Source organism: Vanacampus margaritifer, chromosome 14 (assembly GCF_051991255.1).
Source record: "Vanacampus margaritifer isolate UIUO_Vmar chromosome 14, RoL_Vmar_1.0, whole genome shotgun sequence".
In the NCBI taxonomy this organism is placed as follows: domain Eukaryota; kingdom Metazoa; phylum Chordata; class Actinopteri; order Syngnathiformes; family Syngnathidae; genus Vanacampus; species Vanacampus margaritifer.
This window is the reverse complement of record NC_135445.1, coordinates 18,392,738-18,464,826: the sequence shown is the minus strand read 5'-3', so window position 1 is coordinate 18,464,826 and position 72,089 is coordinate 18,392,738. Positions and strand designations below refer to the sequence as shown.

The 72,089-nt window shown below is 41.3% G+C and overlaps 1 protein-coding gene across 2 annotated transcripts; it reads left to right on the top strand.

Annotated features, from left to right (window-relative positions):
- The first annotated feature begins 24,047 nt into the window (after window positions 1-24,047).
- Window positions 24,048-64,116, top strand: mbd2 (methyl-CpG binding domain protein 2). 2 transcript variants are annotated; one of them, XM_077585941.1, is made up of 7 exons: window positions 24,048-24,462; window positions 26,722-26,881; window positions 42,723-42,863; window positions 44,312-44,402; window positions 44,476-44,653; window positions 49,518-49,657; window positions 63,524-64,116. In XM_077585941.1, the coding sequence occupies exons 1-6, from the start codon at window positions 24,353-24,355 to the stop codon at window positions 49,633-49,635; spliced, it is 798 nt and encodes a 265-aa protein (XP_077442067.1). In that variant the 5' UTR covers window positions 24,048-24,352; the 3' UTR covers window positions 49,636-49,657; window positions 63,524-64,116. The 2 variants fall into 2 exon arrangements, with proteins under 2 accessions (XP_077442067.1, XP_077442068.1); XM_077585942.1 differs by having other exon boundaries at window positions 24,435-24,539.
- The last annotated feature ends 7,973 nt before the right edge of the window (window positions 64,117-72,089 follow it).

Below are 72,089 nucleotides of genomic sequence, written 5' to 3'. Positions count from 1 at the left end.
TGCTGGAAACCACGCTGCGGAATCAGGAGGCACGCCTATCATGCCAGGAGGAGTTCCAGCACGTCATGGCCACCCAAATGGGTGAGATTTCTGGACAAGTACAGGAACTGGTGAGTCATCTGCGTGGCTCCACTGTACCTGCCGCACAACCGGAACTACCGGCTGGACCCTCTGCTCTGCCTTCTTCGCTTGCCGGACTGGGCTTGAGGCTGGCTTCCCCGGAACGCTACTCCGGAGAGCCTGGACAATGTCAGGGCTTCTTGACCGACTGCGAGATCCACTTTGAACATTCCCCGCAGGTCTTCCCCACAGATCGTTCCCGAGTGGCCTTCATGGTTTCTCATCTGACCGGACGAGCCATGGCATGGACCACCGCCGAATGGGCAAGGAACTCTCTGACCTGCAGACCGCCTCCATCTTTCGCACAGCCCTTCGCCAGGTCGTTGATCCCACCAATACGGATGGAGAGAAGGCTCAAGAGCTGAGCAATCTTCAGCAAGGCAGGGAGTCTGTCAGCGGTCATCCGGTTTCGCAGCCGAAAGTGGCTGGAACGCGATGGCTCTTTTTGAAGGGTCTTAACACGCAGATCCAAGAACTGTTGCTCCCCATTGACCTGCCAGCTGACCTGGACTCGCTGATCTCACACTCCATCGGTGGCGGGAGCTCGCTCAGGCTAGCAGGATCCAAAGGAGAACCGGAATGGGACCCCTCCTGCGACCACTAGCCACGGGAGCGCCACGGCTTCCTCCTTCCCCGACACCCACCCAGGTAGGGATCCGAGGAAGCGACGACGAACCCATGCAACTAGGCCGAGCCCAACTGACGTCGGAGGAACGACAACGCCGCCGCTGGGAAGGCCGGTGCTACTACTGCGGTGAATCCGGTCATTTGGTGGTCACCTGCCTTCCGGTGAGTGCAGGTTTCTCCAAAGAAGCCTAAGCTCGAAAACTCACGCCTGTCAGGATCATTCACCGTGCCGTCACCACAGATCTGCCAGCCCTCATCGACTCAGGGGCCGACAAAAGTCTCATGGACTGGGGACTGGTGAAACAGTTACAAGCTGCAACTGAGCCGCTGAACACACCAATCCAAGCCAGGGCACTCAACGGCAGGGTATTATTTGACATTTCCCATATCACAGAGCATCTCGAAGTGCACATCGGACAACACACAGAATGCCTTCGATTCTATGTTTTTTTGATCCCCGTCTCACACCCTGGTTCTAGGACATCCTTGGTTGTGTTTGCACAATCCATACATAGACTGGCGCTCTGGGCACATCATGACTTGGGGAGAGGACTGCGTGAATCATGGACTGAACCAGTCGGCGGCACGTGCACCCTGTGTCTCTCGCTACCACCACAGCTGACAAGTATCCGGACCTGAACACAGTGCCCTCCTGCTATCATCACCTTCGCGACGTCTTCAGCAAAACCAAGGCCATGGCTCTTCCTCCACATTGACCCTATGACTGCTCCATCGACCTGATCCCAGGGTATACCATTCCCAAGGGTAGATTGTACTCAGTCTCGGGGCCTGAACGACTACATTGATGCATCCTTGAAAACCGGACTCATACAACCGTCTTCGTCTCCGCCTGGGGCTGGATTCTTCTTTGTAGGTAAGAAGGACGGCTCCCTACGACCATGTGTCGACTACCCCACTGAAAGATATCACCATCAAAAATCGCTATCCCCTGCCCCCTGATCATCCGTATTCGACCAACTGCAACAAGCCAAAGTCTTCACAAAGCTGGACCTCCGGAATGCCTACCATCTCGTCCGGATTAAAGAGGGAGACGAGTGGAAACCAGTTTTAACACTCCCCGGGGCCACTACGAGTATCTAGTCATGCTTTTTGGGCTCACCAACGCTCCCGCAGTTTTCCAGGCTATGATAAATGACTTACTAAAGGATTTCATTGATCACATCGTATACGTATACCTGGATGACATTTTGCTATGCGACCCACTGGCAGCACGTGACACAAGTCCTTCAATGGTTACTAGACCACAAGCTGTATGCCGAGCAGAGTCTCTTCCACGTGAACACTATCTCCTTCTTGGGTTTTGTAGTATCACCAGGAAGGGTAGAGATATGGAGCCTGGCAAGATCAGCGCTGTAAGGGACTGGCCCACGCCAGAATCGTGGAAGAAAGTCCAACGGTTCCTGGGTTTTGCCAATTTTTACCGTCTCTATATCCAGAACTTAAGCTCCATTGCATGCCTTGACCTCTCCACAGGTGCAATTCCGCTGGAGCCTGGAGGCTGATACCGCTTTCAATGCTGTCAAGCAACGATTCACTGAGGCACCGATACTCAAGGTTCCAGACCCAAAACAACAGTTTGTGATGGAGGTGGATGCCTCCAACGTCGTAATCGGGGCCGTCCTATCCCAACGCTGCCAGGAGGATAGCAAGGTCCATCCCTGCGCATTTCTGTCCAGGCGGCTCTCCAAGGCAGAGCGCAACTACTGCGTCGCGACCGTGAACTCCTGGTGGTAAAAGTAGCACTCGAGGAGTGGAGGCACTGGCTCCAGGGTGTAGAACAACCCTTCGTGATTTGGACTGATCACCGAAACTTGGAGTACCTATGCAAGGCCAAACGACTCAACCCCCGACAAGCCAGGTGGTCCCTGTTTTTTTAGCCGATTTTTGTTCTCTCTGACCTACAGGCCGGGGAGCTAGAACACTAAGGCAGATGCCCTTTCACGTATCCATGACCCCAAACCTGCTGAGACTGAAGCAGAACCCATCCTTCCCCGGAACTGTGTGGAGGGAGCCGTAGGATGGCAAGTTGAGGACGACGTTAAGGAGGCTCTCGAGAACTCTAACCCTCCCAAGAATTGCCCACCACGTTGTCTCTATGTACCGGAGGGCCTGTGGCCGCAGCTAATCCACTGGGCACATACCTCACGCCTGTCTTGTCACCCTGGAGTCCGCAGGACTTTGTTCTTCATTGCCCGGAGATTCTGGTGGCCGGCCATGGAGGCATCAGTACGTGGAAGCTTGCCCAGTCTGTGCCCGGAACAAGGCGTTCACCCGTCCGCGGATGGGTCTCGTCGAGCCTCTGAGCATTCCTTCCAGACCCTGGGCCGACATTATCCTGGACTTTGTTACCGGACTTCCAGCCTCCCACGGTAAAACCACTATTCTTACAGTTGTAGACCGATTCTCGAAAACGGCACGATTCATCCCCCTAGCCAAACTACCATCAGCCAAGAAAACCGCTGAGATCATGATAGACCATGTATTCCGGGTCCATGGTTTTCCTCGCCACATCGTATCAGACCGTGGCCCTCAGTTCGTTTCACGATTCTGGAGAAAGTTCTGTAGGGCACTAGGAGCCAAGGCCAACCTGACCTCCGGTTACCATCCAAAGGCAAATGGACAAGCTGAACGCCTCAACCAGCAGCTTGAGACCGGACTCCGGTGCCTGGTGTCCCAAAACCCGGCAACCTAGAGCAAACACCTGGTATGGGTTGAACTCTCTCATAATCCTCTGCCCACATCCGCAACCGTTTTTTCACGTGCATCCACGGTTACGAGCCTCCCTACTTCGCTGATTTGGAAGAGGAGGCGACCGTACCCTCCAACCACGCCATGATCCACCGATGTCGCCGAATTTGGTCGGCGGCCCGACTGGCTCTCCAGGACAGGGTGACAGAGTGAAGAGGGCCGCAGACCGGAAAAGGAGACCCGCACCCCACTACCGGCCAGGTCAGCGTGTCTGGCTATCCGCAAAGAACCTACATCTCAAGGTACCTTGCCCGGAACTGGCCCCAAGATTCATGGGGCCCTACCACGAATCTCCAATTCCATAGGTCCTGCGGCCGTACGACTTCGTCTGCCTCGATCCCTCCACGTCCACCCCACGTTCCACGCCAGTCAGGTGAAGCCTGTCCGGTACAGCCCCATGGTCCCAGCGGAGCCAGCACCGCCTCCCCCGGAAATGGTGGAAGGCGGCCCTGTTTACAAGGTCAGGAAGTTGCTGGATGTTCGTAACCGGGGTTGGGGAAAACAATATTTGGTGGATCGGAAGGCTTACGGCCCTGAAGAACTGCAATGGGTTCCCTCCCGATTCATAGTGGACTCATCAAGAAGACTGCATCAGCCACCTCCCAGTGCTGAAGTGTCGCACGCCGTGCATAGAAGCGTTCTCACAGCTCTTGATCCACAGTCATTGTTTGCCTTGCTTTGTTTTTGTGCCTTTTTCTCTCCTGAGTGGAGCGCCTTTAGTTGTCTTTTTTTTTGTTTTGTAAATAAACTGCCATTGAGGTCAACCTATTCCCTACGCCTGGGTCCTCCCTTGCTCGTTGTCAACCATCAGTTCTTGTCTGTTTCCCACCACTTAACAATTTCTGCCTTTCTTCAGTTTTAGCTGTATGTTACAATGTTTTTGGTTTCACTTGTATGGAAAGAAATTTGTGTCTTTATTGTTAATCAAACTAAATAAGCATTTGGAAAAAAAATCAAACAGGATTTGCAACCTCAAATAAATTGTAATCAAACAATTTATTAAATTAAAAAATATATATTTGCAAACAAAATTAATGGATTTGAATTATTATTTTTTTCTTAACTTTTGCAAGCAAGCTTTTAGGATTTGTTTGCAACTCCTGACTTTTGGTTGCAGATCTTTTTCTGTCTTGTGTGGGCGGGGTTCTCCGCTCAACCGATGATAGAAGCCTTTTCATTGGTCAGCTTGGAAGCCGCTGCGACAACGTTGATTGGTCAGCTAGTAATGGGGGTGTGACAATATCTGTCTAACTCTTCCTGGCTCATTCTACAGTCGCCGCCAGCATCGAGGTAAATATTGATCTGTTGTTTATCCGGTGTTTTGGTCTAACCATTACAATTAGCGTAATCACTCACTCAGCATTGCTTAGCCATGCTAGCTAGCTAGCTTTGATAGTCTGATACCTGACTCATTCATGAAGCTATGTTGTTGGCAAGTCGAAACACTACAAATACACGGCTCACTGGGATGGCTGTTAGTATGAAGTTTTGTTGTTTTTTACTCATAAAGAAACCTTTGCATTTGCTTCACATACAAGCAGGACTGGGAGTCAAATAAATTTACAGTAGCTGCATCCCCTAGTAGAGATTAAATTTGTGATTATTATTTATTGCTCCTGTTTGTTTACAGTACAAGTAAAGTTGAAAAAGTGGGGGAATCTGAGTATTGGGGACGATCACTACCGCTACTAATAAACCTTTCTAGATATACAAAGACAAAAATAAATGTAAAATAGTAGACAATTTGTCTTTATAACACCGTGGAGAATCAATGTAATTCAGTTTAAGAAACAAAAACAGTTTCCTCCACTTTCTGTTTAGTGTCAAAGTCTGATTTATGGACATACACTAAAGGTAATCAAGTCAGTTCATCTGATTACTGATTGCTCTTGATATAGGATTCAGCTGCTACTCAGTGGAGGGGCAGGTCTATTCCAGGCCCAGGGTAGCAAGTTTAAAAAAACAAACAAAAAAAAAACCACCAACATTGTTTAAATAATGTGTAACTGCTTGCATGCTTGATTGGTTTTACCATGTTTAATCATTTAAAATGTGTGTTTTTTTTTTAAGTGTTCCTTGCATCTTTTTATTTGTCTGTATGTGGCCCCCAGAGGAAAAACTTTGTACACCCCTGCTGTACAAGAAAAAGGTCATGGCAGTTGTATTGGTGGGAAAAGTGTCCATAACCAGAGGTAATTTGTATGTGAGTGTCAGAGCATTATATAAGTGATTGTCTGTACAAAAAAAGATGCTAAGTTTTAGCCATATTTTAGATTGTGCTATATGTTTTATGGTAGTATGCTGCATATGCATGTAAATAATTGTAACCTTAAAAAAAATGTCTTTAACATCCTCTTCCTTCTTTTAAATGTAGGGTGGAACCGCTATGAAGAGATTTTTGGGGTGTAACCTGTACTACAGTGTACTCCATGGATTGGAGGAACATGCCTTGATTAACTCTTTGACTGCCAAAAACGTTAAATAACGTTTAGTAAAATCCTACGGAGGAGCGCCAAAGACGTTAAAAGACGTTCACCAAGTTTTTTTTTTGGGAAACGGGTGGAGGAAAGCCTTGGCCAGCTGTGCTGAAAGTATCAAGCAGATCTAGTTAGTATAATGACTATTTTTGGCCCCTAGATGGCAACGATGACTCTCTTTGGACAAGATCGGGTAGGCGTCAGTAGTAGAAGACGTGAGGCGGAGCTAGAGTGCTGAGGGGAGAATGGCTGAGAAAGCGAAAATGGCGACCGGTGGCAAGCAGCTCACGCTTGATCAGTTTTTTCAAAGAAGAGAAGCATCAACCAGTGCTAAAGAGCACATTGATGACAACGATCATGATGATGATGATGGTGACTCCGAGGTTGACGCCAAAGTTGGAAGCGTTGACGCGGCGGCTATGATCACGTCATAAAGCCTCACTGGTTAGCGTTACTAACGCCGGAAAACGTGGAGCACAACCGAGCACTTCTGCTCAGGCGGACGTTCAATCGGACGACGAAGAGTGCCCTGAGTCCAATGCATATTCATCGGAGGACTGGGTACAGTCTGATCACGGAGAAGACACTGGTTCTGGACTACGATGCCACCATGAATGAAGCGGATAAGATGGATCAGAACATCTCTTACCACCCTGTATAGGAACTGAAGGACATGAGGAAGCCAGACGTAACACCACCGTAACGTCACCGTATCATGATCCTGAGAGTAGACTTGATGGCAACATGGCCAAACACACACTGCAGTATATACTTGCTATTCCCCGGGAAAAAAAGCCAGCAAAAAAGTGTAGCGTCTGCAATCGCAGTGAAACTCATCTGTTGTGCAAATCCTGCTGCGTCCCCTTGCATGCAGGGGAGTGTACTGTATTTGAAACATCCACACAATTGTAAATAGGTCCACGGTTGCACACATTTGTAAATAGTTTGCCAAATTGTTACACTGTTGAATGTAAATAAGCGTATTTTGCTATCAAAAAACACTTTTTCATTGTTGGTGGTAGTGTTTTACAGAAGTAAAGCACTGTTTAGGTGTTTGTGGCATCATTCATGGAAAAAAAAGGTGTCAAATTCACTAGAGTGCATGAAATAATATCGTTTCACAAAAAGCTTGATTTCTCCGTATTTTGTTTCAAAACAGAGCATTTGGGTGAAACTAACCATTTTCTATTGTTGATTACTGAAAAACGGAATAAGGTAGAAACAAACTTTTTTTTCTGATGAAAGATGAGTCCAATCTTTCATTTGGTAGTATGTGTGTTTCCATAGTCCAAACACAACATTTTCTGTGGACCTTGAAAGATCAGTCAAAATGCTTAAATCGGCTGGCACCCACGGCATCCCTTTTCTGAAAACGTCTGGCAGTCAAAGAGTTAAAAACAAGTTCCAAATTCTCTTAAGTAGCTTGTGCAAAAGTGCTGTGTGAATATTTAAGTGCTTCATACAAACTAGACGTAAAGGGCAGAGGTGTTCATATGAAACATTTTCATTTCGTTTGGTCGTTCAGTTTCATTATATTCAGAATACATGGCTCCGTGATATCCTGGCTAATGAAGTAATTTACAGAAAGGTTTAGATGAATAATTTAATTATTCTAACATCCCAGACGATAATAGGTTGTTGTACAATAGGCATCATTGTGGGGGAAAAAATATTCCTCAGCCTTTAAAGTCAAACAAAGTGTCACATCCAAAATGATTCTTACCATTCTCAAAAATCAATAGAAAAGTCTTTATTGACTATTACAACAAATGAAACATCCTATAGTTGTTGATCAGCTTTTTGCATGACTCGGCTGATATTTTTGCTCATTCATCTTTAGCGATGAGCTCTTCTTGTCATCACCCTGATTTTTAGTTCCCACCACAGATTTTCAACTGGATTTTCTGGGCAAAACTTTAATATTTTTGTCTGCAAACCATTTCTTAACCACTTTGCTGTGTGTTTTGGGATTTTGTCATGCTAAAATGTCTACATATTCAAAATTTGCCGAGGGGTATGAATAATTATATATACACTACTCATAAAAAGTTAGGGATATTTGGGTTTCAGGTGAAATGTAGGGAAAATGTAAAAAGTTCTCGCTACAGTGATATCAATACATGAATGTAGGACATTTTGAGTGGTTCGACGACACTGGAATCCTTCTCTAATTGAGGTGATATCCTCATCTCAAACAATTGATTGAAACAAAAGTTAACAAAAATGGTGGGTACCCCACATCCAGAAATTTCAACGTTTCAATAAATCATGTGCCCTTGAGCATCAATTACAGCTTTACAACGACGTCTCATGCTGTTCACAAGTCGACTCTTTGTCTGCTGAGGCATGGCATCCCACTCTTCTCGAAGGGCATTGAGGTTCTGGGGTGCAGAGTTTCCAGCCTCTACACGGCGTCTCTGCTGATCCCACAGGTTTTTTAATAGGATTCAGGTCTGGAAAAAGTGCAGGCCTGTCCATTTGAGGTACACCAGTCTCCAACAGCCGTTCCCCGATGATGCCACCTCCATGAGCCGGAGCATTGTCGTTTGTGAATTTTGCCGTTGAGCTCCTTGTTAGAGAACAGCAACTTGTGCAAAAAGTACTGAAACATTTGACAGTTGAACGTGTCCATTCAAAAGCTTAGAGAAGGTCGCATTAAGTTCACCTGTAAAGGTTTGAATGCATTTTAGGCTTGTGCTGAAATTTCTCCAGAAAGCCAAATATCCCGAACTTTTTGTGAGTAGTGTATATTTAAATATTGTATATTTAGTGTAGGGCAGCACGGTGGCTGACTGGTTAGCACGTCCGCCTCCCAGTGCAGAGGACGTGAGATCGAGTCCGGACTTCGGCCTTCCTGGGTGGAGTTTGCATGTTCTCCCCGTGCTTGCGTGGGTTTTCACCGGGTACTCCGGTTTCCTCCCACATTCCAAAAAACATGCATGGCAGGTTAATTGAACACTCCAAATTGTCCCTAGGTCTGAATGTGAGTGTGGTTGTTCGTCTCTGTGTGCCCTGCGATTGGCTGGCAACCAGTTCAGGGTGTACCCCGCCTACTGCCCGAAGCCAGCTGGGATAGGCTCCAGCACCCCCGCGACACTTGTGAGGAAAAGCGGCCAAGAAAATGGATGGATGGATGGATGGATATTTAGTGTAAAACATCATCCAAGATTTTTCTTTTTAATACAATGTGATAACTTCAGTCCTTTTGACAGATGCTAATTTAGGGGAAAAAAAGTATATTGTGACCTTTTTAAATCTTTATATCAGCCCATTTTCTTTTTCTTGGAGTTTCTGTAGCTTTCATTAATTAATTAGACATTCCAGATCCATCAATCTTAAGATCTCCTCCCTTTGGACCACGGGATCATTGTATATGCCATCAAATGCTCTTTGTCAGAGGAAAGACTTGCTGCACTACAGCAAATAAATCCAACCTCTTATTCCTTCAAATTTGGTCAGATCATCTTGCAGGCTCTCAATGTTGCGGTCTAGTGGGCAATCAAGGAAGTTGCAGATTGGTCCAAAGAGACATTACATTTGTTTATGTCACAGATGAAAATGAATTATTGTGCCAAGCAGTTTGTCTTTTGTTAAAAAACAACTCCTCTGCATATGAATTTTCCACAATTTTCCCATCAACAATAAATCCTTTTGCAATTCAGGTATAAACAGTATATGTGGAACAGACTCTGACACAGATGCTTGTGGTCCTGCACCACCTCAGGAACGGAGGAGGCTCCTCCATTTTCATCTTCTGGTTTCACATCTTCAATAGTAAAGAAAATGTAAGTAGCTTATAAGTGACAAACATACAAAGTAGTTTTTTGTTTTTAATCAGGTAAGATGTGTTTGACATATGATTTGTAGAGTTAACAAATGAGCAATAAACAATATAACAATCACAGATTAAAGTTTACAAAATATTTTAATTCCCAACTATCATGAATTTAATCTCTACTTCAAACATCTAAGACGTAGGGGAAGCAGCTACTGTAAATACAGTCGACTTCCAGTCCTGCTTGTATGTGAAGCGAATGCAAATGTAAAAAATACAAAACAAAACTTCATACTAACAGCCATCCCAGTGAGCCATATATTTGTAGCATTTCGATTTGCCAACAACATAGCTCAATAAGTCAGGTATCGGGCTCCAGGTGGCGGAGTGGTACCGTCTCTTGCTTTTGCTTCCCCGCCTGGGAGACCATGTTTTTATGTGTGCCTGTTTGTGTGAGTTAGTGTCAAAAAGAAAAGGAAAGAAAAAAAGAGTCAGGTATCAGACTATCGAAGCTAGCTAGCTAGCATGGCTAAGCAATGCTGAGTGAGTGATTACGATAATTGTAATGGTTAGACCAAAGCACCGGATAAACGACAGATCAAGGGTTACTTTTAGATAAATATAAGATATAACTAAAACAGAAAAGTGAAAAAAAAATAGCAATATTTAACTCGATGCTGGCGGCTGTAGAATGAACCAGGAAGAGTCAGACGGACATTGTCACACCACCCCCCCACACATTCCTAGCTGACCATTGAACGTTGTCGCAGCGGCTTCCAAGCTGATCAATGAAAAGGCTTCTAGAGATGGGACAATGAAGCCTTGTGAAGCTTTTGAGGCTTTCGGCTGATTGATTTGGAAAAAGAGTCGAAGTTTCAAAGCCCCATAAAATAGATCGTACCGGTGACATCTGGTGGTCAGCTGGAGTCATAGCAGCTATAATCTTCAAAGTGATTCGCCTGATTGATTGATTTATATTCCAACATAACACCAGTACATTCAGTCTTACATTTGTGTCTGTCTAATGATCATCAGGTACACATGGAAGTGTTGCAATATTTTGACATTGTACCAGTACTATGGTTCAATGTGATGTCCTGTTACTCATTCGATTTTTATGAACATGATTTGGATATGACACAAGTGCGCTGTGAAGCCAGATGACAAGTATTTCAACATCAGTCTTTGGGAGATGTGACTGAGGGTCTTGGAGAAGCGCTTATAGCAACTCGGTGGAAAATACTTGGGTCAAGCCTGTATCTTCTACACACGATTTAAAAATACAGACGCTCCCCTACTTACGAACATTCGAGTTACGAACAACGGTACATACGAACATTTCTGCGCGTACAGTATGTCGAAAAATGTTCGGAAAGAGATGCTGTAAGTTAGATTTTGTATTGCGCGTAGTGCTTCTTTCCGCCGCTAATACCGACGCTTGGCGCTGTGAGAGCTCATTGGAGGCTCAGCAACATGTCGAGGGGGAGGAGGAAGAAACGCCGGTCCCCATGAAGGAGGAAATAACTTTTGAAGCCGATTCCAGCGACGACGAAGAATCTCTCATGATATAAAATCCTCCTCTTCCTCCTCCTCCATCATCTCCTTAAGCATCAAGTACATCTTCCAAAAGTAAGTTAAACTTCATTTTATTTATCTTATTACGTACATGTACATACTGTGTGTGTGTCTCGCTCTCTCTCTCTAACATACGTAGTACAGTACAGTACTGTACGTATTCTCTCCATTTTATTAAAAGTTTTTTTCAGTACAAACCAATGCAGGCTACTTGTACAAGCTTTAAACATACTTATATAAACCTTCAATATACTTATATAGGCTTTAAACATAAATTATAATACAAAATATAGCACTGAAGCAACTTACGAACAAATTCACCTTACGAACGATCGTCCGGAACGTAACTCGTTCGTAAGGTGGGGAGCGTCTGTAATGCATAATTGGAAACTTTAAATGCATCATTGTGGGAGTACTTTTGTTGGAAACATACCGAATAACTAACTTTTCCAGGTGAACATAAAGTGAAGCAAATATCTACATGAGGGAATTGTGCGCCTGACACCGCGCCAAAAGGTTTGAATCAGTTACGTAATTTCCGGTATCTCATTAGCGAGCATAAAGCCGCATACGTCATCACAGAGGTTTCATCGAGGCTTTTGATACATTGTTTCGAGCAGTCTGTCTCACTTGGCTGACACATGCTCCGGAGTCTCAGTGTCAAACATCCCATCTCTAAAGGCTTCTATCATCGGTTGAGCGGAGGACCCCGCCCACACAAGACAGAAAAAGATTTGCAACCCAAAAACTGATTTGCAACAACATAAAAAAAGATCCGCAACCAAAAGTCAAGAGTTGCAAACAAAACCTAAAAATTTGCTTGCAAAAGTAAAAAAAATAAATGAATGGGCTTGCAATTGTTTTTTTTGTTTTGTTTGCAAATATATATTTTTTTAATTTGAAATCCCTTTTTGTTTGACTGAAATTTATTTGAGGTTGCAAATCCCCTTTTTGTTTGATTAAAAATAAAGAAAATTTCTCTCCATGCACCCTCCTCTGAACTCATTTGTTCATAGCAGAGGCTGCTGAAATTAATGCACCTTACAGCAAGTACCGTAGTCACCATGGACGCAATGTAGGCACCAAGTATTTACAAGGATGTTGTAAAGGTCACCCACGTGGTGATAGATTTAAGCATTGCCCTACTGGTACAACTACAAACCCAATTCCCAAAAAGTTGGGACACTATACAAATTGTGAATAAAAACGGAATGAAATTATGTGGAAAAATAAATTTTAATATTTTATTCAGAATAGAACATAGAGAACAGGTCAACAGTTTAAATTGAGAAAATGTATCATTTTCAGAGAAAACTATGTTGATTTTAAATTCCATTGTGTCAACACATCTCAAAAAAATTGGGACAAGGCCATTTTCACCACTGTGAGGCATCCCCTCTTCTTACAACAATCTGCAAACATCTGGGGATCGAGGAGACAAGTTTATAAATAGGAATGCTGTCTTGGGCTTTCTTTGTTGCACCTTCCCCTTTATGATGCGCCAAATGTGCTCTATAAGTGAAAGAAGTGGACTGCAGGCTGGCCATTTCAATACTTGGATCCTTTTCCTATGCAGCCATGGTGTTGTAATTGGTGCTGCATGTGGTCTGGCATTATCGTGTTGAGAAATGCAAGAGCTTCTCGTAAAGCGATGATGCCTGGATGGGAGCATAATTTGTTCTCGAATCTGAATATACCTTTCTACATTGACAATGCCTTTCCAGATGTGGAAGCTGCCCACGCCACACGCACTCATGCAACCCTATACGATCACAGATGCAGGCTTATAAACTGAGTGCTGATAACAACTTGGGATGTCCTTGTCCTCTTTAGTCAGTATGATATAGCGCCCCAGTTTTCCACAAAGAACTTCGAATCGTGATTCGTCTGACCACAAAACAGATTTCCACTTTGCCACACTCCATTTTAAATAACCCCTGGCCCAGAGAAACGCCTGCGCTTTTTGGTCTGCTTTAGAAATGGCTTCTTCTTTGTACTGTAGAGTTTCATCTGGCAACGGCGGCTGGCACGGTGGATTGTGTTCACCCACAAAGTATTGCTGAGCCGTTTCTGTGATTTCCTTTACAGTAAGCATTCCAGTTTGGGGTGCAGTGCCGTTTAAGGGCCCGAAGATCATGGGCATTGAAGGAATATTTTGATTACTATATTAAGTGTAATCTTTGCGTGTTCCAAAATAATTGTATTCGAGATCTGATGAAGAAGGTTCCTTGCAAGGATTTATTTAGAAGCCTCTAAAGACAAAGTCAGGACACCACATCTGAATGCAACGTGGGGCCCCAAGTCTGTAACAGTCTACAGAACATCCACTCATTTATAACCAAAAGATAAAAGGTTCCTCTTCCCGCCTCTTGATTAAATAAAGGACAGACATGTCGACTCCTAGTTGAACAAATGATTTGATGTTGTTAGTAAGCAGACATTTACATACAGACATGTCGACTCCAGGTTAAACAAAGGTGTAATGTTATTAGTAAACAGACATTTACATACAGTTCCCCTTCTTGACTGGGGGAACAAATTCAATTAGGATCTGACCCCAGACTTTTAGTCTCTAATGACAAAAGGCTCTGATAACATCATGCACATTCTATCTTCAATAGCTTTGAGGGTGAGAGGATAAAATAAAGTTCACAAAATCATTATTCCACTGTATTCTATTAAACACTCATGATTATATCACATCTATATGCTTTATAAGTAAATTCAAAAACAGTAAAATTATAAATTGAAAATATTAAATGTCTTCAGCATCCAGTATGATTTGTCAGCCTTGACCCTTACACACAGATTGTTCCAGATTCTCAGAATTTTGGGATGATGTTGTGCACTGTAGATGATGATTACTTCAACCTTTTTGCAATTTTTCGCTGGTAAACACCTTTCTGATATTTCTCGACTATCTTTCTGTGTAACATTGGAGGAATTGGTGATTCTCTACCCATCTTTGCTTCTGAGAGACACTGCCACTCCGAGAAGCTATTTTTATACTCCAATCAAGTTTAAACTTTTGACCTGTAATCTATGTTCTATTCTGAACAAAATATTGAAATTTGGCACTTTCACGTAATTGCATTCAGTTTATATTCACAATTTGTATTAGTGTCCCAACTTTTAGGGAATTGGGTGTGTAATTTATTAACCTATAGGGAGGTGGTGAAGCATGGAATGAACACGATCTTTCTTCTCTGTAGTATAGAATAATTTTCCATAGGAAGAGAGAAGTATAAAAGTAATTACAATGGAATGTTTAGCCAAATAAAACACCTTTGTGAACAAAATAAACCACAATTGCTTAAACTGGTGAGTCCAAAAGTGTCACCCCTTCTTTGCCCCTCCATCTCCACCCAATAGGTCATCGGACCTATTGGATGCAGAAAAAGCCTTCGACAAAGTTAACTGGTCCTTCCTCTTTGCTGTTTTAAATAAATTTGGCTTTGGAAAGTCATTTATTCACTGGGTGTCAGTATTATATGATTCTCCTAAAGCTACAGTTACTACTAATAGGATTACATCTCAGAGTTTTACTCTACAGAGAGGCACAAGACAGGGATGCCCATTGTCCCCTTTATATATTTATTGAGCCGCTTGCATTAGCTATGCGCCAGGAAAGAAGGATTCAAGGAATTCACTCTGGGGTAACAGAACACAAAATTAATTTATTTGCCAATGATATTTTACTTTATTTAGAAAAAACTGCTATCTCGTTAGGGGATGTATTAAACTTGAAAACTAAATTCTCACATTTACAAATTCATGGAACCCTGCAAGCCAGGACCCAGGGTGGGTGAGGGTACGGCTGGCTAGCGGTGTCTGGGGGTTTGGGGGCCTGGGGGCGGCGGGGGCTGGGTTGTGGTGGGTGGCGGTTGTGGGTGGGGGGCGGGGGGTTGTGGGGGGAGCGGGGGCTGTGGGCCGGTGGGGTGCCTGGTGGGCCTGCCGTGCCCCGTTCTGCTGCGTTGGGCTTGGGGTGGGGGTCGTTCCGGGCTCCTGGGTTTGCTCTCCGGCCGGTGGCCCCTGCGTGGCCCGTGGGCTGTGCAATGGCGCCGCTGCGGCCTGGGGGGCCCTGGTGGGTTGTGCTTGCTCTGTCCTGGCCGGTGTCGACGGCTCTCCTCTTTGGTGGAGGTTTTCATGCATACCAGATCCACCACACCAGCATCTATCGAAATTCAAACACAACCTGCTTCTTTCTCTGGTCGTTGAATCGGTGGAAGCTGATGTCTGTGGATCTCACTCTGCTTCATCTATCCTTCCTTCCTTTCCTCAGTCTCTCCTTTGGTCTCTTGAGGTCTCCCTAATTTGTTGGAATTGAGATGTTTCTGGGGTTGGTGAAAGATTCTGGTTGGTAACCCGGTTGGTAGTAGGTGATGTCTGGTCGGTGCTGGATTTCACTTTTCTTTCTTTTCTTTGATCCTTCCTCGGGTCTTCTGACAACTTCGCGACTCTAGCGGGATTCTGAAGTATTCAGTTTAGGTGAACGGTATGGGATTTTTAATAGGTTTTTGGTGAATTAATGAACACACACTCACATGCACACACATATGCACACACACACCCGCACACGCACATTCTCACGCACATACAAACAAAAACAAAAAAGAGAGTGAGCAATGATGATGGCATGTCAAATAAACAATACTGAGCTCTCTCAGAAAAAAAGGTCAGGGGACCTCACATGATTCTTTTTCATCTATACGGAGGTTGTCGTTGTTTTTTAACCTGATGTAAATGTCCAAATTTGTCTAAATTTGAATGTATGAAATATTCTTATTAAATACATTGTTCTTTACATAGTTGAACATGCTGACAACAAAATCACACAAAAAATATCAATGAAATCAAATTTATTAACCCATGGAGATCTATATTTGGGGTCACATTCAAAATTAAAGTGGATAACACAGTGACCCAGGCTGATCCAACTTTGATGTATTTTAAGTTTGATGACTCCAAACACGTCAAAATGATGCTCAGTAGTGTGCGTGACCTCCATGTGCCTGTATGACCGCCATACAACACCGGGTATGCTCCTGATGAGTTGGCTGATGGTGTCCTGAGGGATGTCTTGCCAGATCTAGACTAAGATATCCGCTAACTGCTGACAGTCGGTGGTGCAATGTGGCATTGGTGGATGGAGCGAGACATGATGTCGCGGATGTGCTCAATTGGATTCAGGTCTGGGGCCCAGCAGGGGTTCCTGCTAATGCAAGATAATGCAAAATCTTATGTGGCTGAAATGTGTCAACAGTTTCAAGGAGATAAAGGAATTGATGCTATGGACTGTCCAGCCCGTTACCCAGACCTGAATCCAATTGAGAACATCTGGGACATCCTGTCTCACTCCATCCACCAATGCTACGTTGCACCACAAACTGTCCAGCATTTAGCGGATGCTTTTAGTCAAGGTCAGGGAGGAGATCCCTCAGTAGACCTTTCGCCACCTCAGCAAAAGCATGCTCAGGCATTGTAGGGAGATCATACAGGCACGTGGAAGCCACATGCACGAAAATAGTTCCCCAAGTGTCCACAACAGGCGCACTGTAAACACACACTGCTGCTGCTAATCTGAACCACAAACCCAATTCCAATGAAATTGGGACATTGTATTAAACATAAAAAATAAAATAAAATACAGAATACAATGATTTGCAACTCACGTTCTACCTATACTTAATTGAATACCCTACAAAGGCAAGATATTTAATGTTCAAACTTTTAAACTATACTAAATAAATAAATGAATTAATAAATGAACCTGATCGTTTTAACCAAATAATCATCCATCTGAGGAAGTAGGTAACGACCAATCACGGCTCACCTGTTTTCTGGGTTTGGTCAGAAAACTGAGCCATGAATGGTCGTTACCTACTTCCTCAGCACAGGTGATGTCATCTTCAGTCGACAGCAAGTGGAACAATTAGTTTTTAAAAGTATTAATTCTACATGAAAAATAATAAAATTATCAAATTAATTCTGGACAAAATATTGACTTTTTATTGCTGAAAATGACCCAATGAGTCAAGTATCCCATTAATGGTGCCTTCACAGATGTGTAAGTTACCCATGCCATTGGCATTAACACAGCCCTATACTATCACAGATTTTGGCTTTCGAACTTTGCGTCCATAACTGTCTGGATGGTTCTTTTCCTCTTTTGCCCGGGGCGGAGGACACAACGTCCACAATTTCCTAAAACAATTTCAAATGTAGACTCGTAGACCACAGAACACTTTTACACTTTGTATCAGTCCATCTCTGCATCAGCTCTGGCCCAGAAAAGCCGGTGGCGTATCTGGGTGTTGTTGATAAATGGCTTTTGCTTTGCATAGTAAAGTTTTAAATTGCACTTATAGATGCAGCACCAAACTGTATTTACTGACATTTGTTTTCTGAAGTCATAGTGTACCTAAGCTGAGCCCATGTAAAGGTTATCAGTTTGAACATTTAATATTGTGTCTTTATCATGTCTTTATAGTGTATTCAATTAAATATAGGTTGAACATAATTTGCAAATCATTGTATTCTGTTTTTACTGTATTTAACACAACGTCCCAACTTCACTGGAATTGAGTTTGTTTAGGTTACCAAATTGCTGCACTTTCATCTGTCTTACACACAGCAGGTTAGCCCATCAGTGGGAGTTCAGTGTATACTCATTTACGCTCATGTCAAAAAAAAGCTCTACCGAAAGTAAAACATTAACTTATAAATTCAAGTTAATACATTTTGATATCAACATTGGCTAAAAATAACCCAGTGAGAAATGAATAGGAAAGTTTGATTTGATTTGAATTTTTATTTCGAACATGCATAAATAACAATAAAAATAAAATTATGAAGCGAAAACTTGTAAACAGCAATTAAAAAAAGAAGAAGAGGAAAACAAGAAACAATTGAAGAAAACAAGAAACAAAACTTAACATCATATTAAGCAAAAAAATAGTAAGACCGTAATGGTAATAGACATACATGTTCGAAAAGTAGTAGGAAGAAGTATAAACTTTTATATTCCCACCCCTTTATCTCCATTTTAACATCAAAATGTTTTTTACGATTTGTACAATTTGATAAACATAGTGTTGTGGTTGGGCTGGTGCGGAAGGACCCAAATGCAGGAAGGCAGGAGAACAAAGTGATGGCAAACTCGAAACTGTAAAAACATAAATAAATAAAATATCTACAAGGTTGCGCAACGATACCAGAGCGGTCACGTCGGAAGACAAGCCTATACCACTGAACCATGTTTGTCCAACTGTGCATCACTACATCACTGGTGTCAGGTTGAATATAGCGCACATTTTTATCTCCTTTTGGACACATCAGCAATAAGCTCAATATGCAGTACCATGTGATACAGCGGTTGTCTCCCTTGCTAAATTTTGCGGGTTCGCTCCTCATTTCTAGAGTGATTGTTTCTATATTTTTTTCCTTAAATATTCTACTCAACAACTCTACAAGTGTGAAGTTTGCTCTGTTAAGTGGCCCCGAATATAGTTTTTTTTTTTTTTTACTGACAATTATAGGCACCGTCCAACTTTTTGACTGAGAAATAAGCAGTGGGTAAATACAGGATGCACACATATGAATTCCTTCTCAATCTACCTCTGGGCTTCTGTTAATGTGTGGTAGTGATTTTGTCCTCAAACAACAAAGCGAATCGACGCCTTCTGAATAGAATAGAATCCATTTTGGAAATCTGAATCGATACCCAGCCCGAGTACAGACAGTTGTTTACTTTCCAGCCAATCGCAGAGCGGGGAGTGGAAATAAAGTATACCACAACAAAATGTGCAGCGGCTAATGCACGGTCAAAAACGAGAGTAAATCTTGCCTTGGCATTTACCAGCTTCCGAGCTCTGAAGGAGCGACTTGGGCTGAAGAGCGACGCAGAGTTGGCCTGAAAATGTTAGCTTGCTGATTTAGCGACATGCTAAGCTAGGTCACATTGACATGGGCAACTCGGCAATATAGAACAAGAGTTTTTATATCCTTATTTTACACCTGGCATAAGTGAAGCTAAGCCCAAAGCGGACACGGCACTCGGCATACACTTATCACCCACTGCGCGTAGGGCATCAACTGCCTGAGGGGCACAAAAAAAAATCAAGCTCGTAAAAAATCATTATAATAGTAATTATAATAATATCAGTATGTAATATTTCAAATAAAAATTTGTAAAGCATACATTTTGTGTTCCTCTTGTTTTGCCCATATTAAATGAAATTAAATACATTTCACAGATGAATGATGAAAATAAAAATGCTACAGCAGGTCTGATTATTCTGTTCATGCTGTTAATACCTGTTGTTAACAGGGAACTTATTCAAAGGAGCTCCAGAGTTTTTGGTGAATGTTATGAGAATTACATATTACAAATGCAGGTTTTTTCTTTATTTTGATTATTATTATACTCATTTGGCATATTAATTTGACAAACAAAGAAAACATTGCTCAAGAATTAAATGTTCAAATTAATGAAATGTGATAAAATGTTCCATCATAATCTGCTCCATTCTACTTTTGTAGAATCAACACATATGAGTGAAGGACTACTCTTGTTTTCTTCTCTCCTTTATTCATAAAAAGCAATTGAGTGAGGGACAACTCATGACTCCACCGAAATAGGTGGAAAGCTATGCCCATTTGCAATAGTAATATCATACAATTTTTGTGATGAAATTGTTTATATCCATGGTGAATTTCAGTAGGTCTCTTATTCAAAAACTTTCACAAAAAGAAGTCTTATTTTTATGAAAGTTTTTGAAACAATATTGACAAGTTATTTTGTAAAACAAAGCAAAACTGACAAATACTCAGATATTGTTAATTTCTGTCAGGAGTGGGTGGGGCACCACAAAGCATTTATGCGTAGGGCACCAAATGGCTAGTAGTAGTAGTACGGCCAAAAGGCTGTAGCAACCTTTGGGAGTGGGTTGCGGGTTGGGTAGTTGCCGATCCTATGGACTGGCCGTAAACGCGTCACAGACTGTTTGTTTGGGAAGCTAAGCGCTCTATTGGCTGTTGTGTTGTGGTAGTTGAGCGGAGCCTGCTCTTTTGTTATTGAAAACTGTTGTTAGCTCCACACTTGTCCTGATTATTTCGCCATTACAAGGCGAATGTCAGTCTCGGATCAATAATGTGACCATTTGCAAGATACCTCATCACTCACTCTCGCAGCTTGCTTGGCTGAGTGTGGTCAGAGGCAAGGGGCGTGAACGTGGAGCTTGTATGGGTTGAACCATGGGAGAGGTCTATTTTAAATTGTTTGTTTACAAACAGAAACGGTTTCTGTACAAACAGAAATGGTAAAAACTCCGGACCTCGTCTTTAACTGTGTATTGGCGCATTGCAAGCAACGCATATGTGCATTCCGCCACCTACTGTACAAGAGTGTGTAGCACTCATGTCAACACCTATAAAAAAGCTTATTAAAAGTCGTCCTCTGCATCCCGCATTCCATTACACCTCCAACTGATTCGAAACGTCACGTGACCATATTGATCATGTCATCTTTAACAATTTGTATGACATTTCTTGTCACCACTAGGTGGCGTTACATATATAACCAAATATTATCATATAGATGTTTTCAGGCCGTGGCTATTAAGATGCATGAGAAGTTTAGGATTTTTGGGAGCTTGTACAGCGGAGTTATTAAGCAATTCCTCTTTTTTGATGAAGGAAATATTAAGGGCAAAATTTGAGGCCCCCGTCATATAGTATTTCAAAAAGTCAAGATTTTCTCCCCAGTTGTTGTCCCAGGTCTTAAGATTGTACATGCCAAGTTAGAAGTAAATCGGACTAAAACTGTTGGCAAATGGGCAAAAAGAATGACCACAGTGAATGGGCCAAAATTGGACATTCAAAAATTCATAGCGCACTTCCTGTACTTTTTAGGATATGGCTTCCACTGACTTTTTTGTGTGTTTCAAGGCGCTTCACGTGCCTGCGAATTTTTGTAACCCTCGGTCAAACGTGCCAGGATTGGTGCATATTTTTCCACGCTAGGGGGCGCTATTTTTTTTTATGGCAACTTCATAATATCAAAATTTTCGCCGAGCCCGAGGAGTGTGCAAAGTTCGGTGAGTTTTCCTAAATGTTTAGGTCCCCAAAAATGAGATAATTCACAAAGAAGAAGAAGAACAAAAAACAATAGGGACCTCGCAGCGCTAGCTGCTTGGGCCCTAATAATAATGATAACATTAATAACAACAATAATTATTATTCCTATTATGACCATTTTAGTGTAACCAAAGCGTTTCCCATAATATAATCATTATTTCCACACCTAGAGTACCACAGATGCAGTATTTGCTTTGAGGATGTTGATAGAGAAGTACAGAGAAGGTCAGAAGGAGCTGCATTGTGTCTTTGTAGATCTAGAGAAAGCTTATGACAGGGTGCCCAGAGAGGAACTGTGGTTTTGTATGAGGAAGTCTGGAGTGGCAGAGAAGTATGTTCAAGTGGTGCAGGACATGTATGAGGACTGTAAGACAGTGGTGAGGTGTGCTGTAGGTGTGACTGAGGAGTTCAAAGTGGAGGTGGGACTACATCAGGGATCAGCTCTGAGCCCCTTCTTGTTTGCTATGGTAATGGCCGGACGGCAGATGAGGTTAGACAGGAATCTCCATGGACTATGATGTTTGCAGATGACATTGTGATCTGTAGTGAGAGCAGAGAACAGGTGGAGGAGAAGTTAGAGGCATGGAGGTTTGCCTTGGAAAGGAGGGGAATGAAGGTTAGCTGTAGCAAGACGGAGTATCTGTGTGTGAATGGGAGGGACCCACGTGGAAGAGTGAGGTTACAGGGAGAAGAGACCAAGAAGGGGGAAGAGTTTATGTATTTAGGGTCAACAGTCCAGAGCAATGAAGAGTGTGAAAAAGAAGTGTGTGCAGGCAAGCTGGAACAGGTGGAGAAAAGTGTCTAGTGTGAAGTGTGATAGAAGAGTTTCAGCTCGTTACGTTTTGGTTCTCTGACGTTTCCTGTGTCCGCTTTCTCCCTTGCAGTTGCTGGGGAAACTACTGGAGGGTGGATCCTGCAAACACACCTACTGCCCATCATGCCATCAGGCTGAAATAAAAGCCTGGCGGCAACAGAGAGGTGTGTCGGGTTATTGCTCCGCAACTATACCTGATGTTTTCGATACTGCTACCTTTCTAGCGGCAATCTTTCTTGGCGTTCTGGACACCACTAGTAATTAGACTAGTAGCGTTTTTCTTTAGTTCATTTTGTGTGCTACACTGTGTTTTATTCGCCCTCCGGCGTGATTTTGTGTTTTCTTCTTTTTGCCCACGAAGTACACCTTTTTGTCGTTGTCGTCTTTTATTTAAGCAACCCTTTGTCCACGTGTTTGTGCGCCTTTTGTTGTTCCATTAAAATTTAGTGACTTTCGCCCTGGCTGGGTCTGCCCTTTTCTTTTGTGGTCCAACAAACACAACCCACACGTGACACAGCTAAAATGAAAGGCAAGGTTTATAAAACTGTGGTGAGACCAGCGATGTTGTTTGGTCTGGAGACAGTGCCACTGAGGAAAAGACTGAAGGCAGAGCTGCAGGTGGCAGAGATGAAGATGCTAAGGTTCTCTTTGGGAGTGACCAGGATGGATAGAATCAGGAATTAGTACATCAAAGGGACAGAACGGAGAGGCTTTGGAGGTAAAGTCAGAAAGGCCAGACTGAGATGGTTTGGACATGTCCAGAGGAGAGATAGTGAGTATATTGGCAAAAGGATGCTGAGTTTCCAAATGCCAAGCAGGAGGTCTAGAGGAAGACCAAAGAGGAGGTTTATGGATGTAGTTATAGAGGACATGAAGGTAGTTGGTGTGAGAGCAGAGGTTGCAGAGGACAGGGTTTGCTGTGGCGAAAAGCCAAAAGGAAAAGAAGAAGCTTTCAACACCTATTTATCAAGCTATTTTTCCTTCTTATACTTCTCAAAAATACTTATTTTATATTTCTTTTTAAACTGATGTATGTTTGGACATTGTTGCAGGTCAGTATTTAGTCCATTCCAAGTTTTAACCCACATATGGATATGCAAAAACTTTTCATTGTTGTCCCTGAATACTTTGTTTTTAAATTATTACAAAGAGAAAGGTTAGGCTAAAAGGTTCTTGGCATTTAAAAAAAAAAAAGTTCCATACGGCAAATTTGTAAGTTGTCAGGTGTCGAAACCACCCATTTTTTCAACAACTGCACACAATAGGGTTGCAGGCCCTGTCAAAAGTTAATATTTTATTTATTTTTTTTATACATGCTGAGGGCTGCTAGAAAATGGATGACGGGCCACAAATGGCCCCTGGGCCGTAGTTTGTACACCCCAGCTTTACAGTATTTCATAAAGAGCGTACTGAATCTCAATGGGACAATCCTGTCAAGGTTCAGGGTTGCTGTAGGCCCCTTTAACCTCTTCCATGATGTCACTGGTTTTGAAGCATAGATGTGGAAAAAGTGGAAGCGTAATCACTCTGTCTCTTTGTCCAGGCACCGTTGGACGTTGGACACTGCTGTAATCAATACAAAGTTCCAGCGGTTGCCAATGGTTTCACATTCAGTTTTAAAGCTTCGGTTGCAGAATTACACTTTGCTGTAAAGGTACTACAAATTAGATCTTATAATAACTTCCGGCTTAGCGCTTTTACAAGTGATTCGTCTTTCCTAATAGAAGATCTCAGCGATAGCGATCGCGCAAGATTGACGTCACAGGCTCGAAGCCCGCCGTTAGCCCAGCTCGGACTTCATCGGACCTTCAGTTATTATTTCGGAGAGTAAACTGAAGCATATTCTAGAAAGAAGGCCGTTTTTATCCACGCGGGGCACTTTGCCGTAACACAATACAAGCCGCCAGGGCGGAGGCGAGGGCGGGCCGGCGATAACGTAACATCTGTGACGTCGGCGCTTGTTCCGCCGGGTTTGCCTCCACAGTTTGGCTGGAGGGCCACAGAGCGATCGGTTTTCTTGAACGGATCTGAATCCCGTAATCGATAAAGTGTGCGCTGATGGAGAAGAGGAGGTCGGACTGTCCGGCTCTTCCACCCGGCTGGAAGAAAGAAGAAGTGATCAGGAAGTCCGGGTTGAGCGCCGGGAAAAGCGACATTTATTACTACAGGTACACTGTCCTGCTTAAACTATTGGTCAGTGTGATCAGCCACGGACAAAGTCTTGGATCCGGATGACCTCTTCTAGGTTAGCGGCTACTGCGGAGTAATGCCTCAGTCATCGTAATGAACGACTAGTAGATGATGATCAGTCGTGTAACTATTGAAACTTATAGTAACTTTGCCCTACAGAGCATATTGGATCAACACGTGTCGAGTTTATTATCTACGTATATACTATGTATGAAATGCTGCTCCCTTTGCTTGATGTCGCTGAATGACTGCTTAAGTAAACTGTCCTAACGAATATATAACCTTGGTTTTAGCGTCACACCCTGTCCAAGTTGAATACTCCCTTCTGCTGACATGTTGCCCCAATTTTTGCTCCTTGTGTAGAAGTGGCTACAGCCATCGACTCTAAAACACAAGCTATACTACTACTATCGAGCAAGGTTTTATGTTCAACATGTTTAGTGGTGGTGATTGGTGAATGGGAAATATAGTTATAAACAGGCATTATAATTAATCCTGAAGTTTTCTAAACCAGGTGGTTATCTAACAAAAGGTAGCTCACTTTTCATGCAAACACAAATTACATTTATTAACCAATGACAAGGTCATGGATAAAGTTAATAAAATAAAAGGTTACTTCCTGTTGCTCAGGCTGAACTGAGTGTCACAAACATCTGTGTTCCGCCGCTTCCTCAGTCTGTAACCTGAAGTATATCATGAGCTGTGTCTTGGCTTTACTTTCAGTTTAGTTTGTAATATGACTCATCAGTTCCAGTCAGGAAGCCAGTCAGCAGGTTGACTTACTGGAAGAGCAGTGAAACTCAACCACAGCTCATGGAGTGGGCAGATGCTTTCTTCACGTTTTCGTCACACAGTGTTAATATTACAACGAGGGATATTTTGGCGATTGAGAAACAAATGTAGGCCAACAAAAAGCTGGATGTGATGAGGCAACATTATATAGGGGAAGTAATTTTCTTTACAATAGTATGTAGTATGTTCTGTGTGCCGCCACTAATCTAAACATAGTATTTTGATGAATATTGCAGTTGTGGAATTTGGGTTAACAGCAAAATCCACACATTTTTTGCCATCTCAGGGGGTGTTGAGTGAAAATGACATCACAGTTTCTCAGTGCTCAGGTAACGACCAATCACGGCTCACTTTTGTCTCAACCTGACCCGTGATTGGTTGTTACTGGAGCATAGAGGAACAGTGATGTCATTTTCACTCAACAGCAAGTGGCAAATGGCTGCCGCCTTACATGGATAAAGGTGGCGTTTACTGTTGAACTCATATTCCATTCACAAACGCAATATTAAGCAGAATGCCATGTTTACATTAAATTAGATTAGCCTTTAATGCCTCTTCTTTGCCTTTTTTAAAAAAAAAAAAAAAAAATTTTTAAATAACCTTGTCAGATAGGGCAACACTGTGGACGAGTGGGTAGTATTTTTACTTCACAGTTCATAGGTTCAAGTTTTTAATTTGGGCTCTGGCCTTCCAATGTGAAGTGTTAACGTCTTGTGTTTATGGCTTCCTTCCACATTCAAAAAACATACACATTAGGTTGATTGAATATTCTAAATTGTCAGTGTGAATGGTTGTATGTCAATAGGTGACCTGACCTGATTTTCTATGCAATAGAGTTCAGCTAATACTGGATCTCTGGCTCCCACAAACGTGTCGCATCAGAGTTTTTTTTGGTTTTGATAAAAACACAGAACCCACCAACATTGAGCATTATCACAACTGTGTGTGGTGAAAGCAGACAATATATTATGCAACAACATCAGTGACCGTGCTGTAGTGTGATAGTTTCGGTATCAGTGTCCTCCCTTGTCTTTTCTTCCGAAGGCGGAATATTGCAATGTGACTTGGCTCCTCAATATGGTGTCAGTGCCTTTTATGCTGACCAGCAGAAAAAGGCTTGAAGGGTCTACAACTATTAAGACAAAGCTTATCCAGTAACACTACTAATCAAAGACTAGACACTATCTCATTGGTTGCAAGAATTTTTGGCAATGTTTTGTGTTTGGGTTCTTGCAGTTGTGCTTACATACCGCTGCAAATACAAATGCAAGTCTAAATTACTCATTTAACTTGTGCATAGCGTGGATAATACTGAATTTACGAATAATCATGAAATTTGTGTGTAATATCCATTGTGTGAACAATTCCATTTGAACAGTTGACCAGATTAAAGTTAATTCAGGCAAATGTGTCTTTCTGACTCTTTCCATGTGTCTTTATGTTAGTCCTACAGGGAAAAAGTTCAGGAGTAAACCTCAGTTGTCTCGTTACCTTGGAAACAAAGTGGATTTGGCATGTTTCGACTTCAGGACAGGGAAGATGATGCCTGGCAAACTGCAGAAGAACAAACAGAGACTCCGACATGACCAACTCAGCCTGGCAAAGGTAAAACGGATTGTACTTGTGTGTGAGAGGTTCTGTAGCTGCGTGTCACCAGATTATCAGATTAGCACTGCGTTAGTGCTGAACCAAACCAATACATAGTACAGTTCTATGTTGACAATGTCATTTTAGTATACTCACTAAAGACATATGTAAACTAAACACCAAGCTGCGATGGATACATTTGTCAACTGGTGTGATGATGGAAAGAAATACAACTGTAGAGATGCTGCTTGATCCTAGAGCAGTTGGTGATCAAAGCCTTGTGGGGGTGGCGTGGCTCAATGGTAGAGTGGTTGTCTCCTAACCCAGAAGTTGTGGGTTCGATCACATGCCATTGGGACCACGTCAAAGTATCCTTGACCAAGGTACTGAACCTCCAGTTGCTCCTGATGCTGTGTCATCGGTAGGTGAATGAGTAGTCGAATGTAAAGCGCTTAGAGGGCCTTGTAAGGTGGAAAAGCGCTATATAAATGAAGTACCATTTACCATTACTATTTGTGGACATCCATGGCCACAACATCAAGCAAATGGAAACCTTGTTGACACTGACCTGAGTTGGCACACTCAAATGGCTATTGTGTGCCAGAACCAGGGATTTAATGGGTCAAAAATTCCACTTGGGTATTTGAGATAGAGAGGCCCCAGGTGTGCGACCGATTGCCTGAATTTTTTTCCCCACCTGCCGCACGGTGAAACCCCAAATACTCACCAATGCGCTGTGATCGGTCTGTACCAAATACCAAAACTTAGTCTAGTCGGCCCCTGCACAGATTTACACTGTGTCTTACGTCAGACTTGCACTGGGCACAAAAATAGAGCCCAGGATGTCAATGTCATGGTCTGCAAACAGGTCAGATCTCAATCCAATAGAAAATTTGTGGTGGAAATGAAAAAAAAAACCTGTCAATGACAAGGCTACACCTTGCAAAGCTAAGATGGTAACAGCAATCAGAGGAAGTTGCAGTCAGATTGATGAAAAATACTTAAGCTTGTCACTGATTAAGTCCACACCTCAGAGACTGCAAGATTAAAAGCCAAAGTTAGTGCAACAATGTCAGTTATTATTAGTGTAGTGTTGAAGTGTTCTTTTTGGTTGTTCTCCATGATTCCATTTTTTTTCCCTCGGAATTTAGTGATTCCATATTATTTTCTTCTAATTCCTCTCCCAAAAATTGTGAATGACTACCACAATTCTCAGGCAGGAAACAATCGGATCTCTACACATGACACGGCGAGCGGGTGGACATAGCACCTCCCACTCAGAGTAAGCTTCTAACTATGTGGAAGAAACAACAGGATTCTTTCGGTTGAGTCAAGGAAATCTAAAAATAACAATATAAATGTGAGAGGGTTATATCATACGATAGATGTTTTACTCATACCAAATTCATTTATTTTCTCTCTGTTAAAATTCACCACCATCTGTTCTTCCAAAATTACTTTGCATAGCACCAAACCTGCCTGTCACCTTCTCATCACTTTTTATTTTCACCAACATGCTCATAGTGGTGGTCTGCTCCAATCACCACCTCTTGGAATTCTCTTTATAACTTCATCCAACTCTACTCAAGGTTTCCTGACTCTCCAACTCACATCCCACCTTTGGGGCATAAACGCTATTCATCACACCTTCAATTTGGAGCTTCACAATCATCAACCTGTCTATCGTTCTGTTCTTCACTTCAGTAACATTCTTTGCATACTCAAGAATCATGCGGCATGCCTACGCCATTCCTTCTCCTAGGTTCAGTTCTTCTGATGCTTTGCTGCACTTCTGTCAGTTCTCCTGCACACATTCTCGAGCTATCCTTCCGCTCTATCATTATATTATATTGTAACTATTTTTTCACAGATTTGTAAGATGTGTATCGTTATATTATCTTTAATTCCGGTAATTGGCAATGTGTTCCTAATGTCAATAGGAATTCAGTGACTTTAGCATTAGCACATGCAATGTTTTTAAAATGAAGCATGTTGTGCATCGTAACATAAAATTGTATGTAATTCTTTTGTTGTGTGTTAGTTTTAATAGGGCTGAGCGATATATTGAATTAAATTAATTCAAGTGTTTTGTTGTGGATGATTAAAAAAATTATAGCAACAATGTTTTTTTCCTCTTTGGTTGCGCCGCGGCTTTCGCCCTTGCGGGCTTCTGTAGCTTTTGCTCTGCCAGTCGTGTCCTCACACACTCCATACGGAAGGAACTCAACAACAGCAAACAAAGTCCCGCTAAATAAAGACAGTTTACTATGTAACCATGGAGGAGTCATTTACACAAGGAAGCACGTATGACAAGATAGGGGCACAATGATAGCGATCACCAAAGCGGACACGTTGCACCTCACTAATGATTTGGCACCCATGTATACTGTAAGGAAGACTCAATTTCACCACTTGCTGAAAACGGGAGAATCCAGGTATGTGCTACTGCCACCTAGCTGAAAGTATATTGCTCAACTTGCCCCACGCCATTTGTTTAGGCAGTGGTTATTTTGCCGTGACTGGCAACGCAAATGATAAGGATTTTTTTGCTCTGAACAGCTCCAATATTGGTCATTCGCCGGAGCGACGAAATCTTTAGTCTGCTGTAAATTCGATATTTTACCGTGATTGCTTATAGACATTTACAAGCTTATGTGAATAGCACAAGTGTGCATGTTTACATTGCTGCGTGGTCACAAGTACGCTATCTCATCAAAACGGACTCGCCTCGCAAGCACTTAGTTTAAAGTCATGTCTACTTACGAAAGACAAGCTTACCTTTACTCGCTGTGCCCGTGATGCTTATCAGCAGCAACTCTGAGCCTCTGTGTCGTCTGCGACATAAAAACCTTATGAAATGTAGTATCGTGGGCTGGTATGATAATGCTGGTAACAGCCTATTTTCAGTGACAAAACAAATTGAAAAGTGAAAGGAGATCTATAGAAAGGGGTGAAGCGGTCTAATCACGGTAAAATAGCAGATTTACGGCAGGCCAAGACTTTCTTACTCCGGGGTCTGGCCAATCAAATAACGCTAACAGGAAAATTGGCAGTCATGGCAAAATAGCCACCTCAATTTACAGAACAGTACTTGTACTTGTAAAGTCAGCAGACAGTTGGAGGGGATGACAAGCTTAGACCTCGGTTCCTACATTAAAGCCAAAATGTGATATTTGTGTCATATTGAGGAACACAAGTAGCGCTATTCATCTTTAAAAACAAAATTGGCAAAAAAAAGTTTTATTTTCCACTTTATCAACATATAGATTCACATTTCCAGAAGTATATTATTCAAGGTAGAAGTTCTGCACATTAATTCCAAGAGGAGAAATATGGTTACTTTTGTTAACTGATAAAATATAAGCAAAACTTTTTAACTTTTTGGTTTATGTAATAATAATAATATAAAATAGTAAATCAAATTTTTAGTTAAAAAATTGGGGATTTTATTCTTAGGCAATATCACCCATCCCTAGTTAGTTTTACAGTAATCTCCAACTAGGTTGTCAGTAAACACTTAAAGCATGTTCAAAGAGGGCAGAATCACATACACGTCACACACTTGCTACACGGGAACATGTTGCATTCAGGCTACTTTCACAATGCTGAGAACTTTTAAACGCAACACGACGTTCGGCACATCAATCTTTTTTTTCAATTATGCTTTTATGATCGTTAGAAGCCAAAATCATAATTTAATTCAGATTAATTGCATAGCCCCTAATATTTTGTAGCATTAGTTCTGCGCAGTTCCACAAAAAATGGCTAAGTGTTTTTTTTCAAGCTGTTTATTTGTCACCCTTGTAAAATTTGCTCTATTCATTCTATCCAATCCAATCTACCCCAAAAATGTATCCAATGTTCTGGTTGTATACCTTGACACCTGTAGGCAGGAAGGAGTGGATGAATTTCTGCTTCACACAGCACGGGTGTTAATTAAAGTTTCCCTGAAAGAGCTGTACAGGGCTGTTGGAGGATCTAGGAGCGGGGGATAGTTCATGTTGTCCAGCATGGTTGTGTTTGATATTTTTATTGGCATGTAGGCAAAAAGAAATCAGTGTCATTTCACAACAGAACATTTACAATAGCCTATCCGGAATTTTTGGAACAGCATGACAAACTTCTTGAAATGTTTGTACAGCCTACCACCATAAATGTTCATACAATTTTCTTAACATTTAACAGGAAACAAAAAAGCAAAACAAAACAACAAATATGTAGATGAGAGTGAGAGAGAGCGAGAGGGAGCTATATATATATATTGAAGAGGTTAAATTTATTCCTCTTTTCCGTGTTCCAAAAATATGAAGACAGATTTTTAATGTAAGAAAAAACACTTTTGCAAAAATGATTTTTTAAAACAGAGATCTCCGGACATTGGGGTCGACCCTGAAACATCACGTAGGAGGTGGAATTTTCAGAGTGCCCATTGTGCCCCCTCCTTTGTGGAAGAGGCTTCTTATAGTACAGCAGACCGCCTCTCTTTCATTTGTAGACAAAACATACTCTCTGGGTACTTTTCCTCAAAACAATATCTCACAAACAAGTTGAACTAGATTTAGAGTGGCCGTGAGCGATGGCGCAAACAGAGTCAGGGGTGTGTGTGTGTGTGTTCGAAGCAGATTCTGTTCTCAAGGACCAAATGTATGTTTTCGCACAGAACACTCAGAAGGAATTTTTTAGACCAAACAAAATGTTCCAGCTTAGTTTAAGGTCAAATTATAGTGAGTTCAACACTATTTCACCCACTTTACACATATACAAAACACTTCAACATGGTTAATATATGAAATAAAGAATTAAAATGTTAATAATATCTAACAGTCCGCCCTTTGGGCTTATTTAAATAAAGCCCAATAACTAAACATTTAAACATTTTACACAAAGATTCCAACGGGATCTTCATCATCGCAATGGCAGGTGCAACAGTAGAATAAGAGAAAAATAAAAACATTCTTTTTTTAGCAGGAGAGGAGGTCAGTCATATGTCAAAACAATGTGATTCATCAAAAGATTTTTTCAGTAAAATAAGCATATCATATATGAAGACGATGTGTTGTGATTATGTTCAAAATTGTGGTGGGGATCTTAGAAAATAGAAAATTGGCATGACAGTCAGTATGAAAAAGAGTGAAAAAGAGTACGCAATTGAAGACTTGTTGTCGTTTGGGCTAGGGAAATTTTTGTTCTTGCGTTTGTTTTTTGTTTTTTCCAAACAGAGTCCTTCAGCTCTGCGATTGGCTGGCAACCCGTTCAGGGTGTACCCCGCCTACTGCCCGAAGCCAGTTGGGATAGGCTCCAGTACCCTCACAATCCTTGTGAGGACAAGCGGTGAAGGAAGTGGATGGATGGATCCTTCAGCTCTTTTAGAACCCACATCAACTGCCAGAGAATAGGGATTGACCACCGGGCCCAAGGTGTGACTCATTCTTTGTGGAACGTCCGGAAAATGGACACATTCCTCCTATCCATTGAGGGATGTCCTCAGCGAAACTCAATCTCCATTGAGTGATGTCTTCAGCTCGTCAGGTGGCTCCTGGAAACAGTCGAATGGTTTTCCATTTGGCTCGTCGGGTGGATACTGGAAGCAGTTGAATGGTTTCTCAGTTGGTTCGTCAGGTGGCTCGCTCCTGTTGGTGGGGGTTGAGTAGAAGGCGGACCCGGCAGGTCTGATAGGCAAGATGTGGAACCAGGTGCCCCCGTGGACTGGACCAGATTGACCTTTCCATCACCTCATCTGGGTGCAGAACATTTTCTTCATTTAGTCACTAATAAACATTTATTCACATCCCTTTTTGAAAGAGCATCTGGTAGTTTTTATTAGTTTGGAGTTAGTAAATGTTAGTGAAGTTCTGTAGGCCCGTGCTGTGGAAAAATTCTGTTTGTTGTGACATTCAATTAGAATCCAGCCTTTGGCTGAATTTAATGACCTAAGCACATTCATTAATGCAACAATGAAAATCTTATAGCCAATTCAAATCTGACGAGGCCAATTTTGTTTACAGAATGTAATGATTATTGGAATGTTTTATCATAATATTTACTGTTATAGATATGGCATGAATGTGCTTGCAGCCATTAAATAAATGCAACTTTCACCAACAAATAAAATCAAAAAATAACCTCTAACCCCAGGGCCCCAGGGAGAGATAGAAATGGAACATATTCACCTTATTTTCGCCATCTCTGCCAAAACTTACTCCTTCTCCATGGTCAAAAGTCCAATCCCCAATTGTCCTCCTGTAAATTTCATTCATTCTCACGGACTATCTATAATTATCACATTGAGACTAACTTATAATTCTATTTTTATTTAATTCAACATGGACTGTTTGTGTCCTTCGCGACGATATACCCAGACCGAGCAATAATTCCCCCATCTGAAAAAAAAATCGATTTAGAGAATTTTTCAGACTGATAATAAAAATAAAAGTGCAGCAGTAAATAAATTTTTGCTTTAAAAGGAGGGGAAAATTTTAAATTTAACCAGTAAATTCGACAATGCGTCCCAAGCAATTGTTTAAATTTCAAAAGAGAATTTGGGAAAATATTAAAAGACTAAATTTAATAAGCGCAAACTATAATAATTAAGATTGAAATAAATGTTATCTTATCTTTATTCACATTAGCTGTTTTCAATTTCTGAAACCACACGAAATTTACCAGTATTATCTTTTGTACTATAAAAATATTGTAGCTTAAGCCAATGAATTTTACAAAGAATCTCAGTTTTCAGCCAATCCATCAATTATTATTAATACATAAAGTTGCCCTTAGTTTTAATATTTTACCATTAAGCTTGCTAGTCCCCCTTGTTGATGTTGGTCCAAAAAGCTGACTGTTTTAAAATAGACAGAGATAAACAAATCAGATCAAATCAAAATAAACATCAAAAGTTTTTAAAATATAATAAATCTGTGTGTATAGAGTGTTGTCAATCAGTTCGTTCTATTTACGTAATGTTTTACTGTAAATGTTATCACCTTATGTCTGTCAAAAATATAGAGTGCAGTGTAAACATCATATGGTCTGGTATCACTAACTCAAGGAAACATTGTTGGTGTGGGCGGAGTCACCAGCGTAGTGGAGCAGTTTTTTCACAGGGCAGTTCGGGACGTAGGAATGCTTTAAGGAAGTTTGTGCGGATCATTGTGTGCATTGGAGCAGTTTTTTTCATTTATCGCATTTGTATATGACGGCACAGTCATTGTGGAAACTTTCCACCAGGTGGCGCCAGGAACCTCTGCTGTCCATCAGGTGGTGGTAGGCCGAGCAGGTGGAGTCAGGTATATTTTTTGTGATGATGGCCGCATCACGCCCCTCTGCTGGTGGTAGCAGCTGCGGTTTCTTTGTCGTCTGCAGGTTTTGTTCTGATGACACCTGTGTCCCGCTAGCATCGGTCCAGTTGACCTTGTTTTGAAATAATGACCCCGACCAATGATCCTTACTCGACCGAAACATTAAAATCTGCCCCAACAGTATTAGGTAATAACTTGTCAGTAAATAGTCGGAAGAACAAAATCCTCCTTTATTTTCAAAAAATTAAAAAAAAAAAAATATAAATATATTTTTTTTTAAAAATGAAAAAATAATAAAAAATATAAAATAAAAATAATTAATTAAAAAAAATTTAAAACAAAAGTTTACAATTAAATAATTGCTAATTATAATTCAGTATTGTTATGTTTTACAATATTTAATATAATATGTTTTGCATACTTTCATAAATAATACTTAAGATGAAAGGATAGCTTTGCTCTAAAAATTTACAAATATAATACAGAGTCAATTAACAAGTGTGTAGTTTTCAATTAATATTTCTCAATAGAGGCCGCAGCCCGCCTAGTCAGCTTTTGGTCAAACATCAAGGCAGAAATTATTATTTTTAATTACATAGCACCTCAAATTATGTCAAAAATGAGATTCTCCCAGATGGCTCCCCCATGGAATGGAATGGTCTGTCCAGTCTTCCAGGACTCGCAAGGCCTGCTCCAAATTCTGAAATGGGACTTCAAATGTCGAATTGAAAGGTTAAATATATTCAGGAGAAATTAAAATTATTTTTCTACTTATAACCATGGGAAAACCCCTTTTTAAATTATAATTAACAAAGGGAGAAAAGTCTCCTTTTTCATACAAATCATATATTACTTCACCCCCCGGACGAGAGATAAGGAACTTGTCGTTTCCCTCTCATAATGGGTGTGGCTCCTGTGAAAAATATTAAAAGATATTCAAAATTAAATAATGTTCTCGCACATGAGAAAAACTATGAGGGAAATACAATCAACTTATAACAAAACATTCTACATTAGTTGCCATTCAAATTATTCGTTTTTTAATTAATTATTATTATCATTCTTATTAAAATGCAGAGTGTGTAGACTTACATATTTTATATAACAAACAATCCCCCAAAAATTTAAATATATATATTTTCATTAAACTTTTAAAAGCAGATTTAATTACACAATTAACATCTTCCTTTTATAAAAAACATTATATTACCTCTTTACAAAAGTTGTAAGGCTTTTGGCAATTTTAATTTGGAAAAAGGGTGACACCTGGCGGTCAGCTAGAGTCATAGCAACTACAATCAGTCTTACAGTTATATATGTTTAATAAGCGTGAGATATGCATCGAAATTTTAAAATATTTTAACACTATACCTCTCTATGTTATATGTGTGTTAATATTCATTCGTTTTGTATTAAATATAATTCATTTATGACGTATCATGCGCTGTAAAGCCCGATTAAGTATTCAACATTAGTCGTTATGAGATTTAAATGAGGGTTTCGAAATTTAGTTACGTTAACAATTTATGTAATGTCGTTCAATTATTTAACGCAGACCCTGACGCTCGCGGTTTTAGCGTTAATTTTTTTTATTTTTTATTTTTTACTAATATATCGTCCAATCAATTCATTCCGTTCAGCGTTTATTAAACGGTTTCATTTGTTTTATTACGTAATTCAAAATCATACGAGCTGTCTATACGAAACAATCGAAAGTCAATATTACAGCATTAATCATCATTTAATACACTTTTCTTAAAGTTACCTCCGGGATATTACTCTATATTAAAATTATATATACTTATAACACTATTAACGAGCGGTCGGCGTCGACGCACATCCAAAGTTAAATTGCCGCCTTTAAAACCATCGAACAAATGACATATCTTATTAGAATAAACTAACCTTTTTCACAATATAATCAAGTCCCGTCGTTCGATATTAAATACATTTTATATCATTATTTGACCGCTGATAATTTAACCCGGAAGCTTTAGTTACGCCTAGAGGAAGTACTATCAGGTAAAATCATTTAGTCCTTCAGAATAAAAGCGCAGCCGTAATTCATCTTAAATATTAAAGTTATATAAATAGTTATAACTTCACAGAAATACCTAAAGCTAGCATTCTAGCATTATTCATAATTTTATCCAAGAACACACGATTGTGTCTTGCTTTTGTTTCACTCGAAGTAATTACAGATATATCTTATTTTTTCGTCGAACGCCTGACGGTGCAAGTTCAACGCTTTCATCAATAAAATTAACTTACCGTAGCTTATAACGGCGCTAAAAGATTTATTCCACAGCAATCGTGCATCCATTTTTATTTAGTCCTTCAATTCACGGGTCTGTCTACTGGGCAAAACTCCGATAGCAATATCATGATCTCCTCTTTAAAATAATAAATACTGCTTTAAGTCAATTACGAAGCAGTCTCTCGACTAATATAGCCTTTAAGAGTTCACAATTATTTGATTCAATTGTGCAGAAACCCCTCGTAACGTTACGTACCAATCTCTGGTAATATATCCTCATCTGCGCATTCGTATTTCTGTTGTCTTTCAGCTGAACAGACTTGTCCATGAATATTCATATCCAATCACCCAAGGACCTCTCGATTGATCTCAAAGCGGCGTATTACATCCGCTTATGCCAACCTGACTACCAACGCTGAATAAATGTTCAAGGATCTTTACGATGTCCCTACAGAGCAGTACTATCTCTGTGTTAGTCGTAGTATTTTCGAAATTTTATCCAAGAATCTCTCGTTTGCGTTTAACAAACTGTTTCCTTGCAGCTGCGCTCTTACATCGACAGCTGCGTACAAGGATCTTTAAAAACTAATTATCCATGTACCCTCGTTTGCGTGAACAAAACGGTTTTCCTATTCAGCTTTTATTATACAAGGAATTTATGTCAATCCTCCAAGTATCTCTCGTCTTGTAAAAACATAGAAATGTTTCTCAAAACTGACTACAAAACGATCACGTACAATTCAACGTGACAGCATTTGTAAATAATGCTACGTCACCACATGTGTATACTTCAAATACCGTGGTAAAATCCGAAATCTGGGACCTCGCGTCCAACCAAACGACTTCAAAATTTATCACTATTTTTCTTACATAAATTCCATCTTCAATATAATTTTGCAAGACGAATTTACCAGCCGCAGCGTTCTCAAACAGACAAAATTCCTAGAACGTGGATAAAGTGTCCACTTACCGTGATTAATGTGGCCGGGAATTCTATTCGTCTTTGAACGCCCCCGCTCGTAAAACGTCGCTCTTAGTCGAGGGTCACCATTTGAAGAGGTTAAATTTATTTGTCCTCTTTGCGTGTTCCAAAAATATGAAGACAGATTTTTAATGTAAGAAAAAACACCTTTGCAAAAATGATTTTTTAAAACAGAGATCTCCGGACATTGGGGCCGACCCTGAAACATCACGTAGGAGGTGGAATTTTGTGTGCCCATTGTGCCCCCTCCTTTGCGGAAGAGGCTTCTTATAGTATAGCAGACCGCCTCTCTTTCATTTGTAGACAAAACATACTCTCTGGGTACTTTTCCTCAAAACAATATCTCACAAACAAGTTGAACTAGATTTAGAGTGGCCGTGAGCGATGGCGCAAACAGAGTCAGGGGTGTGTGTGTGTGTGTTCGAAGCAGATTCTGTTCTCAAGGACCAAATGTGTGTTATCGCACAGAACACTGAGAATAAATTTTTTAGACCAAACAATATGTTTCAGCTTAGTTTAAGGTCAAATTATACTGAGTTCAACACTATTTCACCCACTTTACACATCTACAAAACACTTCAACATGGTTAATATATGAAATAAAGAATTAAAATGTTAATAATATCTAACAATATACACAGTGCAACAGCACGAAGTATCTATTTTGGTTAATGTTCACTTGACATAATGGCAACAGTTGATGTTCTCCAAGGCGATCACTCCTTGCCCAAAGTATTTATGAAAGTCTTCCTACCGCTGGTGACTTGGACTTTGAGAGCTGCTGGGAACACCAACCCAAAACGCAGGCCTGGCAGCTTCATCTCATGTAGATGTCGTCTTGCATCGTTGAAGGCTGCTCTAGCGCGTGCTGTCTTTGCAGTGTAGTCTGGGAATGCAGAGATGACCATATCCTGGATCTTGATATTATGCAGTGTCCTCGCTTGTTTTAGAATGTCGATGCAGTCCTTGTAGTGGTGCAGACGAACAACTAGAGGACGAGGAGGTTCATTTTGTTTTAGTTTAGGTTTCACTGAATGGTGCCAACGGTCAATTAAGGGCTCTTTTTGCATATTAAATGCCATCTGAAGTAGCGCTGCAACTGCCTCTGTAGACACCAAGGCCTACGAATTCTCCGGGACGCCAACACGTATATTATTACGCCTCGACCTCGCTTCAAGATCCTCAAATCTGTTGTCCAACTTCAGCAACTTGGTAGATGGTTGTTCAATCTTGGATTGGAGTGCAACAACATTGTCGGTGCAAGTGGATAGTGCTGTTTCCATCTCCTCCACCGTTTGTTTCAAAGTGGTAACCTCGCAAATTCGACATTGAGTCAGGTGTCGGGTGTCGGGGGCATTTGATCACTGTGATTGGCTGTTAGCTAGCAAATCAGCGCATGGGGCAAGAAGAGCAAGTGACAACGCAGATAAACAGTACTCAACTCAACTCAACTTCACAGTTTTTCAGGACAGCACACGTGAATATTTAAGTCCCCCATAAAGAGGATATGATCATATTTCAGTATGGTTTCGGCAAGAAGATTTGCAAAGTCGTTTAAAAAGTCCTTATTGTATTTTGGAGGTCGGTAAATGACACAACATAGCACAGTGACAGTTTGGCCGACTTAAAAGAAGGTGGCTTCAAAGCTGTGATCGATGTGGTAAATAGACATCGTTAACATAAAAACAAAAATAAAAAATGTAATAGTCGCCGTTCCTCCACCTCGGCCCGACGTCCTCGGAGCATCCAAGTAAGCACAGCCAGGCGGTAGTAATTCAACCATAGCAATGGACTCACCAGTGACAGTCCAGGTCTCCGTCAGGCAGAGGAAATCCAAATTGTTGGAAAGGAAAAACTCCCTCAAAAGAAATATTTTGTTTGTCAATGACTGCACATTTAACAGCGCAATCCTTGTGGGAGCATCAGGGGTGCATTGCCCTTTCGTCTGGCGGTCTCGAGGAAGCTCCTTCAGAAGCTGGAGGTCGACATCGCGTCCAGAACGCAGAGGGCAGCACGGCCGAAGCTTTTCGGGTGGACCGACGATCGGTAGTAGCCAGGAGTCAACAGGGTCCAGTATACGCTTCAACGGAGTACATCCATGCGTTCGGGAACGATAAGGGGACGAAGCTTGTTCCAGCGCCCGTTTTCGCTTCACCAGCTGGCCTTCGCGTTTACCCCGGCGCCGCTGTCAACACGACATGAGTTGTTATATCCTGCCCCCGTAAAGAGGTTGCCGGTTGCCTTTAGGAATAATGACTACCGCCGCCGATGGTACGGAGAGGAATTACTTTTCGCGTATGCGCTGAAGGTACGTAATAGTCGGTGTCGGTGCGGTGTGTATTTCGATCATTTTTCTACACGACGTGCTGACGTCTGGGCTGACTCCACAAGAGTTTGGCGTCGGTCACATTTGGCCGACGTCAGATTGGTGTATCTCGGCCTTTACTGATGTTTTAGGCTATTGCTGTGGTATTGCTTCAGTATCGATGTAGTATTGAAGTTACAATTTCGGTTTTCTAACAACACTACTCTGAAACAGTTGACCGTCTCTTCTTTGTGTTTGAACATCAGTAGCCCAATTTTCACCAGCACCTGTGTAGGTCAACAGTCCTGTTGGTGGTCTTTGATAACCGATCTGGTATGGACGTCAAGTTTGTCATTTGCATATTTGATTATAACAATGTTTTATGCTGGATACCTTTTCTGATGCAACCTTCAGATTTAATTGGGCTTGGAGCCTGCACCAAATACAAGACAAGGCAGTTTTATTTCTATAGCGCATTTCATGCACAAGGCAACTCAATGTGCTTTACACAAGTAAAGACACAACACTTACAAGCATCAACAAACACAACAGTTAACAACATTCAGAAGCAAAGCAGAGGAAAAAAAGTAGGGCCTGACCGATATGCATTTCTTGAGGCCGATAACAATGCCGATTTTTGGCAGAAAAAAATACAGATTGCCGATTAATCTTCCGCTTATTTAAAAATACATATTTAATGCATCCATGGTGTACACACTTAAAGTGAGTACAGAAGAACAATGCATTTGGGAAGAATCTGTGCCTTTGCGTAGTGTTATCTTACCTGTGGGTATGTGTTCCCACAGAATTTGTGTGTGAATATCGATGTCGAAAGTCGATGCTAACTTCCTGTTAGCCTTTGAATGGGATCCTCCCTTCATTAATAGGTCGGGCCTAAAAATAAAGTACAGTCATATTACTAAAAGAACATTGACAACGTTAAAACACATTAAAACTGAAAACTTTAAAAACGTTTAAGAGTAAAGTAATGAAAAAACACACAAAAAAAAAAAATATATTTTACAGTAATTAAAATAAAAGGAAAAAAACATGATTTAAAAATGTTCAGAAGACCTTAATCAAAGGTATAGGAAAAAAAGCAAAGTTTTTAACCTGGATTTAAAAGCATTTACACTTGGGGGCTTACTGCATTTGTGTGCAGCATAACAGCTAAATTCAGCTTCAACTTGTTTACTTTGAACTTTGGGTTCCACTAATTGGCCCAATGTTGTAGATTTTAGAGCCGTACTGGGATTATATTCAATAACAAGGTCTTGTGACCCCTACAGGCTGGTTTCCTTCATAATGTGTATTTGAAATGTGAATCACTTGAGAACATTCCAAGTAGAAGTTGAACAGTGCACATTGTGCAAAAGCGTATGTTTTAGTTGTAAACTGACTGAAACCCCAAACAAACAAAACACAACTTGATGTTGGGCAGTTCTTTTTTTTTTCTTTGATGATTTAACATGTTTGTTGATTTGGCTCTATGCTTGTACGAATAACCGATGATGGCGAAATGTCCTTCTTATTATATTTAGCAACTTGTTTTGTTGGAGAGTGAGGTTTGAGCAACAGTTTGACAAAAATAAACTCTGACTAACTACTTATTACACTTGTATTGCATTTGCCATACATACAGTATATACTTAAAAGCTAATTTCCACAGTTGCTACAGTTTAACAAGCCAACAAATTGTTGATTAATTGTGTTTGTCCCCAAAAGTTCCACTTTATAGGCAAATGACTAGTGTTTGTTTTTGGTTGAAATGTTATTACACATGATTTTATGAGGTTAAAGGACAGCCAATTGGACATGTCACTTTGTTCACGTTCCAACTCTGATGTCAGGCATGTGTGCTGACATGCTTCTCAACACGTACACTTCTGGTGTGTTTTTCTCCACCACAGTGTGTGTGCTTGTGCACGTACACGTACATGTATACACAGGAAGAAATCAATAGCAAAAAAGGAATTGAAGATTGGAAAAAGGAAATAAGTATGTTTCTGACATCCAACAAAATATATACAGTAGTTGGGCAGTTAAAAGTGAACACTTTTCCCAATGGTGTAATTATGTACAGTACTTTCATAAAGCATTTTTCAACAATACAAAATGTAGCCTTTAGAGAGGAAAGCCAGTCATTAGAACATAATTTTGACACATTCAACAGAACATTCAATTGTTTATGCATGTGTAATGTTATGTAAAGTGTAACAACAGAAAAAATAACCATATGACATCCATCCATCCATCCATCTATCCATTATCTGAACCACTTATCCCAAGCACTAACACTGTTAGTTTGGGCTAGACAATTTATTTTCTTTTATTTTCTTTGTTTTTATTCCACATAACACTACTTCCCTGTTTAATCATCTACCAGTCTAATGGACCAACACCATATACAGTATATGATGACTTTGTCGTAGTATTGATTTGCCATGGTTGTATTTGGGTTTGTGTGTGAGCTTTTATATACAACATCAAAAATAGTCTACCTAATATGAATCTGTCTGCTTAAGGCCTTTTTACACTGCACTTGTTTTTTGGTGTGAGCTGCCACCCCATTGCACACTGCCCATTTGTTGTTAACCGGATCACTGTTCATCTTGTCAGTTTAACAAACTGCTTTAAGGGTGTCGGTGTCAATTTTTGTTTTTTATTATTAAAAGATTTTACATGTGTTTGGGTAATATGATTTCAAGTTCACCATTATATTTTGTTCAGCATTATATTTTGTAAGTATGTGAAAGTAATGATAGTTTAATTTTCATTTAATATACCTTGGATGTTGGTTTATAGAGTGACTCCAGTGGTTTTAGGGTTAATCTATAATACTTGAAATGAGGAAAAGTCATTGCATTCCTGTATGTTTTTGCTCTGTGCATTGTGAGTTCCTGATTGATTTTGGCTATACTATATTCATACTGGAACCTCTCTGACAAACAGTTTGATTTACTAACTGCTAAACACACAAACAGGTTTACAACTAATAGGAAATGCATTCTCTGTAGGGAGGTAAGCCTGACCTGAACACAACTCTGCCCATCAGACAGACGGCATCCATTTTTAAACAGCCTGTTACCAAGGTTACAAGTCACCCGGGAAACAAGGTAAAGACAGACCTGCAGAGAGCGACTGAGCAGCCCAGACAGGTAAAAACACACGCAAGCCCTCACTTACTTACGGAGCCCCCTGTGGTGCCTGGGTATGAATTTATTTATTATTAGTTTACTAATCTGTACCCACAGTTTACTATTCTGTTCCCACAGTTAAGTAATCTGTACCCACAGTTTAGTATTTTGTACCCACAATATAGTAATCTGTACTGACAGTTTAGCAATCTGTACAAACAGTTTGCTAATCTGTTCCCACAATTTACCAATCTGTACCCACAGTTTAGTAATCTGTACCCACAGTTTAGCACGTCAAAAGGAAACGAAGAAGAACACACGAAGAAGAAACGGTATCGTGACATCATGTTGGAAAAAATACTGTTTTATAGCTCTGTGTTAAAATTGCCATAAAATTAATAAAATAAGAAATACAAGGTGATTCTTTGAGTATACCACACCGACCAAAACCGATTGGTCGGGACAGGTAGCCCTGCGGTAGCCGGCACTCTGTCAAATTGTGACATTTGTGCAACAAAGATAGCTACTAATGCTAACAACATGTAATGCTATTAATTAATAATTGTTAAAATAATTAATAATAGTGCACACTAGCGATCTATATTATAGATATATTCAGTTTAGCTTCCACAAGCGCGTCATCTGCCGGGAGAACTTGGTAATTTTGATGTGACGATTAGTTATGTATTCTACAAACTACAAACGATGGATAACTCAAACGAGCAGTGATGCTGAAGTTGGCTCTACAGTTGCGCTCCTGTCTATTAGTCTATATTATCAAATCTAAACCGCAATTGCATTTTCTGGCTTGAAGATGACAGTGTTTTCAGAGTTTTGCATTGGTGAAGACGCTGGTTTCCTCGTTGCCTAGAGCAGAGGTGGGCATCGCGGGCCGAAGTCCTGCAGGTTTTGCATGTTGCCCTTCTCCAACACAGCTGATATATGATCAGATCATCAGCAAGCTCTGCATAAGCCTGATAACGATCCTGTTGATTGGAATCAGCTTGTGTTGGAAGTGAGAAAGCTCCAAAACCTGCAGGACACCGGCCCTCAAGGACCGAGATTACCCACCTTTGGCCTAGAGTTTTAAAATACACTGATTTTAACCTGCTTTAATTTTCGCAAAATCAAAATGGCATTGGAGTTTCTCTCCCTTTTCACACTCCACACTACTCCAGTTTTTAAATAAATCAAACTTGTAAATATATATTTGAGTGTTCTTTGTTTCTTGTTGACGTGGTAAACTGTGGGAATACATTGCTAAACTGTGGGTACAGATTACTAAACTGTGGCTACAGATTGCTAAACAGTGGGTACAGATCGCTAAACTGTGGGTACAGATTAGCAAAAACAATTTTTTTCATACCCTGGCCCCAGAGGGGCTCCTCACTTACTCACTCACTCACTCACTCACTCACTCACTCACCACTTTTTCACCAGCACTCAACTCTGTCTCTGTGCCTTTGCAGCTCTTTTGGGAGAGGCGGTTAAAAGGTTTACAATCATCAGATGTCTCAGAGGAAGTTCTACGTACAATGGACCTGCCCAAAGTCCTACAGAGTAAATTGGCATAAACATAAACCAAATGCAGTGATTTTTTTAACCTTGACCTTGGACTTTCCTGCCTCTGCAGGTGTTGGTCTAAACTCAAGTGACGACACTCTGCTGTCAGCCATTGCTAGTGCTCTCCACATGAGCTCTACTCCTGTCACGGGACAGACATCAGCGGCGGCTGAGAAGAACCCAGCAATCTGGTTGAACACGTCCCAGCCGCTCTGTAAGGCCTTCACCATCACTGACGAACAAATCCGGTAAGAGGCTGAATCTTGCCAAAGGAATGTTGCTATTACTGCTTAGGACGCTTTTTATGTGAGGATTAAATATCATATAAGCTTTACAGCAGTGTTTCCCCACCTTTAATGATCTTAGGCACATACATTGTTTGTTGCTGTTTTTTTTTACTTTAAATCAACAAAAATGTCACAAAAGGCCAACTCCATAGAGCATAGGTGTCAAACTGCGGTCCTGGAGGGCAGCAGGCCTGCAGGTTTTGGAGGTTTCCCTGTTCCAACACAAGCTGATTCCAATCAGCAGGATCGTTATCAGGCTTATGCAGAGCTTGCTGATGAGCTGATCATATTTCAGTTGTGTTGGAGAACGGAAACATCCAAAACCTGCAGGACTGCGGCCCTCCAGGACAGGAGTTTGACACCTTTGCCATAGTGAGTACACAGCTCAGGTTTGTATCTTCTGCCATCTAGTGGAAGAGATTTTAATTGTTCTGCCTGCCACTACAGTAGTTGTTGCTGGCATAGATGATCAGATATTTTTATTAATAAATACACTGGTCAACACACTTTTACAATTTTTTTTAAAATTAGAGATGAGTCAACTTTTTTAGATGAACTTTTTTTGCGCTGATTCAGAATCTGCCCTTGATTTTTCACAAGCACATCAGGTTTTCATAAAATATATTAACAGTAATATATGTAATATAGTAATATATTTGGTAGTGTTTATGAATTAAGGATTACATTCACAACAGTTGTAATTTGTTTTCTATTTCAACTGATTGGGCGAGAGACGTGGTCGCCAGTCTATGAGGCTATGAATCCCTGTTCTGTTTTTTGTTTTGTTTGTTTTACAAAGGGCACAATTTCCAAAAATCTTATTTTATACCATTCGGGAATAAATTCCAGGGCGCTTAGGTAGCTGATGTATGTGGTGGATGTCATAGTTATTTCATTTATAAACATGACAACAGCGTGGTCATGAAAACGGGGCCCTACGTCTTCACTGTCTATCTTAGTGCTGTCTTTATTTCTGAAGAAATTAATGTTTCAGTATTTTATGTCAACCAGGAAATAGTAATGCTGCCTCTACATTCATTATTATAAATAACAGCACCATTTTATTTTGGCCAATGCAGCTTTTGTTCCAGTAAAAAGCCACAGTTGATGGAGAGCTTTTGTTCAGTGGAGGTTGATTATCATCTTCAGTATCAGCATTATTCATTTACACATGTGGACAAAATTGTTGGCCCCCTAACGAAAGAAAAACCTGCAGTGGTCACAGAAATAACTTTACTTCGACAAAAGCAATTTTCTCCAGTTGTGTATATTTGCATATAATTTTCTGTATGTTTTATATTTTTATACATACTTTGTCTGCTCCTTAACTTGGCAAATCCCTCTTGCCAAATTGATATAATTGTCATATATACAGGTGGGTCTGTTGCAGTTTTATCAGAATTTGGGACCATTTATTTAATAAATGAATAGTACTGATAGCTTTTTTTCCTGGAAAGTCTGATTGTCATGTATTAGTGAGGACAGAACAGTTTAGCAATAAACTTTTAAGTTTCTTTTTCTCTATGACCTTTTATTGAGTTTCTCACAGATGGACCCACCTACTGTTCCATAGCTTCTGCTTCATGTGTTTGTTTGTCGTGATAGATAAGAGTTCCTCACTTGCCTAGAAGAAAAAGTAACAATCAATGAATGAAACAATTGTCTTTTGAAACAAAATATGTCTGTCTCACAGCTCTGAGGTTCAGGGTTGGGCGGTTTTCATGTTCTTCCTGTGTTTGCATGCTTTTTCTCCAAGTACTCTGACTTTCTCTCACATTCCAAAAATATGCATTTTAAGTTCAAGTGTGAGCAAGGTTTGAAAAAGTTTGAAGAGGCTTAAAGCTCGAAACTAAAAAATATGGATATCAAAGATATTCATTGGGGCCTTAGTGATATGGATTTATTATTATTATTTTAATTCAATACAGATTCTGATATTTGGCAGGATAAAATTCCGATAGCCGATTAATGAACAAATAATATATAACAAATTAAAAATAACATTTTTCCCCCCTTGACGTTTACAATAACGATATTAGTAGAGGGGTGGGGGTGGTGGTTGGGGGTGGGGGGATTTGAATGTCATTATCTTTGCCTTATATTGGACTGTGTAATGTGTTTAAAAAAACAAATTTCTCAAAAATAGGGCAATTTTTTGGTCCGTTTTTATTATAGCTATTATTGGCTGATTAAATCAATTGGCTGATTAATTGAAGATAACCTAAACAACCCAAACAAAACAAATAACGTTAAAGTGGATAAAACCAGCATCTGCTGTACTTCTCAGCCCTAGATAGATGGACAATCAGGGTAATCAGTAAATTGAGAGGAATCTGAGTATGAGAGATGTTGCTGCCATGGCCACACTGAAATTCATGCCAAACAGTCAATTCAATATAACACCCAAGTGGCTGCTAAGAGACAACACAGAAAACACCTGCTAAATCTTTAATCTTGTTTGCAATGCAAGTCACGCATGCACACATTAATCCCAATTACTGTATGCAGTCAGCTTTTTGTTTGACGTCCATCAATCTGTTTTTAAAAAAACCCAGTCATAATTCAATTTTGTTCTGCTACATATCAGTATAATCACTAGCGTTATTGTTACTTAACCCTCATATTCTCTTTTTTTAGTTAAAAGAATGACATTTAATAGGAAGGCAAGAGAATATGTGTAGTTTAAAGTGAGACTGAGTTGAAGAGCTGGCTTTATTATTGGCACGTCATCAAAACACATGAAATAAAATACAAAAAAAAAAAGTAACAATTGGTGCATCACTGAGCACATCCTGGGGTTAGGCCCTCTTTTTTTTTTAAAGATCCTTTTAATCCCTGTGGCATCTAACTGATTGTGTGCCATTTACAAGTTGCTGCAATAACTGTGGCGCTTTGGTGTTGAGTAGGTTGTTTACTGTGGCTTGACAGCCTTTCCAATGACAATGACTTGCCTGTTGTGGTTCAAAATCATGCAGTGAGGGGTCAAATTAAAGCAGCAGTCAAAACACAGCTCATTAGAGGTGTTTAAATACCAAGCACAGTTGATGATACATCTGTGGCAGCCAGTCACTTCCACCATTACACAATGTCATTCACTAAAATGTTAATGTAATGTGGCCTCATTTTCCTTCTATTAAGGACTTTATTTACAGTACACACATTTGATTTGAATATATTAGTTCGGTTTAATCTAGTTTGAAAGAAAATTAGTGAATGTTGTTTATACCTTCATGACAAAAATGTATTGATTAACTGTCCACATCACAAAAGCAAATTATGCAATTTGTTTTGCAGGCATAACATGAATGGGGTTTCGTTATTGTAAAGCAACATTGTTCAAGTAGCATAAAATATGCATGCATGACAGCAGGGGGCACTGTGGAGACATACTCCAAATGTCATTGTCTACAAGTGTGTATCTGTCAATCCAGTGGACCAACAGAGCAGAGGGAACAGCTGGCTAAAGCCATTACAGCAGACTCATTGGAATATGTCTGTCTCCACTCCTGTCTCGCTGTAGCTTCTTACTCATTTCCTTCCCGCAATCTCTTCCTCCTAACATTTCCTGGCCATTTGATATATTCTGCCCTCTGTCCTTCCATTTTCCTAATATCGCTTTATCTTACCCATTTTCTTTCATTTACTTGTTTTGTTTCCAACATCCCTTGTCTTCTCCCCCATTTATAACCCCACTCATCGTTTCAGTCTCACATATTTCCAATATTTTATGTTTGTCTTCACCCTGTCTTTGTTTTTCCATCTCCATCACTCTTCCCATTTTCAACCCCTCCTCCCTCAGTCTCCTCTGATATCTCCTCACTCCCTCCAGCATTTATGCCTCCTGTGCTCCCCCCTTTCTTATCTCTTTCCTCCATTAATTTCCAATTCTCTCCCTCTTCCACCTCTCCCTCCCTCTGAATGTGCTTGTCATCCTAAATTGCTCTCATTCCTTTTCTCTCTCCCTGCCCTGCTCTTCTTACTCTGCCTGTGGACAGATACTCGTTCAAATTGTTTAGACCAAATTGTCCAGGGGATGGTTAAGTTTCAACTGTTTTTCACACTTGACAGCCCAAGAATACTCTCCACGACTTGTCCCATCCTTAGGTATAATTTTTGAAAACTTTAAATGAGTCTTTGAGATTTAAAAAAAGTTGATAAAATAAATGAAAATGAAAAACTGTGCCCAACATAGTAAATAAATGTTAGATTGGTGAGAAAAAACAAACAAACAGCAATCAACTATCGTCAGGCTGGGGAAAGTGAAACACTAAATAACAATATCATAGAAGTACTACATTTGGCAAATGAACGAACGGTAAGCATGACAAGCAGATACAAGACAAATAACAAATAACAAATAAGCGATGATCATGAACTGCATGGAGACGATGAAGAACAATGCAATAATCCAGCGTCTTCCGTGCGTTTCTGCTGCACCTATAAATCGCGCTGATTGTCATTGACGGCTTTGCCCACCAACGCTTACCAAGAAGACTGTGGAAAACAATGACATGCGGGCAGAGAAATAGGAACTTAACATTTATTTTGCTAAGCACAGATTTCAGCCAACCAAACTTCCTAGCACTATTTTGTTGGTCAGAGAAGAACCCAAGTGATGATATCCCAAACATGCTGCCCATAGCTGGGGTTAAAGGTCTTTTTTTTCTGGCAATGCTCCTCCATGTACAAATTTCAACTTGTTTTATTTGCTGCTTATCTAAAATCCCCCCCCCCCCCCAAATAAAAAAACCCACACATAAACATGAGTTATTATAGCACACCCCCACCCATACCCCTCATCTATATATTTATGTTTCAAATTTAGGGAGCAAGAGCTGAAGGTGCAGCAAGCAAGGAGGAGTCTGGAGGAGGCACTGATGGCAAACAGCCTGGCACAGGCTGCTGAAAACAGCAAAGAGATGTCAAAAGGGAAGGCGGCTTAAAGACAAGAAGAAAATAAGACAGGTAAACATTTACTCATGAGTATTTCATGAGTTCATGAGTATTAACATAAAAAGAAACGTCCCACTGTGTCTTGTTTTATCATGTTTATCAAGAAAGTCTCACTGTGGCTTTCCCTTGTCATATTCTCTGTTCTTCTGCAGTCCATACATACCATTCCTACATACATACCATACTGTATATACTTACATACTTGTGCTCAGCCTCAGACAAATTCAGATACCTCTGGAATATTTGCATTTGTTGGAGTGAAATGTCCATTAGGAAGTTCAAATACAATTAATATTTACTCCTTGGGCCCTAATTAAAACTGCAAGCAGGTACAAACGGCCTTCTCACCCCTGGCCACGTTGGAATTAGGGCTGTTCAATTACGCAATGTCGACCCAGGACATGCTGGAGAGACTATGTCTCTCGGCTGGCCTTGGAGCGCCTTGGGATCCCGCTGAAGGACCTGGTTGAAGTGGCTGGGGAAAGTCTGGGTTTCCCTCCTAAAGCTGCTGGCCCCGAGACCCACCCCCGAATAAGCGTTAGTAAATGGATGGATGGATAGATGGATGGAAGGTAAACTACAATCGGGGCTGCTTTGTAAAAATTCATAGGAGTTTTTAAAAATTCACACAACTCTTTGCCAGACCTGATGTGTGTTTCATGAGTTTTAGCCCAGGTTTAGACCTTCAAAAAAAGCATAATTTTTGGGGGGCAAACAGTGCATTGCCACGGTAACAGCGTGCGCCAAAAATAAAACACTTTGAACAAAATTTCACCTTTTTCATCTTTAGATGAAAGACCCAAAGTATGAAGACGATTGGATAAATTATCTTGGCCTTCGAGAAGTTTATTGCAATTTGACATCCGTAAAAGGTCAAAATGGGGTAAAATTCCAAAGTAGCCAAAACTCAAAATGGCAAACTTCCTGTTTGATTTACAGTTTGCCGCAGAAAGACTTCTTTGTAGGTCTTAAGCTGTTAAATATGCGTCTCAGTTTTCAAAGTTCTACGTGAAATTTACAACCCTGACTGCTTTGTAAATATATATACATATATATATACATACATATATATATATAGCTATTAGGGGTGTTCGAAAAAATCGATTCAGCAATATATTGCGATATTACAGCGCGCAATTCTCGAATCGATTCGATGTGCAGCCGAATCGATTTTTAAACATACATTTTTTATGGGAATATTCAACAAAACGTCTTACTTAGGGTTAGGATTCACATATTAAGCATGGAAGAATGTTATATTAATGGAACATTAAGCCTTATTATTTTATTTCAGTGCTGTTCAAACATGAAATAGACTGCAACCTGTTTGCTAAATGCAGTGGCTCAGTTATAAGCCTGAATTTTCAGATAGATGAATAAATTTTCATACAAATCTTACAGTGTACATGTACAAATTTACTGGTTAGTATTTTCTAAATTTGAGTAAAAAAATAAATAAATCGCAATAATCAATTTGTAGGGATTAATCGGCATTGATTTGTGACCTATAAATCGTGATACAAATCGAATAGCCAGGTACTAGGCAATTCACACCCCTAATATATATATATATATATATATAGATGTAGATATAGATAGATATAGATACATGTATAATTTTAAAAAACACATTCACACAATAACCCTTAAAAATATAGGCTAAATCATTTTTGCTATCCTTTTTGCTAACCTAGGTGCATCCAAGTTTCATGTGTTTTCAGCCAGGTTTAGACCAAACAGCATAATTTTCCCTTGCAAACAGCGCATTCCCAAAGCAACAGCGTGAAACGAAATGGAAAGCTTTGAACAATTTTACATCTTTAGCATCTTTAGATCTAACACCCAAAGTTGAAAGATGATTGGAAAAATTCTGTAGGAGTTATTTAAAGTATGACCTCTATAGAAGGCCAAAAATGGAACCAAATTCCCAAATCAAATCAAAATGGAGTTGTTGTCTGTTAATAGTTGCCAGGGTCACTATGGAAACAAAAACACACAGAAGGAAGAGGACGAGTTTGGGAATGTTCTGATCAGGTGAACTTTTGCTTGTTGCTGCTCTAGTTTACAGCAAAATAGCAACATGTTCAAGAACCTAAGTGGACGTTCTCCAAAATTGATAAAAAGATGAGAATAAAACTGCTGCTAAAATGCTGACAACAACATTGAAGGGGCTGCAGGAATTTGTCGCAAACGTTATCTTATTATTATGTGTGGCCTAACGGAAGCTTTATCTTACAAAAATACAAAAAAAACATCCAAGCCCAGGCACATGTTGCAGAAACACACTTGAATTCTCTCAAACATCTGGGAGAATGTGTTCTGGTCTGACAAAAAATTCTAAAATGTTTCTTCCACACGCAACGTTGCTCATCACAGAAAGAACACTATACCTACAGTGACACATGGGTGGTGGCAGCATCATGGTTTGGGGCTACTTTTCTTACAGTTTTTTCCGATTACATAAACACTCAAACAAAAGAATTCCATAATTATCAACACCTTACAATGAAGGAGCAAAACATTGGACCAGATTTTCACCACTATAAACACAAAGTCAGGTTGAGGAAGAACTGAAATAGGAGAACGTCCTAAAAGAAGAAGAGGACCAAATTTGTCAAACAAAATTTGTGCAACCCTATTTGATAATGCCATCAACCATGAATTGATGCTGAGGCAGGCCTTCCAACACGACAATGGGTTAAAAAAAAAATACAATGAGAATATTGCCTACGATGTTGATGAAATTTGCTGGTCAGATTTAACTAGGCCAGGGGTAAGGCAACCCCAGTCCTAGAGATCCGCAGTCTTGCGTGTTTTAGATATCTCCCTCAAATGATCAACGCATCAGCAAGGTCTGGAGAAGCCTGATAAGGATCATCACCTATGTTGGACAAGGGAGACATCTAAAACACATAGGACTGCCACTCTCTGGGACCAGAGTTGCCTACCCCTGAACTCGGCGATTCATTTAATTTATTTTATTCTTTCTTTCTTTCTTTTTTAAACATTAAATTTAACCTGTATTTTTATTTGTCTATTTTCTGGGCTTACAGTGTTGGGACACATTTTGTTGTGATTGTCTATCTTGACTGATTTTGGTTGTATGAAGACAGATGAATCCTATTTTCAGATTAATCCTATTATCAATAGCTTGTGGCATTGATCTTGTGTTTGACTAATTTACTATATTGTGTATTTGTACTTTCTTTGTGTACTTCACTTACTGTAACTGGAAAAGTTGATTAAGTAAAACATTGCCGTGTGTGATATTTCCAGGGTTCCGGCTGACATGATCCTCATGTATAAAAGGGGATGGTAGACGTTTTTTTGGTGCGCACTGTTATGCTTAGTGCTTTTCAACGTCTAAAGTTGGGCACCTCTGGCTTTTCTCAGCCTCCTACTGAGTGTGGTCTCTCTCCGATAGACTTCTCAACCGAGTCTTTTTGGATTCCGGAATCTCATCTTTTTTTGACAGACCTTCATTCCTGCTGTTCCAATTCTAGTGTTTATCCTCGGCGGACGGCCGTGCCCTGGCAAATGTGGTTTCTGAATCCTATTGGTTTGGACCGTATGCCTAATGTAGAGTATTCTGTGGCTTCACTCATCGTCTCCCCGGAGGAAGCCCTTAGAGAGGCTGTGAGATGCCCTGGACCTCAGTGGCGCTTGATGGACGCACTGGTCACTAAGTCGTACAACGTGGCGACAGTGGTAGCTGGCCAACGCCCAGGCGCATCTCCTACTTGCTTTCTCCGCAGCTTTGAGAGACAACGAAGTAGATGAGGCTACATTGTCACAGATGCCCGTGGGGTTTGCCCCTCTGGCTGAGGGCCCCATGGTCAGCCCCGAGCTTCACAAACCACGCCCCGTCCCTCCCGGACCCCTAAATCCGGGAAGGACGGAGCGTGGTTTGTGAGCCCAAGGGGCCGGCAGTCGGTTACTTTTCCTGTCGCCAGCTCAACTACTGGCTTGCCTTCGCTTCGGACCCATGGGTGCTTTCAACGTTGTCTCATGGATACAGGATTCAGTTCCGACACCAGACCCCCTCTCTCCATCCGGGTCAGAGAGACTGTCATCAGTGACCCAGAAAAGGCACTAGCTCTAGATCAAGAGCTAGCAACCCTCCTCGCCAAGTCCGCTATCGAAGCAGTGGATCAATTGGCTTGTCCAGGGGGATTCTACTCCCCCTACTTCCTCATTCCAAAAAGGACAGGCGGATTACGCCCTATCTTGGATCTCAGAGGTCTCAACCGTTACCTCAGGGTGTTGCCCTTCCGTATGCTGACAACGTCGCCCGTGTTCAGGACGATCACCCGAGGGGAATGGTTCACCTCAATCAATCTGAAGGACGCTTCCTTCCACGTCCCCGTTGCTCCTCAGCACAGGTAGTTTCGCTTTGCCTAAAGGGGTTGTCACTGACAGCTCAGGGTACTCCCATTCGGGCTATCACTCTTTCCCAGAGTGTTCACACGTGTAGTGAAGGCGGCACTTGCACTACTGCAGTCGAGGGGCATGAAGTTGCTCCCTTATTTGGACGACTGGCTGATATGCGCACTGTCCAGGGATCAGGCAATCCGAGAAACGTCTACGCTTCTACAGCATGTGCAACCTGGAAAAGTCCTCTCTTGTTCCCTCTCAGTAGACTCTGTTCATCGGAATGTCGTTGGACACCAACTCCATGACTGCTCGACCATCCCCACAGAGGGTCGATGATGTGCTACACCTTATCTCTCTCTATCGTGCCAATGGGAGGCTGCCTTGTGTCCTTTTTCTGCGTCTGCTGGGCAAGTTAACGTCCCTGACGGCACTTGTGCCACTGGACCTGCTGTCACTGCGACCATTGCAACGGTGGCTGCTCCGCTTCTGGCTCAACTCGCTGCTAGACTGTCGGAAGTGTCTCCGAGTGGTTAGTCGGTTCATGGGTGCTCTCGCACCTTGGGGTCGCCGGTCTGTTCTATTAGTGGGAGTCCCATTGGGGGTGCTAGACACATGTCACAAAGTTGTCACCACCGATGACAGCCTGAGTGGATGGGGTATAGTTTGGCAACACAGGACAGCTCAAGACCGGTGGTCTGCAGGGGACAGATCGCTGTACAATGTGGCTGGAGCTGTGGGTGGTGTCTGTCCCTTTGTGGCAGGGCGCCATGTCCTGGTACGATCGGACAACACCTCCACACGGATGCTTCTCAGATGGGCTGCCCCCCATCTTGCCAGCGTGCGAGCCATGTTTCTCTGGGGCATTGTCAACCAGTCAGCGGGTTCCCTCTCCTGCCGTCGCCCGCCTCAGGGGGATTGGCGTCTCCACCCGGAGGTCGTGAGCGCCATTTGGAGTCACTTCGGAAAAGCGTCCTTCTGGAGGGTCTCACGTTGTTGCTGGTGGTCCCTCTTTGGCCAGCCAAGACTTGGTTCCCTCTCCTCCGCAGTGTCTGCTCCTCCGAATTGTGGATCCTGCCCAGTCGGTTGGATCTACTGTCCCAACAGCGGGGTCAGATTTGGCATCCCGATCCCCGCCGGCTCCATCTGTGTGTCTGGCCGCTGAGGGTCGAGACCCATTGCTGACTGAGTGCTCGTTTTCTGTTCAGCATGCCATCCTTAATGCCAGTGCTCCGTCCACTCATTCGCTGTATGCTAACAGGTGGAAGCTTCTTTACAGAGTGGTGTGCAAGTTGCAGGAGGGATCCTGTGACGTGCCCTATTCCCACTGTTCTAGAATTCCTCCAATCAGTTTACGATAAGGGGCGTTCCTCTTCTACGATCAAGGTCTACGTGGCGGCCATTTCGGCTTGCCATTTTGCAGTAGATGGCAAGTCTGTGGGCTGCCATAGCCTAGTGGCCTCCTTCCTCAAGGGTGCCCTTCGCCTTCGTTCTAGGACCCCGCCTCGAGTCCTCGCCTGGGACCTTCGTCTGGTGCTTGACACACTGTGTAGGTCCCCTTTAGAGCTGTTGACCGAAGGGGAACTTCACTGGCTGTCTTGCGAGATGGCGTTTCTACTTGCGACAGCATCCGCTAAGCAGGCGGGGGAGCTACACGCCCTATCTGTTAGCCCCGAATGCCTTGGCACCCCAAAGTTTTGTCTGGCTCTCAAGCCAACCTTCCTATTCGTCTCAATCGTTTTGCTCCGCCGTCGACGAATGGGGATGACGCTCCAGGTCTTTGATGTCCTGTGAGGGCGCTCCGCTCTTATTTGGATGCTACGTCATGTTTCCGTATGTCGACCCAGCTTTTTGTGTCTAACGACGGCCCAAATAAAGGAGCTGCTGTGTCCAAGCAACGCCTCTCCCATTGGATTGGGAAGGTGATCTGGCAGTCGTACCAGGTCTCTCACCCTCCTCCTGGGGTGCACAGTCACTCCACCAGGAGTGTGTCTACGTCATGGGCAGTTCTGAAAGGAGTGCCCTTGGAGGACGTCCATGCAGCTGCTTCCTGGTTGTTGCCTTGCAGGTCTCCAGATTTTACAGTTTGGATGTCACCTCTCCTCATCCACTGGATGTGGTTCGCTGGTATTTGGCGTTCCGTGCTGTTTCAGCGGGAGGGACGAAATAGAACGACAATTACGTATGTAACTACGGTTCTATGAGTCCCGAACGACCGCCAGTATTTCTTGTCACTCAGAGCCCTTATGTTGATTTGCGCGAAAAGGTTCTGAGAGACTCGGTTCTGGACCGGAAATGTCCTTTTATGAATTCTTTCTCGAGTGACGCATGCGTGTGGGGGATTTCCGTGCTGTTTCAGCACTGCCACCTGGCGGTCGTTCGGGACTCATAGAACCGTAGTTACCTACATAACTGTCGTTCTTATGAGTTATGACACATGTGTATGTCATATGGCAACATAAGATGGTTTATATACATGCGTTTAGAGTTTTGACAAGAGTGATTCATTTTGCACAGCATTTGAGATGTTCTGCATCTCATGTATATGGTTGTGCTAATTGTGTGTAGTGTTTTTGAAATCCGAGCCCTGTTTTGTATTTCGTGCTTACGCAATCGTAAAAAACTGTAAGATGGGGACTTTATCAAGGTGGAGGGAAATATGAACAGTTGCATTGAACTGTATGGTGATCTGACAAAGACTGCGCAGATGTCCTCAAAATCTGACATTTTTGCAAAGAAAGGGCAAATACTGCTATATCAAGACGTGCCACGCTGACACTCGGTGAGGCAGTATTATTTTGAAGGTGTCCAAATTTATCCAACCAGGTCATTATAAACTTTTTATATTTCCCCTTAATAGATTTAATTAAAAGCTATATGTGTTGTGGCACATCTGTTGCAATACAACATTGGCAGCAGACAGAAGATGTGTGTGTTGTTAAATGGATTGTGTGTGTGTGTGTGATGTTTACTCTAAAAGCCGACAGATAAGAAGGAGTTTTTAAAGCACATTTGTTTTCTGTGGAAGGAAAATAGTCGATTAATTCAGATTTATGCAGATTGGCTGGTTGGAATTCGATTGGGCAAAAGAGCCGCTGAGAGTCGAGGAGTGATTACTAATGGCTTTTTATAACTGGACCAGAGTGGGCAGTGGCCAGCTAATGTGTGTCTCCTGGGTTGTGTAGCAAGAGTTTTAAATCTTAGCTGTAATCACACACACACACTGTTTGCATCCTGTTGCTTCCTGCTCCTTTTCAGTATTTATGTTGGTTTTAAGCTGCAGTTGGTTCTTACCATCTGTTGTGATTCATTATGATGTGCTCTGTCTTGTGTAAACGAGCCAGTAGGTGGCAATGGCAACCTAGCACTACGTCAATACAGCTTAATTAAAAATATTTAGAATAAAGCACAGTGTCATCGTTTTAGTCACCACATAAAATATTCATAACTAAGATATCAGTAGGAAATGCTACAGCATAGTTGAGTTATTTTAATATCAACAAAAGTAAAACTCAACTTTAGTATTATAGCACTTTAATAATAACCGTAGGTTTAATAAAGTGTTCTACATAATCTTAATTAACTAAATAAAATATTCCTTTCTAATTAAAATGTAGAAGAGCGCTCTTCTACATTTGCATTTATCAAACGGGGTGGAGAGTTTCATTCCCTCTTTTTGCACGTGTGAAGCTGTAAGTTAGTAATGGATGAATGAAGCTTCATGAAGCATTGTGATATATTTTTTGACTGCTCTAGATGGTGCTCTTGGTTTAAATATAAAGGCTAGTGCTATGGAAATGGATACAATTTCCACTGCATCTTTAAACCAAGAGTGCCATCTATAGGAGTAAAAAAATATCACAAGTGCTTCATGAAACTTCATTTTCCCATCACCACTGTAAGTAGATTAGAGGGAGAAGCAAGATTGAAGTCTCCATTGAACAGTATGCGAGTGCCGGGATCACGTATCAATGACCGAAACACCAAAATTGTAATCTCGTAATCACAGTGTGTATGATGTCACCAGTTGATTTTTAAAGTAAACAAACTGTAGTTTTCTTATAGTTGACGGTTTGTCCAATTCTCCTGTGCTCCTAGCTCCTCGCCATTGTAACATCAAGTGGCGAAAATCCTAATAATATTGATAGTCTAAGGTCAATAAAAATGGAGCTGTTGTAAACATGGTGCTGGTGAAGGGTGCATACAATAAGTGTCGATACTGTCTGTCAAAGACTGTCACGGCCAAAAAAACACTGAAAACAGTCCTCCATGGATTTACATGACACACAATGAACATCAAATGGTAAAAAAGATTAGTGAGAAAATTAACAGAGCTGTTGTGACAGGCTGCCAACTTACAGGCGCGTTCTTTCATCCAAAACAGTACTACATTTTTTTATTCAGTAAATTTTGAATAGAGGCTCTTTTAGTACTCTGGACCTAAATCTCCCATAAACCATGGAGTCTTATTCATTCTTAAATCTTTATTTCAATTTTAAATGTGGACGAAGTGCAAAAACATTTTTATTTTCAAATGACTTATGTAAACATTTTTATGTACAGATAATTCTAATAAAATGTCTTGCATGACCTACCAAATTTTAAGAAATTTGCCCTTGTTGTTTGTTGGTTCAACTAAAACCAGGTTGATACATATTTTCTATTTTCCGTTCTAATGTGTTCTGTCCACTGGAGCTTGCTATTATTGTCATGGAAATAGGTAAAGAAAAATGCAAACCTAACAATAAATTATGTAGGGTAAATTTGACTCTATCTAGAGTGGGACCAAATAGACTCAGTTTTAGAGTAATATTTACACTTGGAAGAGAGTAAAATAAAGAATTGAAAAAAAATTAAATAAAGGTTACTCAAGGTTAAGGAAAGAACTCACGACCTTCAGTGTGGGCGACTGCCACACTACCCACCTAAGCTATGCCCCTCTTACTCTTTACTCTTATCCAAGAGTTACAAAGATTCCAGCTGACATGAGCGATATACTAACACACAGCAGGAGCTGTGTGGCTCACGGAGTACATCGGCTGTCTCCCAAGCTGAAGGTTATGAGTTTGTTTCTCAACCCTTGAGTGACTTTTTTTTCTTTCAATTCTTTATTTTACTCTCTTCCAAGTATAAATATTACTCTAAAACGGAGTCTATTTGGTCCCACTTAAAATAGAGTCAAATTTACTGGTCATGTGGTATTTTTTTTTCATCACTGTACAGAGTATATTAAAAAAAAAAAAATACCAAAGACTGAAAGGACACATGGTACTGACACATTATGTAAATTGCTTTGTCTTCAAGTGTTTTTGAAGCAGAAAATGAAAATCCTGTTGTCTGTAAGCAGTAATTTTAAAATAAAAACTAAATGTACCCTTGTATTCTTGGAGCAGCAGTAGTTATGAAATTACTGATTTAATGCAATACTCATTCTCCACTATGTGCAGATGCAAACATTTTAGAGGTCTTTTTATTGAAATTGTCCAAATAGATATATGGTACTGCATATACATTGTCCCATTGAGTCCAATAAGACAAAAGTAAACTCTGAAACAACATGAGTGTGGTTTCCATTAAATACTGGTACGCAAACGACAATAAAGCTAATTAATCTTTTTTTTTTACTCTAGGGAAAAAGGGATTGAGGAAGTGTTCACTAAATGCTTGGTTTTCCTTTTAAATGTACAGGCTGGCTTTTTATCTGATTGAGACTAAGATGCCCGCTGCTGACTTGGAAAAGACTGAGACGCTTTTGATAGAAAAAATATCAAATATTCACGCTCAGTGTGTTTGTGTGAGAGGGAGATTATTGGCTGTATATCTTGTAATTTCCCAAAGAAGCTGATTCAGACTCCTTCAGCATTTCTCAGCTCTTAGTAATTAGTGGTTGTTGAGAACAATTATCTCCTTCAAAAGCCTTTCATAAGGCCGATAACCACTGAGTGCATGTCTGCTGTCAGTCATCTGAATTGCCTCGATTGCACAGCAGATTATCAGGGTTTAGTAATTATTAGGAAGTAATTAAGACCCAGCTGGGGATTGTTGATCTTAAATGTTAAATTATTGAAACACAGAAAATATTGTGCAGCAGAGACAATGGCATATTATAACAGAAAAACAATGAAGCATTATAACGCCCATTTAGTGGATGCTGCAGCTCGCTGAAAATAAAATGGTCATCACAAACAAGAAATTGAAAATTAAACACTCATAAGGTCAACATGAATTGAATCAGCGTGAAACTTTGGCAAGGTGATTGAAACTTATATAGCGGGGATTCAAACTTCAATAGATGAGGTATTCAAACTTGAATGGGTGCTTTTAATTTAGAGATTCAGCTTGAGAGTATGACATGGCACCAAACACAAAGAAGGGGGACTCCACTGAAGACAGAATGATTTTTATATTTCCTAAGATTCCCCGGAGACAAGCAGTTGTAATTATAGCCCAACCACCGTTGTTAATGCACTCAAAGGGAGGAGGTGTCAGAGGGTTAATGGGGAAGCTAATGGTTAGCGTGAAGGCTCTCCACATTCATTTAGCTTTTTTTCCCCTTAGAAGCTCATGTTTATTGTTCTGCAGTATGTCTTCAGGCTGTCTGTTACTGAGTGTTTTCATTAAGTGTGTTTTAAGCATTGGAACGACTCATTTTGGCTTGAGTGGAGTGTTAAAAGTAGAGGGAAGTTATTTTCCGAGGCATAAAGAAGTTTCCTCACAAGTTTACCTTTTGATGTTAATGGAAGATGCCAGAAAAAATCATAGATTATTTAATAGTCACACCCATGACTAGACTGATGTTTCTGTAGTGGTTGTACTGTAGTGTAATATGTATGAACATGTAAACTTAAGGCAGGCTAAGGAATTCCACTCCTCCACTGCTTCTGGAATGGTACGAGTGTGTTATTCTTTAAAACCCGTGGAGGTAAGGGAAAATAATACATTGAATTGAATTTGCTACCATATTGTTCAGAATCAGTTGCAGTACATAAACAGGTTCTAAAATTAAATTTTTAACCTTGAGACATTATGATTAATTATTATTAAATTAAATAGTGGTTCACTTGCATGGCGTCCAGCATGGGTTCTGCATTGGCAACCACACTATGTTATAGGACAGCTTTCCTCCAAAGCCAGCTGTTTGGATGGAAAGAATTTCTGTTTATTGTCTTGATAAGCAGCATTGAGGAAAAAAACTTTTAAAAAATTACATATATTAGTGGTGCAACGGATCACAAAAGTCACAGTTCGATTCACAGATTTAAGTCACGGATCGGATCGTTTTTCTGATCAGCAAAGAAAAGGGAAAAAAAGATAAATAGTACTTTGCTCGCATTTATTTTGTAAAGCACTTTTTCCATTAAAAAAAATCTATTCAAAATGCCAAATATAGCCGTGTAGAATTTAGTGTCTTCATTTATTTTGTAAAATGCCTTTTCCCATTATATATATATATATATATATATATATATATATATATATATATATACTGTATATATATATATATGTATATATATATATATATTTAATGGACAAAAGTGCTTTATAAAATAAATGAAGACAAAGTTCTATGCATTTTTTTTAAATATTATAATAATTTTATATATATTTACTAATAATAATTATGAAAAGACCTCAATGTGCAATTTAATGCACTTACCAGCCGGCAGCCAGACACTCGTTGGTCATGCTAACAGCTAGCCGCTAACCACTCACGTCGGAAACTTCTGCCGTATCAAACAATGACGGCGTAATTAATAAGCGGTTTCTTAGCGTCCTAAATTAGCAATTAAACATGAGTTTGGGATAGTGTTGTGTTGATGTTGGTCGCAACTACAATGTCAATCAACCACAATACAGAAACGTCTAAAAGGGAAGTCAAGCTAGTCATCACACCTTGACGTGGGCGAACTGCAAAGTAGAAGAGTACTAAGGCTATTTGCATTGCCGTCAATGTATTACTGTATTTGGTCAACTTTATTTTGAAGTTAGGCTTAGTGTGTTACATTGAGCACGTTTCCACTTCCTTGACATGTCAGAATGGTATCAACTGTAAATGCGCACTCCCCCTCCACCAACCAATCCGCGGATCGGCGTGATCCTAACCGTGGGGCCTGGTCCGAACCGACCACGGATCAATGATGATCCGTGGCACCACTAATATACATACGTAACAGTTACAATCTCAGTAACGCATATTACCATACAATGCATTGTAACATTATTGGGACCTATAAAATACATCTTGCTAGGATCTATGGTATTCCTTAACTCAGCTATGTTCACTTCCAATTCACCCAGTGTTTCTGTCATTGGGTCCCACCATCATCATGGTCTTGCTATACCATAATTGCCGGACCTGTTAATGACTTTTGATGCATTATTGAACATTGAATTATTATAGTTGGACCAGTGATGCCACTCATCGTGTGTACATGTCATTCACTACTTTCGGGTATTCTCCAAGTCAGCCAAGTGCCCACTTCACGGCGCAGATGCATGTGGAGAATTTGCTAGCAACTAGCACTACACATTTAAAGCAAATTAAAATAGCCGCTTTAATTGGCCATGATTGAAGTCCGCTGTGACCACTTCAGGGATGTGATTTTTCCGCTAATTCGCGGAATTCCGCTTTTTTTATCTCCCCCCCAAAAAAAAAAAAATTTGATTTTTTTTATTTTATTATTATTTTTTTTTAATTTAGTAGTTCATTGTGTATGCACATGACTCCGACAGATAACATCTTCTGCTATAACAAAGACATTTGTGGTATGCTCTAATATGAGTTACTTTTCATTTGGTCATGATACAATTATTTGTTCATGAAATTTGAACTCTTCAACATTATTTATGTGTTAACTTAGTAATCACATTAGTTAGATATGATGATATTCTCAGTGATAGTTTTTAAAAGCAAAGGCAGTCCAATGTTTTTGAATGTGACTGATTTTGAGTTGACTAAAACTGCCATTTTATATGGGATAGTTCAATATACATTGAAAATTTATGCTGTTGTTTTGTCTATTTCTTTGTCATGTGAGTGCATTGAAAGTACTTAAAAACACGGAAAACCCATGAGCTCCGGGGGGCGGCTAAATTTTCAGATAATTTCACTTTGGTCAAATCACATCCCTGCCACTTTCACTGGTCTGTGCTTATCTGTGATTTATGTCGGTTTTGAAAACAGGGCCCATAATGTTTGTTGTGCTTGTTTAAACTCTACAAGATAGCAGGGATGCCATGGAAATGTTGAGAACTAAAGAAAAGACTTATAGTACGCTTAAAACAGGACTTTACTTAATATTTGTATGTCAACCTCTTCCACACAATTGCATTCTGAAGCTCAACACTAAAATATAACATATAATAAAGTAGAACATGACTCAGTTAAGTTATTCTGTGTGTATATGTTATATTCTGCCTTATTACTAAAATGTCTTCAATTTGAACCCTTGGTTGATTATACACACTATCAGTCACAATATCTCAATTCTGTGCCTCTGTCTACAGATTTGTTCCCCAGCCTCAGGTTTATCATGCTCTTCATCTGGACCGAAACACCAAACCAACAAAATTGTTGCAACGTTCCATTTCCGACAAGTCTTTCCTCTAGGTGACGCCACACCGGATACAACATTAGGGAAGAATGACATTAACAGGAAAACAAAAGGTGTAGCAACACAAGTAACAGCAACAGTTGTAGCAACAGAGAGTGCTTCGCTGAAACAGGAAAAAGAGCAAGCCTCTGAAGGCCTCAGTGATCAAAACGTTCCATGAACTTTTAAATAAGCTCTTATTGTGTGTCCGTTTTAAACTTTTAAAGTATTTTTTTAATGAGCAATCTCAATGAGCATCACCGTCATATTATTTGAAATCAGGTTGCAAACTGCTGGACGGCCTTTGCTAACTGCTTAACTCTCCCTGTGCTCTTTGATGACTTGTGATGTCTGAATTTTGTTCAGATAAAATCATGGTTTTTCATTCAATAATGAATTTACATGAATATGAAAAAGCACGCTTATTTAATTCAAATTTTATACCTTGACAGAACAGTCATGTACATTTTTAGGACTGGCTTAAATAAATGATTATATTTGCAAATATTTGTTGTCTGTTGATGTATCCAACTTTGTCTCAATGTACACTGTAGAGTCCTTTCCATGTAATTGTTCTGGTCATATGTATGTTTCAAGGTACGGTATGCCCTGCGTTGTTTGATTTTATTTTCATGGCTAAAAGCAGAAAATGGCTCATAGTTTGTACAGCAAAATATTTGGAATGTAATTGTACAGTAACCACTTAAATCTAATTTAAACATTTTAGTGTGCATGTCCAGCAGTCTAGGCATATGGTCTTTCAATTCTCAAATGTTTTAAGGCATAACTGAAGTATGAATAACTTACTGGTTTTGTCAAGGTTTATTTAAATAAAGTTGTATGCCATCTGCATAACAGTGGAGGCAAACAATGTTTTCTAATACCGCAAAACATGTAAAAACTGAGCATTACTGGTTGAAGCACATACAAAATGTATGTATTAAACCCAGATTGAGCCAAAGAACCTGCCAGCTTTGCTCTGTTGCGTATACTAATGAGACCGTGATGGTATTTTAAATTCTTGCTTCATTGACCGTGTGTCATAAAGGCTTTGCAGACAATTGAGCAATTGTTCCAAGGCTCAATGACCACCTACTTGCACCTTATGGAATGGGCCATTCGACTTTTCTGCTTTCAATAAAACTTGTTTTGTATCACACTTTTCAAAACTAGTTGCGTACAACAACAATTTAAAAAATAGTAATAAAAGTGATAAATACAGTACCTATCTCACAAAGGTGAGTACATGCCTCACATTTCTGCAGATATTGGGACAAAACTGAAGAAATGACACTGTAACACAAAGAAAAGTAGTGTACAGCTTATATAACTGTTAATTTATGGTTCCCTCAAAATAACCCAAAATACAGCCATTATTAGCTTAACCCTTGGCAAACGGGTGCACCATTCATTAACAATTCAGTTTCAAAAAGTAATTCAAAACAAGAAAAGGAAATGTACTAAATTCGATCACTGTTTTAATAAAACTAAAAATCACAAACTTCACATGGCTGAATTTATTGCAGCTACCATGGGACTGATCCCTGCTCACTGACCACAAGCGTGGATGTGAGTGTGAATTGATGGCTAAAACCACCGTGTAGAATTTGTACATGTTTCCTGCCACATTCTAAAAACAAACAGGCCAGGTTAACTGATGACTCTAATGAATGTAGTCTAATAGAGACAAACAGATATAGAATGGAGAACATGTGAATTAAAATTATATTAATCAGAAACAGGTTCAACCTCAACATTTAAAAATTGTGCATTGTCCTTTAACACACATAAACATTGAATTCTTTGAACGAGTAGTTTTACCAAAGTAATTGTACTTTGACTCATGTACAGTATGTGAGTACTTGTCGCATCTCTGCTCGAGTATAAGCACACAAGCCGACTGCTGGATCAATTCAGCTGCACAAACAGCAATGGTAAGAGATGAGAATGAATGACCTGATTCATCCTGAAGCCTGATGATTCACTGCAGTGGGATGTTTCATGTCTGACATTGTGACAACACTAAGGTATTGAAGGGCACCGGAGAGTATTTAAGTGAGCAGGGTTTGGTTTTCGTGTGTGTGCAAATGTAATAGGAATGTTTGCATGCACAAGATGACTGGACTAACTAATTTATATTGTCTACTATACACGGTTGTACAAGACACTTGCCATTAGTATTGGGGTATTCTCTTCAGTCAATGTACCATAAAAAAGGTGTAAAAAGTAAAATATGACAATAAATATTTTGACATGAATTGATGATACCACCTAGTCAGTGCTGGGTACAGCAGTATAGCTTTGATTATTTGATTGCTAAAAAATCTGACAATTACCCGGATTTTTTGCAAATGGGAGATATTTTTCTGCGGCTTGCCCTGTCATCCACACGTCCAAGGGGATTTTTTTCCATTAAAAACGAAGGCTTCTGAAAACTCCGGCCAAAGTGAAGATTTGCGTATTTCTCCGGCAACGCGGTCGCGTGTGTTCGTCAGTAAACGAACTCGTACGTCGTCCTCTACACACGTCACTCAATCACATACCTCAAGTTAAAAAAGAAGAAAAAGAAGGCGACGTGCATTCGCTTCCCCACCGGGGAGACCATGTTTGTATGTGTGTGTGGTGAGTGAGTGGGGGAAAAAGATGTTAAAAAAAGACAAGTGAAGCTTTTTAAGATTTTGTATTTATCCTCTTTGTCTTCCTCTATGCTCCGTTTATAATGTACTCATTGACAGTTGACAAGTATTTTTTTTAATGAATAAAAAAAAAAGTCCTGTGTGCGCTGACAGCACTGATCCGCATATATACAGATCAGCGGTTTACAATCTGTGCTTGTGTGACGTATGGTGAAGTGACGTCAAGAGTTGAGCAGTATTTGGATAATTACTGCCGCCTAGAGGCTTGGCATGCAATTCATTGTTGGCCCAATTTGTGGACGTGGCGTGGCCAGACGCAGGCATACTCTAATCCAGTGGTGTCCAAACTCGGTCCTCGGGGGCCGGTAGTCCCGCAGGTTTTGGATATTTCTCTCCTCCAACACAGCTGAAGCTCATCAGCAAGCTCTACTAAGCCTGATAACAATCCTGTTGATTGAAACAGGTGCGTTGGAGCAGGGAAACCTCCAAAACCTGCAGGACTACCGGCCCCCGAGGACCGAGTTTGGACACCACTGCTCTAATCGGATAGTATTTGGGGACCTGTTACCACCTTAAGGTCTGGCATTGTTATGAATGTACTTAAAAACGCAATAATGCCAGTCAGCTGTGGATGTTTTCTACAAACGTGGTGGTGTGGACACTATTTTTTTCTACACCCAGAGGAGGGAAATATCTGTTTTTAAAAATACCCTGCTACGTGTGTACATTGAAGCCATTACATAAACAAAGCCTTATATCCATACAGACCTCCACGACAAGCAATCTAATATTGGGAGGGGTGTCCCAACTTCTTTAATTAAGGGCCAGACACAAAAAAATTAAGGGTGCAAAGATATGCTTTGCTATTACAGCATATACTGTATGTAGCCAAGTGCGAAGGACAAGGAGGGACCTGCAGTGGGTAGTGAAGGCAACAGAGTGGGTGATTGGATCCATACAACCCCCCTCCCCACCTACCCAAGAGGCATTTAAACTGGCAGACTCCTGCAGAAAGCAAGTGGAATTATTAAGGACCACTCCTATACCAGACACTCACTTTTCTCCCACCTTCCCTCTGGAAGAAGCTACAGGACATTAAAGTCTAGAACCACGACGGTCCAAAACAGCTTTTACCACCAGGCTGTGAAATTCATCTGCAAGCCCACCTCCTCTTACCCGCAGTGCCATCTAAGGACAACCTCCTATCCCTCCTTTAACACCTGCAATACAATCAAGTGCAATACCCAAGTGTAAATAAACGACACAATTGACAAGTACTTATAATGGACACACTCCCAAATTTGTTTATCGTAAGAGTAATTGTTAGCCTTTTACTTTTATCTTCAATGCTGCTAATTGTTCATTCCCTGCCTAACCACTGAAATTCTGATGATATGTTGTATAAGAATTGCGTGGAACAATTAACTTAAAGGTATGAGAGACGATTTTGTGTCTTTTCTCAATAGTGTGCATGCGTAACACCCCCCGCTTTTTACGCAGTAAACGCCTTCTCTGGAAACTTATGCTGGCGTCTCATGTATTTGTTTCCAACCAGTAATAATTTATTTTTGTACCATAAGTACAAGTCTGTTACAGGTTGATCAATAGATTTTTAAGTGAATCAGACAACTTCATTTGTAGTAAAGTCCTCTCTAATACCTTTAAAAAAAGTAATGTTCAATTTTGATTGAGAGTCCACTGACTATATTTGTCTTTGGCCTCAAAATGACTAGCTACAGCCGTGGACTGGATAAGTCAAAGTTGGCTCATTTGCAGCTCATGCATTGATGACAATCGCAGCTCAGGGCGGCTGCATCTTGGCCGTTCCCTGGGACTCTTGGGGGGTGCTGCATTGCGGTGCTCTCCCTGGTGTCCGGGGCTCCGGGCCCGGCGACGCGGTTCAAGGCCTGTGGGCCTCCGTTCCACCCTTCCTCCTCCTCTCTGCGGCCCTGCCGCTGGCCCTTGCCCTTCTTGTCATCTCCTTCCTCCGTCCCTTCCCCCTCCCCTAGGCCGGGGGTTCCATCCATGGCCCGGGTCTCGGGGCTCCGGGGGGTTGGGTGGGGGATCTCTGGGCGGCTGGGGCTGGGTTGTGGTGGATGGCGGGGTGGATGGGGGGCGGGGGGTTGTGGGGGGAGCGGGGGCTGTGGGCCGGTGGGGTGCCTGGCGGGCCTGCCGTGCCCGTCCTGCTGCGTTGGGTTGGGGGCGCGGGCCGTGTTGGTGGTGGTGGGGGGGGGGGGGGGGGCGCTCCTGGGTTTGTCCGGGGGTTGTCCCTTGGTGCTGCCGTGGCCTGGGGGGCCCTGAGGTGTTGCTCTGTCCTGGCCGGGTTCGACGGCTCCCCTCTTTGGTGGAGGTTTTCATGCATGCCAGATCCACTACACCAGCATCTATCGAAATTCAAACACGATCTGCTTCTTCCTCTGGTCGTTGAATCGGTGGAGGCTGATGTCTGTGGATCTCACTCTGCTTCATCTATCCTTCCTTCCTTTCCTCAGTCTCTCCTTTGGTCTCTTGAGGTCTCCCTAATTTGTTGGAATTTAGATGTTTCTGGGGTTGGTGAAAGACTCTGGTTGGTAACCCGGTGGGCATTAGGTAATGTCTGGTCGGTGCTGGATTTCACTTTCCTTTCTTTTCTTTGATCCTTCTTCGGGTCTCCTGACAACCTCACGACTCTAGCTGGATTCTGAAGTATTCGGTTTAGGTGAGCGGTATGGGATTTTTAATAGCTTTTAGGTGAACTAATGAGTACACACTCACACGCACGCACACATGCACACATACACACGCACAATGATGATGACATGTCAAATCGGTAAAATTTCCGAATGAACAATACTGAGCTCTTAACTCTTTGACTGCCAGACGTTTTCAGAAAAGGGATGTAGGTGCCAGCCGATTTAAGCATTTTGACTGATCTTTCAAGGTCCACAGAAAATTTTATGTTTGGATTATGGAAACACATATACTACCAAATGAAAGTTTGGACTCTCATCTTTCATCAGATAAAAAAGTTTGTTTCTACCTTATTCCGTTTTTCAGTAATCAACAATAGAAAATGGTTAGTTTCACCCAAATGCTCTGTTTTGAAACAAAATACGGAGAAATCGAGCTTTTTGTGAAATGATATTATTTCATGCACTCTAGTGAATTTGACACCTTTTTTTTTCCATGAATGATGTCACAAACACCTAAACAGTGCTTTACTTTTGTAAAACACTACCACCAACAATGAAAAAGTGATTTTTGATAGCAAAATACGTTTATTTACATTCAACAGTGTAACAATTTGGCAAACTATTTACAAATGTGTGCAACCGTGGTACTATTTACAATTGTGTGGATGTTTCAAATACAGTTTTTCTTTTTGTAACACTCCCCTGCGTGCAAGGGGATGCAGCAGGATTTGCAAAACAGATTAGTTTCACTGCGATGGCCCCTTTGCGTGCAGACGCTACACTTTCTTGCTGGCTTTTTTTCCCGGGGAATAGCAAGTATATACTGCAGTGTGTGTTTGGCCATGTTGCCATCAAGTCTCCTCTCAGGATCATGAAAAGGTGACGTTACGGTGGTGTTACGTCTGGCTTCCTCATGTCCTTCTGTTCCTATACCGGGTGGTAAGAGATGCTCTGATCCATCGTATCCACTCTATTCATGGTGGCATCGTAGTCCAGAACCAGTGTCTTCTCCGTGATCAGACTGTACCCACTCCTCCGATGAATATGCATTGGACTCGTCGTCCGATTGAACGTCCGCCTGAGCAGAAGTGCTCGGTTGTGCTCCGCGTTTTCCGGCGTTAGCATTGCTAGCCGGTGAGGCTTTATGACGTGATCATAGCCGCCGCGTCAACGCTTCCAACTTCGGCGTCAACCTCGGAGTCACCATCATCATTATCGTCGTTATCAATGTGCTCTTTTTTAATGCACCACATACACTCACTGACATGCCTGGGAGGCGGGTGGATCGGAGCATGGGGATATCATTTCCCTCTGCTCCGGTTCACTTGCTCCCAATTTTAATGCACCACACACACACACTTATATATACACTGGGTGGGGTCACATTCAAGGTTTAGGGGTAGAGTTCGCCAGTCGGCGAGCTGGCGAACTCAGTAACAGGGTTAACTCTCACTAAGAACGCTGGAGTGACGACCGGGGCCTTTCCCCGCTGGGCCTGGGGTTCGGGGGTGCCGCCCGTCCTCCGGTGCCCCCATCTCCCCTTCTGCCCCCGGTGTTCCGTCCCTCCACGCGGTGGGGGATGGGGTGGGTGCGGATGCCCTCTCCGCTCCGCTGCCCTCTCCGCTCCGCTGCCCGGCCCCTCTTCGGCGCCGGTGCCTGGGTGCGGGGGATCCCCGGGATCGGGGGCTGGGGGGCTGCCGGTTGGTGTGGGGGGGGGGGGTGCTGGGGGTGGGAGGGTGTCAGGGGACCTGGGGGCGGCTGGGGCTGGGTTGGGGTGGATGGCGGGGGTGGGTGGGGGCGGGGGGGGGGGGTTGTCGTGGGGGGAGCGGGGGCTGTGGGCCGGTGGGGTTCTTGGCTGGCCTGCAGTGCCCCGTCCTGCCGCGTTGGGTTGGGGGCGCGGGCCGCGTTGGGGTGGGGGGCGCTCCTGCTCCTGGGTTTGCTCTCCGGCCGGTGGCCCCTGCGGAGCCCGGGGGTCATCCTTTGGCGCTGCCGCGGCCTAGGGGGCCCTGAGGTTTTGCGCTTGCTCTGTCCTGGCGGGGGTCGACGGCTCCCCTCTTTAATGGAGATTTTCATGCACGCCAGATCCACCACACCAGCATCTATCGAAACTCAGACACAATCTTCCTCAGGTCATTGAATCGGTGAAGACTGGTGTCTGTGGATCTCACTCCGCTTCGTCTGTCCTTCCTTCCTTTCCTCAGTCTTTCCTTTGGTCTCTTGAGGTCTCCCTGATTTGTTGAAATTTAGATGTCTCTGGGGTTGGTGAAGGACTCTGGTTGGTGGCTTCGTGGGTGGTGTCTGGTCGGTGCTGGATTTCATTTTCCTTTCTTTTCTTTGGTCCTTTCTCGGGTTTCCTGATGGCCTCACGACTCTGCCTGGAAGTGTTCGGTTTAGGGAAACGGTATGGGATTTTTTATTTTTTTTATAGTTTTTAGGTGAACTAATGAATGCACACACACTCGCACGCAGGCACACACGCACATACACATTTACACCCACATACAAAAAAAAAAAAAATACAAAAAAAAATATATATATATAAAAAAATAATAATAATAAAAAATAAAAAGGAGAGCAATGATGATGACATGTCAAATCGATAAAATTACCGAATGAACTATAATGAGCTCTCCAGAAAAAGAAAAAAAAAGTGCTCTTTAGCATTGGTCGATGCTTTTCGTCTTTGAAAAAAATGCTCAAGCGTGAGCTGCTTGCAACCGGTGGCCATTATGGCTTCCTCAGCCATTTCCCCTCAACACTCTAGCTCCGCCTCACGTCTTCTACTGACGCCTACCCAATCTTGTCCAAAGAGAGTCATCGCTGCCATCTAGGGCCCAAAAATAGTCATTATACTAACTAGATCTGCTTGATACTTTCAGCACAGCTGGCCAAGGCTTTCCTCCACCCGTTTCCAAAAAAAAACATAGTGAACGTCTTAACATCTTTGGCAGTCCGCCGTAGGATTTTACTAAACGTTGTTTAACGTTTTTGGCAGTCAAAGAGTTAAAAAAAAAAGAAGAAAAAAAAGGAATAATACAGCGACGTAAAAAGGCTGCATAGCAATCTGCCTATTTGCGTAAAGGACTTTTCTACTGGGTAACTGACTACACATGCGCAAACACACATCGCTACACGGACAGGGCTGGGAAAAGCACAGTAGCGGTGTGCCTTC

Bases quoted from the DNA above. Each gene is read 5' to 3' on its own strand.
- mbd2 (XM_077585941.1), top strand. From the start codon at position 24,353: ATGGAGAAGAGGAGGTCGGACTGTCCGGCTCTTCCACCCGGCTGGAAG. The intron at 44,403-44,475 runs GTAAATTGGCAT...CTGCCTCTGCAG, and splicing joins CCTGCCCAAAGTCCTACAGA to GTGTTGGTCTAAACTCAAGT. The intron at 44,654-49,517 runs GTAAGAGGCTGA...TTTCAAATTTAG, and splicing joins ATCACTGACGAACAAATCCG to GGAGCAAGAGCTGAAGGTGC.